Below are 67,822 nucleotides of genomic sequence, written 5' to 3'. Positions count from 1 at the left end.
TGTTCCATTGATCTATATTTCTGTCTTTGTGCCAGTACCATACTGTCTTGATGACTGTGGCTTTGTAGTAGAGTCTGAAGTCAGGCAGGTTGATTCCTCCAGTTCCATTCTTCTTTCTCAAGATTACTTTTGCTATTCGAGGTTTTTTGTATTTCCATACAAATTGTGAAATTCTTTGGTCTAGTTCTGTGAAAAATACCGTTGGTAGCTTGATAGGGATTGCATTGAATCTATAGATTGCTTTGGGTAGAATAGCCATTTTGACAATATTGATTCTTCCAAACCATGAACACGGTTTGTTTCTCCATCTCTTTGATTCTTTTTTCATCAAGTGTTTTATAGTTTTTTCTAATGTATATAGGTCTTTCATTTCTTTAGGTAGATATACGCCTAAGTATTTTATTCTTTTTGTTGCAATGGTGAATGGTATTGTTTCCTTAATTTCTCTTTCTGTTTTTTCATTGTTAGTATATAGGAATGCAAGGGATTTCTGTGTGTTAATTTTATATCCTGCAACTTTACTATATTCATTGATTAGCTCTAGTAATTTTCTGGTAGAGTCTTTAGGGTTTTCTATGTAGAGGATCATGTCATCTGCAAACAGTGAGAGTTTCACTTCTTTTCCTATCTGGATTCCTTTTACTTCTTTTTCTGCTCTGATTGCTGTGGCCAAAACTTCCAACACTATGTTGAATAGTAGGTGAGAGTGGGCACCCTTGTCTTGTTCCTGATTTCAGGGGAAATGCTTTCAATTTTTCACCATTGAGGGTGATGCTTGCTGTGGGTTTGTCATATATAGCTTTTATTATGTTGAGGTATGTTCCTTCTATTCCTGCTTTTTGGAGAGTTTTAATCATAAATGAGTGTTGAATTTTGTCAAAGGCTTTCTCTGCATCTATTGAGATAATCATATGGTTTTTATCTTTCAATTTGTTAATGTGGTGTATTACATTGATTGATTTGCGGATATTGAAGAATCCTTGCATTCCTGGGCATATCCGATTTCTTATCTTTTACCGATTTTAGCATTCATCAATAGTTGTTGCCTGTAGCACTTATTATGGCGATATTTGCCTAGTGGTGATTAACTATTTCAGTCTCTCATTTTACATTTTTTAAATTGAAATTCTACTGTAGTAAAGGCTGCCCCTCCTTCCCATTTATTTATTCAGTTATATATTTATGTTAGTATGAACTGGTAGATATTTATTTTATTGTATGGGTTATAATCCAATACTCATTATTTATTTTGCAGTTCAAATTGTTCAAACTGAAGCCTTTGGGAGCTCTTTTAAAGTCTTCTCCTATACCCTTCAACAGGTCTTATTGTTTAAAAAGTAATAGCATAATTAAGATAAAATTCACATAAAATTTATCCTTTTATATTGTACAGTTCAGTGGCTTTTCACATTTTAAAAAGACTGTGAAACTATCACCACTGTCTAATTCTAAAACATTTTAATCACCCTGCCCAAAAGAAACCCCACAGCCATTATCAGTCATTCCACATTTCTCCATTCCCTCAGGCCCTGGCAACCACTAATCCACTTTTTTCTTCTGTGGACTTACTTATTCTGGACATTTCATGTAAATGGGATTGTACAATATTTGGTCTTTTATGTCTGTTTCCTTTCACTTAGCATAGCATTTTTGAAATCCATCCATGTTGTAGCATGCATCAGTTCTTTTTATAGCTGAATAACAGCTCAATATATGGACATAATACAAACTGTTTATTCACTTAGCCAGTTAATGAACACTTGGGTTGTTTCCACTTTTTTGCTGTTATGATTAATGATGTTATAAGCATTTGTGTACAGCCTTTTGGGTGAACATATGTTTTCAGTTCTTGGTTCTATACCTACTAGTAGAATTTCTGGATCAAAGGGTAACTCTATGACTTACAGTTTGTAGAACTGCCAATTTGTTTTCTGAAGTAGCTGTACCTAACACCCCCACTGGTAACATATGACCATTTCAATTTCTCTACGTCCTTGCCAACACTCGGTATTATCTTTTTTAATATAGCCACTCTAGTGGGCATGAATCGTTCCTGGTGGGTTGGATTTGCAATTCCCCAATGATTAATGATGTAGCATGTGGGATCAGGTTCTCTAAGTGAACCTGGGCCCCCTGCATTGGGAGCATGTAGTCCTACCCACTGGACCACCAGGGAAGTCCCTAGTTACTTCTAATACTTTTGTCTTTTAACCTTTATACTAGAGGTAATTGGTTAACCTGCCACCATATTATATATTATAGTATTCTAAACTTGAATATATACTTACCTTTACTGGTGTGTTGTATTTTCATATATTTTCACTTTAATTAGCATTACGCAAACAGTGAACTGTTAGACGCCCAAGTTGGGTTTAGAAAAGGAAGAGGAATCAGAGATCAAATTGTCAACATCCACTGAATCATAGAGAAAGCTAGAGAATTCCAGAAAAATATCTACCTCTGTTTCATCAACTACACCAAAGCCTCTGTGTTGATCATAATAAACTATGGAAAGAACCTAAAGAGATGGGAATACCGGACCATCTTACCTGTCTCCTGAGAAACCTGTATGCAGGTCAAGAAGCAGAAGTTAGAACCCCGTATGGAACAACCGATTGGTTTAAGATGGAGAAAGGAGCACAACAGAGCTGTCTGCTGTCACCCTGTTTGTTTAATCTGTATGCTGAGCACATCATGAGAAATGCCAGGCTAGATAAGTTACAAGCTAGAATCAAGATAGGTGGAAGAAACATCAACAACCTCAGATATGTGGATGATATCACTCTAATGGCAGAAAGCGAAAAGAGCCTCTTGATGAGGGTGAAGGAGAAGGGTGAAAGAGCCAGTTTAAAACTAAATATCAAAAAAACTAAGCTATTATTTCATGGCAAATAGAGGGGGAAAAGGTGGAAGTAGTGACAGATTTCCTCTTACTGGGCTCTAAAATCACTGTGGATGGTGACTGCAGCCATGAGATCAGATGTTTTCTTCTTGGCAGGAAAGCTATGACAAACCTAGACAGTGTGATGAAAAGCAGACACATTACTCTGCTGACAAAGGTCCATATAGTCGAGACTATAGTCTTCCCAGTGGTCATGTACGATTTTGAGAGCCGGACCCTAAAGGCAGAGCGTGGAAGAATCGATGCCTTCGAACTGTGGTGTTGGAGAAGACTGCTGAGAGTCCCTTGGACACCAAGGAGATCAAACCAATCAATCTTAAAGGAAATCAACCCTGAATACTTGTTGGAAGTACCGATGCTAAAGCTGAAATTCCAGTATTTTGGTCATCTGATGTGAACAGCTAACTCATTGGAAAAGTCCCTGATGCTGGGAAAGATTGAAGGCAGAAGAGGGTGTCAGAGAATGAGATGGCTGAATGGCATCACCAATGCAATGGACATGAGCTTGGGCAAACTTCGGGAGATGGTGAGGGACAGAGAGGCCTGGCATGCTGCAGTCCATGAGGTCACAAAGAGTTGGGCATGACTGGGCGAGTGAACAACAACAGCATCTTTTCATTTCAGCTTAAAAAATGCCCTTCAGCATTTCTTAAAAGGCAGGTGTAGAGGTAATGAACTCCTTTAGCTTTTGTTTGTCTGGGAAAGTCTCTTTATCTCTCTACTTATGAAGAAATGTCTTTGCTGGATAGTATGTTTTTGACTGACATTTTTCTTTCAGCACTTTGGAATATATCACCCTATTCTTTCCTGATCTGTAAGGTTTCTGTGGAAAAAATCTGCTGATAGCCTTATGAAGTCTCCCTTGTAAGTTACAAGTTTTTCTCTTCCTGTTTTAAGATGTTCTCTTTGATTTTTGACAGTTTTATTATAGTGTGTCTAGAGAAGATCTCTGAGTTTTTGAGGGTACCTATGAGTTTTGAACTGTGGTGTTGGAGAAGACTCTTGAGAGTCCCTTGGACTGCAAGGAGATCCAACCCGTCCATCCTGAAGGAGATAAGTTCTGGGTGTTCATTGGAAGGACTGATGCTGAAGCTGAAAGTCCAATACTTTGGCCACATCATGCAAAGAGTTGACTCATTGGAAAAGACCCTGATGCTGGGAGGGATTGGGGGCAGGAGGAGAAGGGGATGACAGAGGATGAGATGGCTGGATGGCATCACTGACTCAATGGGCATGAGTTTGCGTAAACTCCGGGAGTTTGTGATGGACAGGGAGGCCTGGCGTGCTGTGATTCATGGGGTTGCAAAGAGTCGAACACGGCTGAGCAACTGAACTGAACTGATGAGTTTCATGAACTTGGATATCTAAACAGCTGAGAAAAGAGCAAGGCGCATTCTCTTCCATCACCTTCTTTGTACCCATGCATACATACTGAGGGCATCATACTCCGCACAAGTGTAATCACTGGAAGTGAGGACCTGCTCAGGAGGGAAGAAATAGGAAAAACTGTTTTAGAAGGAATTGAAACCAAATAAAATTTATAAATTATGTTTGCCATCAGCAAGGAGTATGTATACACCTTGTTTTCAGCTCTTTAATGAAACAGAAGAGAAATGCTGACCCCATCTGGAGGCTTCCATATTTCTTCTGGCTTTCTTCCCCTGGACTTCATTTGTAACCCTTCCTCATGAGTGCATGCTCAGTTGCTCGGTCACGTCCCACTCCGGGACTGTAGATTGTAAGGCTCCTCTGTCCATGGAATTCCCTAGGTAAGAACACTGGATTGGGTTGCCATTTCCTCCTCCAAGGGATCTTCTCAACCCAGGGATCAAATCCATGTCTCTTGCATCTCCTGCATTGCAGGTGGATTCTTTACCACTAACCACCTGGGAAGCCCCAAGGGGGTTTTAATCCTCCAAGGTCCTCTCTGTGGAGCTTTCCAAATCTCTCCAAATTAACTCCAGTCTCTTACAGAATCTACAGTTGAAGCCTTTAGGGAATGGTGTTTGAGATGCTTCCAGGAGTCTCCCCATCCTCTGTAAGTCTCAAAGTCAACTCACCCCTCAAAAACTGCTACCCAATGGATAATTCTTCTTTCCTTTCTGGTACCTTGGTCCTTAGATATTAAGATAGACATCTTTTTTCTTGGGGACGGTCTTGATCTCTGCTTCCTGTACAATTCATGAACCTTCATCCATAGTTCTTCAGTCACTTTGTCTGTCAGATCTAATCCCTTGAATTTATTTCTCACTTCTACTGTATAATCATAAGGGATATGTTTTAGGTCATAGCTGAATGGTCTAGTGGTTTTCCCTACTTTCTTCAATTTAAGTCTGAATTTGGCAATAAGGAGTTCATGATCTGAGCCACAGTCAACTCCCGGTCTTGTTTTTGCTGACTGTATAGAGTTTCTTCATCTTTGGCTGCAAGGCATATAATCAGATATTGACCATCTGGTGATGTCCAGGTGTAGAGTCTTCTCTTGTGTTGTTGGAAGAGGGTGTTTGCTGTGACCAGTGTGTTCTCTTGGCAAAACTTCGTTAGCCTTTGCCCTCCTCCATTCTGTACTCCAAGGCCAAATTTGCCTGTTACTCCAGGTATCTTTTGAATTCCTACCTTTGCATTCCAGTCCCCTATAATGAAAAGGACATCTATTTTGGGTGTTAGTTCTAGAAGGTCTTGTAGGTCTTCATAGAACCATTCAACTTCAGCTTCTTCAGCATTACTGGTCAGGGCATAGACTTGGATTACTGGGATATTGAATGGTTTGCCTTAGAAATGAACAGAGATCATTCTGTCATTTTTGAGATTGCATCCAAGTACTGCATTTTGGACTTTTTCATTGACTGTGATGGCTACTCCATTTCTTCTAAGGGATTCTTGTCCACAGTAGTAGATATAATCGTCATCTGAGTTAAATTCACCCATTCCAGTCCAGTTTAGTTCGCTGATTCCTAAAATGTCGATGTTCACTCTTGTCATCTCCTGTTTGACTACTTACAATTTGCCTTGATTCATGGACCTAACATTCCAGGTTCCTATGAAATATTGCTCTTTACAGCATCAGACTTTACTTCCACCACCAGTCACATCCACAACTGGGTGTTGTTGTTGTTTTGGCTCCGTCTCTTCATTCTTTCTGGAATTATTTCTCCACTGATCTCCAGTAGCATACTGGGCACCTACCGACCTGGGGAGTTCATATTTCAGTGTCCTATCTTTTTGCCTTTTCATACTGTTCATGGGGTTCTCAAGGCCAGGAGAACTATCAATAACTTCAGATAAGCAGATGACACCACCTTTATGGCAGAAAGTGAAGAAGAACTAAAGAACCTTCTGATGAAAGTGAAAGAGAAAAGTGAAAAAATTGGTTTAAAACTCAACAGTCAGAAAACTAAGATCATGACATCTGGGCCCATCACTTCATGGCAAATAGATGGGAAAACAGTGGAAACAGTGACAGACTTTATTTTTGGGGGCTCCAAAATCACTGCAGATGGTGACTGCAGCCATGAAATTAAAAGATGCTTGCTCTTTGGAAGAAAATTTATGACCTAGACATAGGTCATAACATATGACAGCATATTAAACCTAGACAGCATATTAAAAAGCAGAGACATTACTTTGCCAGCAAAGGTCCATCTAGTCAAAGCTATGGTTTTTCCAGTAGTCATGTATGGATGTGAGAGTTGGACCATAAAGAAAGTTGAGCACCAAAGAATTGATGCTTTTGAACTGTGGCGTTGGAGAAGACTTTCGAGAGTCCCTTGGACTGCAAGGAGATTCAACCAGTCCATCTTAAAGGAAATCAGTCCTGAATATTCATTTGAAGGACTGATGCTGAAGCTGAAACTCCAATGCTTTGGCCACTTGATGCAAAGAACTGACTCATCTAAAAAGACCCTGATGCTGGAAAAGATTGAAGGCAGGAGGAGAAGGGGTCAACAGAGGATGAGATGGTTGGTTGGCATTACTGACTCAATGGACATAAGTTTGAGTAAACTCTGGGAGTTAGTAATGGACAGGGAGGCCTGGCGTGCTGCAGTTCATGGGGTTGCAAAGAGTTGGACACAACTGAGCGACTGAACTGAACTAATAGAGACCCTTCCAGGGTCAACCCACTGGACCACTTGAGAGAGCCCCACTCATATTTTATTCTACAGCTTCTCCCCACTCCCACCTTTGGAGAGTATAATGTAATTACTGGGATCATATCAGGAAATAACCCTGCTTTTATATTAAAAAAATCTTTTTAAACTGAGTTAGAAATTAGTGTTTTCCTTAAACTGGAAAAAATCTGCATTTTAAGATTAAATTTACCAATAATAATGAAAATAGATAAGATTTACTGAAGATTTGTCATATGCCAGACACTATGCTAAGCTTTACTTACTTCAAATTTCTAGTCTTCACAGCAGCCTTGTAATATATTTATTCCCATTTTACAGATGAGGAAGCTGAGATTTAGGAAAGTTAAATAATTAAATTATCTGCTCAAAGTCACATAGCTAGTAATCAGTATAGCAGGAATTCAAACTCAGTTTCTGTTTTTCCTGAGCCAAGCCTCTTAATCAATCAGTATATTCTATCATTCCATAAAATATAAGAATCTTGATTTCTTAGCCCTCCCTTAGCTCCACACACATATGACACATGCACACACACACACACACACACACACACACACACACACACACACATGTTATTTTATCGGAGAGGACTTTTAAAGGCCATGCTCTCTAATAATAATTTTCATTTCTTCTGAGGGTCAACTAGGTTAATATAAATGGCTAACATCTTCAAATAAATTGTCCAGCTTCCTTTTAAAAAATCCTTCTGCTCCAGTAGAGAATACCTCTTTCTTCCCCCCCCCCCCCCTTAATTTTTCTTTAGGTCATGGCACTGGCTTGAGTTTTCAAGCATGTTGTCCCCTTAACTTCACCCTTCCTCCAAAGAAAACCCACAAGCTACTCACTGAGGATTGCAGAGAGAATAAAAACAAAAGAAGGCAAGAATTGTCTAAATTTAAAGTGCTGGAAAATCCAACATTTTATTTACTACATTTTGGTGACTACATAAATGCTGAAACATTTTAACACTGAAAAGCATGATGGCATCATCACTTGCTTTTTTTTCTTTTTTTCTTTTTTGCTTAGCAAACACAGCAGATGATATTGCACGGCATAAAGTGAGAACAGTAGCGAAGCTTAAAGAAAATGAAAGAAACCTTGATGTGGTACAGGAGATACTCATAAACAAACCAGGGTAATGCCTAATGCATCACACTTTTTGTTGCTACACACGAAAATACAGAAGAAGCATTGGACAGAGAGAAAGAGAGAGAGACAAAATATTAGCAAACAACCATAACTGGGTACAATAATCATTTAGTCTGAAATGTAGATGCAACGTAGAAACTACCACTGCTTTCTAATTGACAAAGAAAATGACAGCAACATTTGTCTTTTATCAAAAATCTTCTAAGCCCCTCATGGTTAGGTTTTAAAATTAATTAATTATGTATTTACCTTTTTTTTTTTTTTTTCATTACTAAGGAAGAACTCCCTCTGCTCTTGGAAGATATTCTACTCTACTGATCTTTTTTTTTTTTTTAATTTAATTTTTTTTTTTTTTTTTACCTGATGATTGTCTTAGGCACCCTCCTTACATAATAAACCATCAAGCTAACTTGAACAGGGAAACTGAGTCACACTCAAACATGAGCTAAGGTCAAAGGTACTGAAAATAGGAGAGGGAAAGGGACAGGTCTACGTGAGTGACAGATGGGCTGACTTTAGAAGGGACGAGAAACTCAGGGAGATATGAAGACAACTACCGAAGCAAGTGGAAGACAATGTTTTAAAGTTTATTTTGTTAAAAAATACTTGTCACTTGGTTCAGACGGCAAATGTCAAATGAGCCCACAATGATTATGTAATAAATGCAGAACATACCACAAAAAAATTGAGACTAACACAGAAACAGAAAATAAGACCTTATGAATACAACTCTGTTCAGCGTTTCATTGCTGATGGTGAAAGTCAACTCCCTCAACCATTTTCCTGGGCTTTCTGTAACTCACTACACAGCATTTGTATTAAAAACAAATAATTAATCAATGCTTACCAATAGAGCACTGAATGATCCTGCAACTCAGAGCAGATTTATTGCCCTATTAAAATACATAACAAGTATAAAAATGTTTCTAAGAAAATGTAACATTTGACCCAAAGTCTAAACCCTCCCTTTCCTTCCCCCACCCCAAACACCCCTGCAAAAGAAAATAAGGTAACATTCTTGTATTGGGAGAAAAAGTATTTACATCTATGGATTTATGTCATGTAGTTGAAACAACTTACTTAGCAAAATTAAACAAAATAGTGGGCACCGGGTCTTCTGAGGACGCTCTGGTCAGCTGAGAATTCTGTGTGTGTGCTGATCTGAAGCAGGGCCAAGTGTTGATTAAAGGGGCTTGGGGCAGGGACCATCTTTAGTGTGGGCAAGAAAACTAGTGGGAAGATGACCAGTGAGAAGAGACAAACTCAAACAAGTCTGAAGTTCATTCACCCTTGGGACTGTGGCATTTGAGAATTCTTCTAATTTTGGTTGGGGGTGGTGGTTTGGGGAGGGAAAAGGGTAATTGTGGGTAGTAGATGCCAAGAATAAAAAAAAAAAAATGAGGTGGCATCTGTATCTTTGAAATATTTTTCTTAAATTTGATTTCTAACTGGGGTTCAGCAATCGTGTTTTGCTTCTTCTGCAGGTTGGCTGGACAGGCAGAGGCCAGGTCTGCTGCTACTTAGCCTGACTTTCTCTCTAAGGTCACAGGCCTGTGATGATCTCTTAGGTCTGGAAAGGAACTGTCTCCAAGCCCTGCCTTGAAGCACTTCAGAAACTTAGTGATACTTAAGAGGATTTCCAAATTCAAGTTAGCTTGTCTCTTCGAGTTTTTACACTTTTTACTTCTCATACCTGGGCAAATGTTTTTTTTTATTTTTTTTAAAAAGTGGCAAAATATCTCACAAATGCCGGTGCTTTGAAACATTAAACAAGTCTTAAATTCTTTGGAATTTCAGGTCTAACCTGCAAAGCAATCTTTTCTTAAAGAAAAAAAAAATTGATAAATTAAAGGAAGAACATGAACAATGCCTTTCTTCTAAGTGACAGAAAAGACTACCTTGAAACACCCATTTTGGCATGTACAGATTTTTTGAGGGGGGAGCCTGGCAGTGTTCACAACACACATTGAAGTGCCTGCTAAGAAAAGCTGAAGATACACCCTGCAGTTAAGAGAAGTTCTTGCCTTCAGCTAATCTTAGCATAGAGAACAAAAAGATTGTAACATAAAGCTTTGGCCATTTCCATTCTACTATATACATTTTAAAAACTACACAGTCATAAATTAACACAGTGATTAAATAAGCTCATATAAAATGTAATTTAAATTAAAAAAAATCACAGCACATTATAGAGAAAAATAGGAACCAGTTTCACAAAAAAAGATTATATATACTTCTTTACCCTGTGGAAACAAATTTACTACGAAAACACAAAAACTTCATAAGTAACCGTCAGAATGAAAATCATTTCTTATTCCATTCTTGCATTTTTACACAACCCTTCACCCACCTGGGGAACATTTCCAGAAATTAAGTCTTCCTTGAGCAACAGAGCAGTTCTTCTGAGAAAATAAACCCCAAACCAAAGTGGGGGTGGGGTGGGGGACATCCCAAACATACAAACTACAAAATAAATAAGAATTATAAAGTTTTTTTTTAAAGTAACCTTAACAATTATCAAACTAGTAAGTTCTGCCTTATCACATAGACTCTCTATACAACATAACCCTAAAACTTTATTACTATGAGGTATTTGGAGGAATTGGTAAAAGTGATGCACGGCCTGCCTGGGGAAGGGACTCGGTGAAGTTGGGGGGAGCTTTGAGAGGGAATGAGGAGGAGGAGCTTTGGTTTATCAGCAAGAAATTGGGGGAAAAAAGTCATCCTTTGGTATCAAAGAAAGTTTCATTGCATGGTTGCACGGAAAAAGCACCACGGTGATTAATTATTCCTTTTTTTTTTTTTTTTTTCATTAGTGGCCTTTCTAAGAGGCTGAGGTATTCAAAGAGTATAAGGTGAGAGAGGTCAACAGCGGTTTAACACTTTGGTTCAAGCAAGGCACTCGTCCTAGGAGTTTACAAAGTTTGCAACATGTTTGCCTAGAGATTTACAAGTAGAACTAGCAGTAGTAAGAGTAGTATTTCCTAATGTTGTTGTTGTTGTCATTATCGTATCATTATTATTAAGAATGAAGACAAGTTTATACACTGAGTGAAGAGTGAGGCGGGGAGAGGAGGCGGGGGAGCGGGGAGGGGCGGAGTTCCCTCTGCAGACCAAGGCCGTGCATGAAAATATCTTTGGTATTCTTTGGTATCATCAATGTGATTAAAATCACCAATGGAAATCGAGTGAGGTAGCGTCTTTGGTTCACACTATAAATAGTAGATCTTTACACATTTTTTTTTTTTTTCATGTGGAAGTAGCTATTTCTTACCTTCTGCTTCTTTGTCCTTACTATTTAGTAAATAGTTACCAAATGTACTGTAAAGCTAACCACACCACAAGAATCATCCAGAAGGCCCATGGAGTCTCAAAACGGCCTCTGGTGTTTGAATGCACCCTAAACGACTAGATAGGAAAGGGAGAAGTGCTTTCTCTTTGTTTGCTAAATGCATAGTTTTCATCCTTTATGTACAAAGAAGGGAGGCCCTTTCTTAAGGAAAATGTCTTTATAGCTCGTGTGAAAATGTCCTAGGACTCTTTGGTATAGCAAAGTCTGCATTTAACCTGCAAAGACCGGTTGGTCGTTCACCTGGGGTAGCAATGGGAGTGGCATGAATCTGAAAGTAATATAGAGCTTTACTTTTTTTTTTTCCTGGAAAATTAATTATGCTTTTGGGGGGGTAGAGTGAGTGACATGTTCAGTTGGAACGTCTAAATTTCCCCACACATTTTTTTTTCTTTTGGAGGGGAGGGGTCATCTATTCCGGCTGTATCCAGGAACTGGAATACTCAGTGCTTGACAAAAAGAATTCTTTTACCTGAACATTTACTGATGTCTGGGCTCTTGGGGTGTCCAGACATCATAATTCCCACTCTTTCTCTTGGCCCTTTTTCAGGGAAGCTTCTAGTCATGAGAGGACCTGAATGATTTATGGCCAAAAACAGTCTAACTTCCATTCCACCAAAAAAAAACAAAAAACAAAAACAAACCCAAAACATGCTATTTGAAATACAGTTTTGGAATAAGCATGCATACAAAGAAAAGAGTGCGGTATCTTTTTAGGTGGTTTCACTAAAGGACTGAGAAATGCCGGGTGAACAAACAGCACTGTTAAGTGTGGTAGGTGAAGACATCTGAGAAGTAAATTAACGCCAGACTGAACAGGAATGGAAGCATTTTCTATGTGCCAAGTCAGAAGCAAGAAGGAATCAGTCATACATGATGTAATACGTGTATTGCTTGTGAGAAGCTGAGTTTGTCCATTAGGATTTCTAAAAAGCAAAGGTTGTGAGTATGCCTAAATAGTCAAGTAAAAAAACTGCTTTTCAGGCTCTGATTTGTGCATCTGTTTATGAGAAAATATATCTCTAGGCCCTGAAATTGCATAATGGGTGCAAATTCAATGCTGGTATGAAAATTATCTTTGGTGTTAGCAAATAGGATCACTGGTCATTTGAAAAAAAAAAATTATGGGGAAATACATGGCCATCCATCCAGTGGTGAGGATTTAATGCTTTCACTGCTTGGGGGCACGGGCTCGATCTCTAGCTGAGGAACTAAGATCCCGAATGCCATGAGGCTTGGCCAAACAAAACAAAATATTGTGGTGGGAATATTAAAAGTGTAGCAATATTCCTTAAGACTGTGTCTACACAATACCAAAATAATTGGTTGAAAATGTAAATTGTGTTGGTTGAAAATGTAATCTAATCTGAGTGGGTAACATAGGGAAAATGAAGCAAAAGACATGGTTGTCTGAATTCAACTTTTGTTTTTCCTGGGGTACTGAATCTGGTAAGGTTGTGTGTAGACACAGCTTGAATTTCCCTGCATTTAAAATTCTGTTTTAAATAAAAAAGGCTTTCTTCCCTCCTAAGTGATAAATATATTGTATTGTATTGTATTGCCCCCCTCTTTTTCTGGAGAGAGAAAAAAATGTTCATCAGTTTTTTTCTTTTTCACTTATGTCATTGAAAAGATGATATTTTTAGCAAATCTGAGAGGATGGCCATTTAAATGGTTTCTTTTAATAGCTGAACTATAATTGTGCCATATTTAGAAGGGGAAATTTAAAGATGGAATTTGGGGTGAGATTAAAAATAAGACAAAGACAAAATGTGTCAAGGCAAATGCAGTTTCATCCAAGGAGGAGTATGTCTTGGTTTCCTTTTCTCATCCCACGGCAGACACAAAGGAGACACAGATGGCTTGTGGGTTCATCTCTCCAGGTGCCTGCCTCTTCTAGACCTGGACAAGATGCTGATATTTGATTCTAAGGAGTTAGGTTTTGTGTCAGAATGGTTCAATTTTTAATTTAGCATTTAAATGAGTCTCAGTAAATAGCTTATTATTGAGATAATATTTAATTTTATATTTCTAGTTAGGTGTGGTGATTAAGAGTACCCAATTCTTTAACCTACTAGTACAAAAGGTATCCACTTACATGGTTACAGTTCAACTGATCCCAAGAGAATTTTTCTGGGAACCAAGTGGTTCACTTGGGTACTACTAGAATAACTGTATTACCTTGTGTGGGTTTTGTTTGTTTTTTTTTTTTTTTTTGCCTTGATTACTATAGCCCTGATTTAAGTGATTTGGAAAAATAGAAATTTAAAATTTTGTATTTGGAAAATTTTCAGGTCTAGTTTTTAACCTGTCCCTGTTAGAGAGTGGAATCTATGTTATAAAATTTCCAGCTTAATGTGGTAGCAAGAAAGAATGTAGTATGTTTTGGAGGTTATGCTTAGTGAAATAGATAGCTTAATACTTATGGAACCCAAGGTCTTACCTTCCACTAGAATTCTTGCTTTCTCTATGCAGTTCCATAATTTCTTGGTTGCACCTGTTATTTTTATTGGTGTCCAAGTCACAAAATGTCTGGGATTGGCAATCAAATCAGCTCGATTATATTTTCAGGATATAATGAACTGGATAGTTCGTTTTAATAATAATGTTGGTCTGCTTATTTTGTGTGGTTGTAAAGTATTTGAAATAGGTATTTGGTGTCAAATGTATAAGGCAAATTTTAGTCAAATTTACCTAAGTATGGGGTGCTTCATTCAGTGGCATTTTACCGAAAAGAATGACTTTGAACAAATTTTCTAGTTTAGCTACATGTCCTGTTAAACTTAGTTTTCTAAGTTTACAAATGGGTCCTACTTTGGAAGAATCACCAGGTTTTCTCAGCAATGAACAGAGCATGGAGTCATGTCTATATGTTTACTTAAGTGACATTTATAGATCCCAAAAGGGAATGTGCCATCTGGATGTACATGTATACTGCACTGACCTCTCTGTTATGATATAAATTGCTTCCCTGAAGCTACATTCTTTCTTGCCAGTTCTGAAAACTAATATTTCAAATGCTTCAAGAGTCATAAATAATAGTCATGATTCTACGTGGTATGTGTATTATAGCTAGATCAGTTCATACGTATAACTTTACATAGTATCTTGTGTAAAAATAGCTTTGGTTATTAAAATCATTGCAATAAAATACCTGCACTATAATATTAAGTGTGTTCTTTGGTACCTAGGTGATTTTCTTTCTTTAATGGATGGACTCTTGTTTCATTTCTTAAAAAATATCTGAACATTCCTTAACAAACAAAGAGAATGCACTGGTTTAGGTGTCATTCAAATTTCTTTGCTGGGTTTGAATCTGCGTTTAGGTTGTGGGCCTGGCAGGTTCAAACGCTAGGCTAGTTGAGCAAAATCAAGCTCCTAATCCCATGAACTCAGACAACCCCACACTACGTTGGTTGCACTACTGTAGCACAACCCTTCCTGAAGACCAGCCCTGCCTAAGTCCCTAACCACTGGTGGTGGTCGTGGTGGTGTGCGTGTGTATGTGTGGGTGTATTCACGCACACACCCACACACAGTACTGAGACACCATACACCTTCATGGCGCGGTGGAGTGGATGAGAAAGTCTGATCTTAAAGGGGTCCACTCGATGGCTCAAAATCACTGTGCTCCAAACCACAAGACAGCCAAGCACAGCCAGGATGATCGCGGACAGAAGCTGTGAGATCCAGTGGTGCCTTCCCGCTCATAATTTTTCTTGCCAAGTTGTCACCCGGCTGAAGTGTGTGTCTCCGAACAAAGTCAGAATGCAGGTGAGCTATGTCTTTGGTTTCTTTGGACTATAAATAACACTTTTTTTTTTCTTCAAATATTTCTAAGTATAAACCTGCTATCTTGAGGTCCTGGTCTTTAAAAATTTTTTTCTTTTTATTTAAAGCTTTTCCACCGAGGTTTCAGTTCGTGGTTATTCCTTCATGCTTTGGTACAAGTGCTTGATGAAGAAGATGAGTTGCCTGAATTGGAGCCGCCCTCGTCCTGCCACTTGTCCAGACTCCTCCTCCTCGCATTCATGAAGAAGTTGCTGACGGTGCTCAGCTCCAACCCCAGCTGCTGGGAAATGGTGATTTGCAATTCTTTGGATGGACGCTTATTTTCCTTGAATATTGCGTGTAGAGTTCGACGCTGGACATCTGTGAAGACCAACCTGGGCTTTTTGGGTGTGTTGCCTCTATCCTTCCCGTGTTCTTGCTCTTTCCTTTTGCATGCTGCAAAGAGACACAGAGGCTGTTAGAACAGACCGACTGGGAGACTTGAGAGTAGAAAGGCCCAGCCCATTCAATCTGTTAGGCATTCCTCACGGCCACTTTCTATCTGCTGACCTCTGGTTTTAGCACTATCGTGGGCTGGGAGGGAAGTGTAACAAAGGCATGGACAATGAGGAGGAGATAGAGTTTTGTGAGTAGTGGGCATGGGTCCTGGCTTTGACGAGTATCTGTGTTTTTTTGGTGGTAAATCAATTAACGGAGTATGGACCTTGATTTCTCATCTGTGGAATGCTGGGTTTTAGATAAGTGAACTTATTATTTGAACTTTTTCTTTTTTATTACTCTCCATAAAGTAGATGTAAGAACATCTACCTTACTGGGTTGTGGTAAGAATATATGAAACAGTATGTAAAAGTTAACATAAACTAGAGGGCTTCACAAACACAAAGTCTTATCACCTAGAAGTGAGTGTTGCCCTCAAAGGATTTACGGTCTGCTGCTGGTGGAATACTAAGAACCTAATTGAGGGTCTAAAAGCCAAAAAAAAAAAAAAAAAGGAAAAAAAAAGGAATTGCATTTGTTTCCCTTCTCGTTGTTTTTGTTCCCTAGGAAACAAACTAGGAAAGAGTTAGTATGCAAGAAAACTCCATAGTGTCCTACCATGCCCAACAGTTTTCCACCGATTCTTTGGTGGAATCAGGACCTGGGGAGCAGGGATGAAGTGCACTTCGTCACCACTGGGGCTAAACTGTGACATTAGCCTTGTCCACTTTGGGGTGTCCCTGTGCTCCTTTCTCTTCTTCACGAGAGTCTTGCTGCTGGAGTTGCCCTCTTCCCTAGCCCCATCTCCCACTGAGAAGGCCCATTTCCTGCCCATGCCCATACAGGCAGCTCCTGTATCATGAAGCTGCCTCTTGGCTGCTAGAGCTATTCTGGTGCATCATCCCAATGTGGTCCTCAGGTCCCCAGGGTTTGGTGCTGGATCGGGGGCTCCTCACCTCAGATGCCATACTCCTCTTTCTCAGCTAACTTGGCTCACTGGCTTCTCCCTGCCAAAGGGGCACTGAATTGCTAATGATGCCCTCCCCTCCCTCTCCTGCCCACCTCCCCCATCAATGAATCCCTGCAGCCATCCCCACAGAACCATGCAACTGAAGTAAAAACAGTGTTTTCTGGCTATGCTAATTCAACTTTAAGACAAGGCTCTGGTGCTGTAATCCCAGTCAGTTTCCGGCCCCTGGCCAGGGTTTGCACCTCCTCCCCCTTCCTGCCGCCTCCCCCACCCGCACCCCCCATCCCTCTGCCACCCACCCAGTGCAGAGGTTCCTGAGCAGCCTCGGTTATCTTCACAGCTGGCTACTGCACCCTGTATGGTGTTCACTCCCACCACAGCAAAAGGCAGACAGGGCATCTTCTCGGTGGAGATGGGGCCTGCCACTCTTTCATGTTGCTGTAGCCGGCTGCTCTATCTACTGCTGTCTCCTGCTCCCTCTTCCTTTTTGAATTCCAGGTTCCTAATTCCTTACTAGGTGGTTCACCACCTCTGGCTGGGTGCAGCCTCCGTTCTCTCCCCAGTTAGCCCTGCCCTTCAGCCTGCCCTTACCTTTTGTACCCTGTTGTTCCACAAGGTGGATTCCCCTAAAGCTTTAGGTGTCCATTTAGCACAAGTCAGTTGAGCAATCAGAGCAGCTAAAAAGCTATTGGGTACAGGTTGAAAAAGCCCCCAGTCTTCAGAGTACAATCTAGGAGTCTCCAAGTCTTTTTTAAAAAATCATGTGCTATTTAGTAAAGTGCTTTGAGTATTACATTCCCTTATATTATTTCTTTATACATGATATGCATGTGTTACTATACAACTGTGTTACAGACATTATAAAGCAAACACAAAATACAGAAAGTTTTAAAGGGGTAAAATAACATAAATAGATATAGAAATTCTCTTCTACAGTTGCATCAACTTACTCAGGACCCAGAGTGCATCATTTGCCTCACTCCAGGGACCACAGGTCCAATATATTGGAAATATAAGAACAAGAATTTCAGAATGGACATGAGGGATTGTTGTTTAGTTGCTAAGTCATGTCTGACTCTTTTGCAACCACACGGACTGTAGCCCACCAGGCTCCTCTGTCCATGGGATTTCCCAGCAAGAATACTAGAGTGGGTTGCCATTTCTTACTCCAGGGGATCTTCCATACCCGGGGACTGAACCCATGCCTCCTGCATTGGCAGGCAGATTGTTTACCACTGAGCCACCTGGGAAGCCTCGACAGGATGGGAGGCCTCTCTTTTATGTCCTCGGTTATGAAAGGGAGATTTTAGGCTAGTCAGGTCTTCTGGTACCTTTTATAACACATTCCATAGATCACTGGCTATGTCCTTTGCCCACCATGACAGAAAGCGTCTACATAATGGGAAAGATTTATTAAACACCCAACTCCCTCAGAGCATTGAGCTGTGCATACTGAACTAAGTGAGACAGTCCCTCCCCCCAGGGAACCCACAGCCTTCACTGGACAACCAGATTAAGTCCCTGAAAAAATAATCTGACTAGACTAAAGTCAAGTCTAGTTAGTTTGTGTCAACCCAAGTAGCCACAGCTTTACGTAATACTGATGCACATGGCTGGTTGATTCATTCACTTACATTCAAAAACGAATATAACACAAGCCTTTCTCTTAAGGAAGTCAATCTAATGGTTATGTAACCTAATAACTGCAGGAGTATGACAGGAGCCTACAGGATATTATCTCTGCTCGAAGATATTAAAGAAAGCATTGCACAAGAAGGATGCTTATGCTAGGCCCTAAAGGATGAGTAGGAGTTTGCTAGTGAGAAAAGTGGGAAAAACTCATTCCCAGCAGGGGGAGCAGCACTTGTGAAGGGCTGATAAGTGTTAGTAGATGGGTGGTCGAGCAAGAGTGCATGCAAGGAGGAAAGCTGTGGGGGACAAGGCTTCACAGGTAGACCAAGATCAGATACGAATTATATTGTGGGTAAGGTTTTGAGTAAGAGTGCTGTGTGATTGAATTTTAGTTTAGAAAAACCCCTCTGGCAGCGTTGTGGGGGGTGAGGTGGAAAGCAGCAATTGAGGACATGTATGCTGACATGTGCTACTTTGACTTCCTTTAGGACACTCATTCTTGCACCTGTTGGAAGAAGCTGGTGACTCTCAGCTGAGGTCCATGCTGGGAACTGCCCCTGGCCAAAGGTTATGCCATCCCAGAGACAGGCTGGGGGGCTAGACACATCCAGTGGGGGATTGGCAGAGTAGGGGATGGGAGTATGAGGGCAGAGGTTGAAGACAGTGGAATGAATTGGTTTAAGGCTCCCCCCACACCAAACCCTTGCATCTAGTAGGGACAACTTTGAAGCACTGTCCAGCTCCAGAGTACCCTGTAGGATGGGTTGAGGCTATTTTTGCAACTTCATTAAAGTTCAACTCCATTTGCCTGGTCTTACTTCCTCCATGCCCTTCCCCACTCAAAAAGGGTTAATCTCCATAGCCCTCTTTCTGCATGCAAGTATCAGAGTCTGTTTCTCAGAAAACCTGGCCTAAGACAGAAGCCAATTAGAAAATCAGTGTAATAAGGACCCCAAGATAGACAGTGGCAGTTCAATATGGAAAACAGGAAGCAAATTTAGGAGCTTCTTGGAAGGGAGAACCAAAAGGAATTAGTAACAACAACCCTGCTGGGAGGAAGGAGTTCAGAAGCCTCCCAGGCTTCTGATTGGATGGTAGTAAGGGGCCATGAGGAATGCAGATGGAGAAATGAGTTTTATGAGAGCAGTTGTAAATTCTATGAGGGACAAATCCATCTGAAGTGCATGTCGGACATCCTGTTAAACATCTCCAATAGGTGGGGGTCCAGCAGATAGCAGAATACATGGGGCCTGGAGCTCGGGGGAGAGATCTGCGTTAGGAACATAGACTGGGAGTCGTTAGGGGTATCGACACCTCCCTGTGCAGAAGCTGGAGTGGCCGAGTAAGAAAGGAGAGAGCTCTATGGAATGAAGAGTGGACTAAATTACACAGAACACATACCTATGTAAAAACACATAACTGAGCATCAGGTGCAGACTCTACTTATTTATCATTTAAAAGGCAGAACTAAGGGAAATCACAAAGAGATATCTATTTTCAACCTCACTAGGGTAACTGAGGGCTTTCCAGGTGGCGCTAATGGTGGAGAACATACCTGCCAATGCAAGAGACATAAGAGACTTGGGTTTGATCCCTGGGTCTGGAAGATCCCCTGCAGGAGGACATGGCAACCCACTCCAGTATTTTTGCCTGCAGAATCCCCATGGACAGAGGAGCCTGGCGGGCTGGGTCCGTAGGGTCACACAGAGTTGGACACGACTGAAGTGACTTAGCATACACACACACAAGGTAACTGAATAACTTCAGTGTGGTCCTTAGCACTTGGAAGGACTTGGCTGAAGCTACTCCAGAGCACCCTTTTCCAAATGGCATCAGAGGCATGATATTGTCTCAAACACGAGTTACTTGAAAAGAGGGTTTGCAGGCCAAGTACTTTCAGAAAAACCTACTATATATAGCATCTTCCTCAAAATGCATAATATGTGTTTAGCACATATAATTATGTTTCTCAAATTTATTTAATTCCAGAACTCTGTTTGGTAGAGACTGTCTGTCTATGTCTTATACAGTACTAATTCTGGGGAAATGCAGTTTGGAAGTTCCTGCCCTGAGCTTTCAAGCATTGCAAATGTCACTATGTCATAACCTGGGAAGTGGGATTCTCCTGGGGCAAGGAGCCTGGAGAACAGAACTCATTCTGTCTCTCCAGGGCAGGCTGCCATAGTGCTTGGCTGTAAGGGGAGCTCAGTACTCATATGGGTACTGGATGGGGTGACTAATTAAATGTGTGTGATTATATCTGGAAAGAGCATTGTACAGAAGTTGAAGTGGCCGAATAAGAAAGTAGAGATATCTATAGAGTGAAGAGTGGACTAAAGCTTGTTGAAGGTCAGTGTGTAACCTCAATGAGGTGCCCAGGAGAAGGAGCCCACAGAAACAAAATCATGCTTCTAGAAGCTTGTATAGAATTATAGATGTGAGACCTGTTCAGAGAATATAAATGAGAGCAATGTTTTGGCATTTCCATGGAACTCATATCAGGGTACATGTTGTTGTTGTTTAGCAGCTCAGTCGTGTCTGACTCTTTTGCGTCCTCTGTCTATGGGATTTCTCAGGCAAGAATACTGGAGTGGGTTGCCATTTTCTTCTCCAGGGTATCTTTCTGACCCAGGGATCAAACCCGCATCTTCTGCATTGGCAGGCAGATTCTTTACCACTGAGCCAGCAGGGAAGCCCCAGAGATTACCTAATATAAGGTTGGAAACCAGAAACTGGTCCATAAAAGTATGCAGTGGACAAAGAGAGAGAATGAGAAAGTGGGAATAAAGTCTGACAATAGGAACCACTGCTTAGGGAACAGTATTACATGTGTTTTATGGGAAAATTATATTTTTGTGTGGTATATAGTTTTCACTAAAAATAGAGTAGTTATCACAGAACTAGACTAAAGGGAAGAAGATTCCTATTACATGCAAAAGGCAGTCCTGAAGAGGAAGAAGACTCGTCACAAGTCACCTCCATGAAGGTGGGCAAGTAGATATGTTTGCAGGATGCAGGGGCCAAGTGTAATGGGGCTGTCTCAGGTGACTTTGATCTTCTCTGGGAGCCAGGTCCCCTATAGTCAGTACTGTGTGGGAGACAGAACCAGGTATGGAAGATAGTAAAAGGCAGAGAATGATTTTGTGTATCACAAGAATAAAGGATTATAAAGAATTGTTTTTTTAAAAGGCAATGCATGAGGACATGGGCAAAGGACAAGCTTTCATCTCAGGCATGCCTGGGGCCCATGCTTTGCCCAGAGTTGGCAGGAGAGAACTAAGGGTATTTCAAGAAATATGAATTCTGAAAGATGTTGAAAGGCATTCCATGAACAATGAGTTTTGAGGTCAGGCAGTTTGGGAAATGCTGAGTTAATGATTAAGCAAGCTTCTTTAATGCAGGACTTCTCAGAGCCTTTAACATGCTAATACACACTGATGCTTTCTAGCTTATGGGGTCTCTCAAACTTATTTGATTAAGCAACTCTTTTTACTCAGAGATTCTCTCAGGAATGGTGTTGCTTAGAACCATGTCTCTCAAAATCTGGTTGCCAGACCCATGCTGGTCTGTAAACTGTTACTGATCTGTAGCAAGATCAGAAAATTGAGAATAAACAATTAGAAAGTTTATGGCAGTTTGACATTGCTCCAACATTCTGTGATTATTGTTCTAGTAATACATTTTTTATTGTATTATCAAAACTATTGGTCCAGAACATATGGAAATTAGAGACAAACTTCACTACACAGAGTTGAAGAAGCCCTGTCTTAGAATACACTTTATAAAACATGGCATACAGTAATATCCTAGAATCAGCTGTCACCCAAGCATTAGTGTGTCAACATGTCCATTTTCCTGATATAACGACACAAAGGACTTTACAACATCTAAACTGCTGACTGAGCTGTGCAAAAGTCTGCCAAGAATTTGTTTGGGAATAAGTAGGCACCTTGCTGTATATCTGAAAAGAACACAATATTGTAAATCAACTGTAGTTTAATTTAACAATTACAACAAAAAAAGACCTGCTGTGCCATATTCAAAAAAATATGTAGGCACAGACATGTGGGCTTGAGAGACATTTATAAAGTCAGATGGAATTATAAAACAACTTCTTAAATGAACCTGAGCTCACAGGACACAAGCTCAAGTCCCAGCTCTGTGGCCACTGATGGATGTGTGATCTTGGGCAAGTTACTTGTCTTCTAGAGCCTTAGTATACTCAGCTGCAAGGTAGAGGACAATGGCTTTCTTTCCTCTCAGGATTAGAATAAGCATTAAATAAGATAAGCTATGGGCTTCCCAGGTGCCACTAGTGGTAAAGAACCCACCTGCCAATGCATGAAACATAAGAGATGCAGGTCAAGGGTTTGATTCCTGGGTCGGGAAGATCCCTTGGAGGAGGGCATGGCAACTCGCTTCAATATTCTTGCCTGGAGAACCCCATGGACAGAGGAGCCTAACAGGCTACAGTCCATGAGGCTGCACAGAGTAGGACATGACTGAGGCAACTTGGCATGCATACAAGATCTGATTGCTGAAATGACTGTTGAAACGACAAATGCTTAAGAGATATTCTAGATGTTTACAAATTAATTCTCTGATCTTTTCTTCTCTGATCAAGATGCCAAGTATAAACACTGAATTTACACAGCAGGTTTGGGTCTTTGCTCTGTCTCTAGCCTGTGGTATAAACTTAGGCACATCACTTGATCTCTTTTTCTACATCCTTTCAATAAGTAGGCAGTGTTCTAAGGCCCCTGTAGGCTTTAAAGCCCTGTGAGTCAATGAATAAACCCATGCAGTGTCTCTCCTGGTGTCCAAAATTGTATATTATCTGTTAAAAAATTTCCAAGGTAACCTTACTCTGTCTTTTAGAATATATAACCACTATGGTGACTCTTCCATTTTATCTTCTCCATCCTTTTGGCTTCTCAAAAAGAGAAGGTACTGGCTCTGCAGGGAGAGCACCCAGTTTTGCAAATAGTTCGGATCCATGTTTATTTGAATGAAGGTGATCTAATACAAACTCATATTCTTCACAGTGGCTTCAGACTGATGAGCTTTAGAGATGAAAACGATAACTACAGCAGCAACCACAGACCCTGTGAACAGTTAAGCATTCTGAGCCCTTGAACAATAGGTACTTCATATTTTTGCCACTGTCTATTTTTCATTAAAATTGTAGGAAAATTGTCTGAACTTGCTTCTTGAGGTTCTTGGTATATCTGTCCCAGAGTTGGCTGCTTCACATAGCACAGAACTGTGGATTAAAGAGGACCACCACTTCCTTGGTGGTCCAATGGCAAAGCCTCTGGGCTCCCAAGGCAAGTGGTCCAGGTTCGGTTGTGGTCAGGGAAGTAGATCCTGCATTCCACAACTAAGAGTTCATACGCTGCAACTAAGACCCAGCGCAGCCAAATAAATATTTATTTATCTATTTAATAAATTCATTTATTTATCAATAAATAGAAGAGGCTGTCTTCTTGGGGGCACTAGTGGATGTTTCAGTGTGAACTTATGGAAAGTACACCAAGGGTCCGAGTAGACTGAGGGTGTCCATTATATCCTCAGTCTATAAGGGAGAAAAGTTTGCTCTAGGAGAAAGCAATGCTCTAGTTGTTGAAAGTTTTGGGTTCTGGCTCTGTCATTAATTAGTTGAATGGCTGGGCTAAATCCCTTAACTAGGTTAGTCCACGCTCCTTAACTGTATAATAATGAAGGAATTTGACTAAAAACTTTACAGTTCCTTCTGGGTACAGCCCTATGACTTGATGTGAGTAAAGAGCTTTTAATATCACTCCAGGGAAAGACATACAGTTCAGATTTCTATGTCCTAAGTGGGCAGTTGGAGAAGTGAGAGGGTTGAACCGTTCACCCTAGCTGGCCCCCTCCCTGACCCCCTCCCCTCTATTCTCAGAATATCCCCGTGCCACCACCATCTTCTCCCTCCTGGCAAGCGGTGGGGAGGGCAGATCTCTGGGCAGAGCAGCTGCAGAGGAAGGAGGAAAGGGACCGAGACGTGTGTGCCTAGTGAGCAGCATCACTAGGTGGGACCAGAAAGCTGAACTTCATAAGTTGTAATGACAATTTGAAAAGGTCTTCTAGAAAATTTTCACTTTTCTTAGTTACACTAAGGAGGAGTATGGAGAACTGTGTGCGTTTGGTGGGGGTGGTAGATGTACAAACGGACAAGTGATCAAGAAGCCACAGTATCCACTAGAATAAGATGAGGATGGAGTCAGATGAAGGATAAGCTGTGTGTCTCTCACTTTAGACACGTTATTTAATTTTAGCAATAGGTCGGTGAGGTATGACATTTAATAGGAAATTTGGGACTCAACTTGAGGAGAGAACAGTTTTGGCCTCAGTGTTTGGATAGAGACCTCTAGAGAGGCAGGATGAAAGGAGTTGAGGGGTGCCAGGACAGAACCAGGCTTGGCTGATTCAAATCAGACTTATTTGGTGATCTGATTATATGGGACTGAGGAAGGAGACTGTATGTCTACAGCTTCCCCAATCACACCTGGCTTTTACCCTGAGAGTCCTTATACTATAGCCATGTACTTTCCGCCTCCATACAACTGCTAAAGAGTCTGCTGTCCTAGCGTGATTGAGGGGAGGTGGGCCAGGGAGCAGAAAGGGGAAGGACTGGGATTCCAGGGCACCATGAAACTGCCCTGTCATCTCAAGACAGTGTGGCACTTTATCAGGGGCCTGTTAGAGACACAATGTCTTCCCCCTGAAGGCTGCCGACAGAGCTGAAAACTGCAACCTGCAGAGCCAAGTGCTCTTGAGCAGGTGAGCCTGCGATGTCACACATCACTCAGGGAAGGCCTGGCCTGGAGCTGGAGGAGGGTCCAGGCAGCTGCTCCTCTCCTGCTCCAGGGTCTCCAGGCCCAGCAGGGTGCATAGGGAGGGCAAAAAGCACAGACTGAAATTCCACCCAGATTCCTGACCGAGTCAGCAGGGGTTTCCTTACACATCCTGCTCGGGGAGCTTGGGACTTCATGGGTAGGAAAAGGGATAAAAAAGCAGCGGGACCAGAATAGGCAAATACATAGGGACTGAAAGTAGTGGGTGGTTGCCTGTGGCTGAGTAGGTAGTGAGGGGCGTGGAATGCAAAGGACTGCTAATGGATACAGGCTTTCTTTTTTGGGAGGAGATAAACAGGTTCTAAAATTGTGGTTAAGATTGCACAGCTCTGTGAGTATACTAAAAACCACTGACTTACACCCTTTAAATGGGTAAATTGTATCGTATGTAAATTATTTTTTAGTGCGTACATGCTAAGTCACTTCAGTCATGCCTGACTCTGCAACCCTGTGGACTGTAGTCCTCCAGGCTCCTCTTTCCATGGGGCTTCTGCAGGCAAGAATACTGGAGTGGGTTTCCATACCCTCCTCCAGGGGATCCTCCTGACCCAGGAATCGAACCCATGTCTTTTATGTCTCCTGCATTGGCAGGTGGGTTCTTTACCACTAGCGCCACCTGGGAAGTCCTTATTTCTTAGTAAAACTATTTAAGAAAGAAGTAGCTGGGCACGCATACAGGGTGAGCTCTCTGCTCTCACTGCCCACATGCCATGGAGAGGAAACCTCTCCTGGACTAACAGGGATGGTGGCGTTGCTGGTCATGTCTACTGAGCCCCCAAACACTGTCTCTTGACAGCTGAAGCTGCTTTTCAAAGTAAACTCTACAAGACAATACATGTTTGAGGAGGAAGCATGCAAATAGCACAGACTTCAGTAAGACAAGAATGGGTAACACACAGGGTAAATTAACTATACTCCAATAAACATTTTTCAAAAAGACAAGAATGGGGGAACTAGGGAAGTGAATATGGGAGGTTCCTGAGCCCATTTAACAGGCCGGCACCCACCTTGTGGAGATCAGAGAGTCAGTGGGTGGGCCACACAGCTTCAGGATTAGAGCTCAGACCGCAGGAGTGCTGGGTCATCGTGTTTGCTGCTTTGCTTTGTGTTATGTTACTGTCCTGTGCATACTTTTTATAAGCCAGGCCCCTCGCTGTTCTGGGGATGGGACGGCTCTTAAGCAGCAAATTTACCCTCCCCACAGTATAAAGTACAATTTGAAAAGCAACTCCAGTGAGTTCTAACTGATATGGCCAAGGGCAGCCTTTACACGGGAAGGGAACACCTGCATGGACTATGCGGTAATGATGATGCCCAGGAGACGGAGGTGGGGCCAGTACAACCTATTGGACACAGGTGAGCTTTGCTGGTGTCTGTGACTGTGGGTAGCTCAAGCACCTGTGGAAACTCTTCTGGGCGTGTGTATGAAACACCATACGAACTTGGAAAGAGCAGATGTTCCTAGTCAAGGATGATCGCTGTACCTTACCCCTGTACCATGCTTTACAGCGCTTAAAACACCTCCATTAAACCTTCCCATGTGATCCCACAGAACTCAGGGGAGGTAGAAATGGAGAGTATGTCTTTTTCTGTAAGTGAAGAAACAGTGTTAAAGAGGTGAGGTAACTTGCCTATGGGCACACAGCTGGTTAACCTGGGGACCTCCAACTCCACCGTGCCCTGGAAGCAGATGCAACACAGTGGACACATGAAATCTTTCCCCAGGATGGTTAAATAGGGAAGGAGCAGCTGGTGAGCCTAGGGAACCCAGAGCCATGGTGAGTGGAGCAGAAGCAGGTGGCTAGCCAGGAAGCAGGCAGAAAGGACTGCATTGGCCCACCCAGGAAGGTGGGTTGCACGCAAGTTGAGACGGAGGAAGCCCAGGCAGCAAAAGGAATTCAAGACCCACGCTGGCCTGGGAGAGGGGCCAGAGGGTGTCTAGTCTCAGTAGGGGCACAGAAGAACACTAGAGGCTGTCTCTGTGTGAATATCGGCTCTGAGAGGAAGCAGAAGAAACCTCAGCTGACCCAAAGCAAAGGAAAGATGGAGAGCAGCTAGAGTCAAGAGAGGTCTGCTGCAGCAGACTCAGGCTGGCAAAGTCGCCCAACCCTCTCACCTCTCCACCCTGTTTGCGTCTATACCTGAGCTGTTCAGGACACAGACCTGCCTTCCCACCCATGTGCTGCCTGGAGTCCTCCTGGAGTCCTCCAAAACACTTCCATCAATTTCTCTTCTCTAAAGAAGGCTCCAGAACTGTAGCCCAAGGGGTTGGACTTTATGACCAAAGGAGGGCAGAGGCTAGCTGAGCCTGGGAGGGATGGAACAGAATCGACTGAAATGTACAGCTGCTGACAGTAACTGGTAGAGCCCCTCAATAGTTTGGGTCCCGATAATTGGAAATATGTGATATCGATGCCCTAGTTATGATGTTGATTCTGCAAAACAGTCACAACAAATGGCAGACTTGATGAATTACATGCTTATTATGCATTATTATCTCATGCAGGCCCATTGTGAATTGTAAGTCTTAGCTTATTGATCCCATTTCTTTAATTAATAGCCATATATAACACTTAACAATATTCACAGCAATTGAAAGTTGTAAAATGGAACTCCTTCAAAAATAACCTACAATTTTGACTTTTCACTTGGTCATCAGACATTTCTCACAGTTAATTTTAAATTAGTTGTTTTCCTTGTTTTCATTTCCAGAAAGTCATCTGCAGAGTCAGTTGAAAATGCTATTCTTCCAATGACACATGTATCATACAGTTGACCTCACAAGGGTCTCCAGAAAGCCTGAGAGAAAGTCCTTGGTGGCTGCTTCATCATGAGATTCAAGGACCTTGATGTTCTGATCCCAACCACTGTTCCCACCTCACTTCCCACAGCTGCCCACCCACCATCCATACTAAGTCACATTACTCAGAAGTCAGTCCTAAATCTACTATGAATGTTCACACTTCTATTCCTTTGCTTAAGCTGTTTCCTCACCCAGAATGTCCTCTTTCTTTTTCCTAACTCAAGGCCTAGCTCAAGCATCTCACTTTGTATCAAGGTTTCCCCATCCCCTGTCTAATCTAGGGAGAACTGTGGTCTCCTGTGCCCACAGAGCGCCCCAGAAAATTACTTATTACCTACCCATCTCTCTCACTAGGAAACAATGAGTTCTGTCAGAGTAGACTGCAGATTATTACTTTGGCATACTCAGCATCCTTGTTGGATAAATAAGTTGGATGTGGCTCCATAGAAAATGGGGAGCCATCCAAGACATAATCCTTTTAAAGCCCCCAGATGATTCTAACATGTAGCCAAGGTTGAGAGCCACTATTCTAAATCAGTGCTTCTCAAACTTGAGTTCATAAACTTGAGTCATTTGGACATCTTATTAAGATGAAAATTCTGATCTGGCTGGTCAGGGCAGAGTCTGAAATTCTGCACATTTAACAATTTCTCAGTTTCTGGCTACTCAGTCACTGGTCCAGGATGGTCCTCTGAGTGACCAGGGTCTAGAGTCCAGAGCAGAAACTGTAAGGTGTGGGTCAAATATATCAGCGTCATCTGGGAGCATGAAGGGGAGGCTTGTTCAAAATGCACATTTCAGAACCCTATCCTAACCCTACTGAATTAGATTCTCTGAGAGAATGGGATTCACAAACATACATCTTCCCAGGTTTCCCAGGTAGTCTGGAATAAAGTTGGAGGAGATTCTGTCATTAAGTGATAGAACTTCCTAATGCTGAAGGGCAGTGGGGTGGCAACTGTGGAGCTGAAGAGCACCCCCCTCTGGAAAATGAGGGTACTTCACACCCACACCTTCCTCTTCCTCCACCAGGCTGGCAAAGGAGCAGAAACAAAGAACTGGGGGCTTATCTTCTTTTATATCACACTTCCACACTCACACTGACAAAAGGACCCTGATGAGTCTTCACTGGAACTGTTTTATGTTTGTTACATTTAGGGTATTTTAAAGTGTTATTGTACACAATAACATGTTGGTGCAAAGGTATATACACATATTATAAACCTGTTCCACATATTTTAGGCAGGGCTTCTCAGACTTTAACATGCTTTAGAATCACTTGGAGAGCTTGTAAGAACTCAGATTACTGAGCTCTTTCCCAGTAGGATTTCTAACAAGTTCCCAAGTGATGTTGGGGCATAGGTATGGGTGAAGAACTGCAAATAAATACTACAGAAAACGTTTTTAGTGGGTTTATTTATTTTATGGGTATGGGTGAAGGAATTTTGAAATGATTTTGGATGTATTACAGGATTGAGCAAATGAGTAACTGTGCATGTGGGTTGGAGGGGTGGATAAGTTGTTGGGTAATAGGGTTCTCGCTGTAGAGGAAGGGACATACAATTATGGAATGTGGGTAGGCAAGAAAAAATCCTATAGGGACATATTGCAGTTAGATGTGGAGGTACTCGTGCAAATTCACGATTTTTAAAAATATGTATGTAAGCATGTTTATGTGTGTGCTTTCATGCCCAGTCACTCAGTTGTGTCCGACTTACGCGACCCAAGGACTGTAGCCTGTCAGGCTCCCCTGACCATGGGATTTCCCAGGCAAGAATACTGGACTGGGTTGCCATTTCCTCATCCAAGGGATCTTCCTGACCTGGGGATCAAACCCACATCTCTTGCATCTCCTGCACTGGCAGGTGGATTCTTTACCACTGTGCCATTTGGGTTTAGGTGCACATGTATATTATATATGTATGAGTGCATATGTACGTGTGTGTGCATAAATATACATACATTTTCCCCCCTGGATTTTTCTGTGAGGGCTGGAAAACAAAGTCACCCCGGTAGCCATGAGCACACTTAGTACCCAGGCCTTCTTGGTCTCTAACACCATTCCTTACCACAATAAGCCATGGCTCATCAAAGAAGAGGTAGACTCCAGAGCTTGGAACATCTTATAAAGAATGCCATAAAGTTTAAAGGAAAAAAAAGGGAGAAGGAGGGCGAGAAGGAGAAGGAAAAGACAGAAGCATGTCACAAGAACACATGAGCCAGATTAAAGGGGTTCTCACTGTCAAATCTGAGAAAGCTTGAGAGTACCAAAATAGGTATGTACAGAACTGAATTGGAAACCACTGGGAAAGAAGGAATGTGTGAATCCACGCCAATAACAAATGGGTAAGTAAATGAGAGAGAAGGGGCTCTTGCTCACAGAAGAAAGCCGAGAGCTGACTGTCAAACAAGGCAGGAAACCAGAGATGGAAAATCATTTTGAAGCCGTAGTGAAGAAGAGTAGGTCAGGCAAGAATCAATAGATGCTAAATCTGGGGGGAATTTTAATGAGTAGTAGGATATTTGGTCCTTCTAGTCAAGGCTATGGTTTTTCCAGTGGTCATGTATGGATGTGAGAGTTGGACTGTGAAGAAAGCTTAGGCTGAAGAATTGATGCTTTTGAACTGTGGTGTTGGAGAAGACTCTTGAGAGTCCCTTGGACTGCAAGGAGATCCAACTAGTCCATCCTAAAGGAGATCAGGCCTGGGTGTTCATTGGAAGGACTGATGCTGAAGCTGAAACTCCAATACTTTGGCCACCTCATGCAAAGAGTTGACTCATTAGAAAAGACCCTGATGCTGGGAGGGATTGGGGGCAGGAGGAGAAGGGGATGACAGAGGATGAGATGGCTGGATGGCATCACTGACTCGATGGACATGAGTTTGAGTAAACTCTGGGAATTGGTGATGGACAGGGAGGCCTGGTGTGCTGCGATTCATGGGGTTGCAAAGAGTCGGACACAACTGAGCGACTGAACTGAACTGAACTGAACTGGATATTTGCATAATCTTATCAATGGACAAAAAAGTGAACTGTGGCTACAGAGGAAAGATCTGTACTCTTGGAAACACATTCCTAAGTACATAGGAGTGAGGGGCCATGATGAATGTAATATACTCTGAAATGGCTCATGAAAACATTTCTGTGCATATGAGTCAGTGAGAGAAACAGAGATTGAGAAATTGGCAGACAGAGAGAGAGCATAGGTGCATAAATGATAAAGCAAATGGGATAAAATGTTAATAATTAGTTAACTGGTGGGTAAAGGGTACATGCTCTTTGTACTATTCTATTTTTGTATTGTTTGAAAAATTTGAAATTTTCAAATAAAATCTTAAATCATGCTTTTGGTTAATATTTACATTGAGGTAAGTTTGATTGTTAACTCTTGATGAGCTTAATTTTGTGAAAAATTAAAATTAAAAATGTATTTTATTTATCTACTTTTAAAACCTAGAAGGAAACAAACCAAGACATAGAGACATAGATGGGTATCATTTCTGGGTTACAGAATTATGGATGATTTGATTCTGTTGTATTGTTTATAGTGTTTCATATTTTTCAAAGTTATTAGAGAAAAAAATATTGTTGAAAAAGGAAAATATTCACAAAAGTTTTACATATAATGTTGCTGACTGTTATGTCATTGATTTCTAATAGCAAAAACAAAATAAAATAAAAAACCTGAAATCATTGAAATGTCCAATGACAGGAAAGGTTGTTGGAGAGGTTGTATAAATTATGATACTTCTAAAATATTAGTCATAAAATTTATGTTTGCCCAATCAATTTATGGAACCACCTAAGTATCCACAAATAGGGGGTTGGTTAAATTATAGCATAGCTGTAAAACACAATGTGCAGAATGTTTTCTGATCCAAACTGCTCCAGGAGTAGGGGGAGGGCTTTGACTCTTTGCTGTCTTGCAAACTGTAAACATCCTAGCTATACAAATCTGCTAAATGAGTAAGTGCTATGCATGAGGTATTTGGGAGAGGGCAGGGATGGTGGAATTACCGGGGGGGGGGTGGTTTCTTGTCTCCATTATTCTTCCGTGTATTTTCAAACATTCTATCATAAATTTGGTAAGAAGGGATTTTAATTTAAAAAATTGTAACAGTACGTATGGATCATCCCATTGAGAAAAGACTGGAAGGATATTCACAAAAATGAGGATTTCCTATGCTTTTGGGTAATTCTTGTCACCTTTTTTTCTTGATTAGTAGTAATACTTGTACAAAGAAGTTATGTTTTAAAAGCATTAGATGATCATTAAGAAGTCTATAAATAATATTGCTGGAGAGGGTGTGCAGGAAAAGGAATCCTTCTATACTGTCAGTGGGAATGTAAGTGGGTGCAGCCACTATGGAGAACAGTATGGGGGTTCCTTAAAAAACTGAAAATACAGTTACCATGTAATCCTGCAGTCCCACTCCCAGACATATATGCAGAGGAAACTCTGTTTTGAAAAGATACATGCACCCCTATGTTCATTGCAATACTATTTACAACAGCTAAGACATGGAAGCTGCCTAAGTGTCTGAAAACATGTAGTACATATATATAATGGAACATTACCCAGCCATAAAGAAGAAGGAAATAATGCCATTTGGATGGACCTAGAGATATCATATTAAGTGAAGTAAGTCAGAGAAAGACAAATATATAATATTACTTATATGTAGAATCTTAAAAAAAAAAAGATACAAATGAACTTGTTTACAAAACAGAAATTGACCCACAGACATGGCAAACAAATTTATGGTTACCAAAGGGAATAACAGTATGGGGGGGATAAATTAGGAGTTTGGGGTTAATAGATACACAATACTATATATAAAATAGATAAACAGTAAAGACATGCTGTATAACATGGGGATCTATATCCAATGTCTTATAGTAACCTATAATGGAAAAAAACCTGAAAAGAAACATATATTTTTTTCTACCCCTGCTGACAGCAGCATACAATGTGACCCTCGTCATCTATTGCCACCCCTCCTAGTTAGTCCCCTGCTGCTGCTGCTTCTCCTATTGGTTCACACTAGGCTGGCTTCAAAAGCACAAGCCTGACAACTTCACTCCAATAGAGGCCACAACTCCCTTCAGCTCCTGCTGTCACAGACTCCAGTCCCTTGGACTGTCAGACATACAACTATGTACTCCCTTTCCAGCCTTCTTTCCAGTGTCCTCCCTGCTCCCACATAACTGTACTCCCACCTATCCCAGAGATCATCAGGGACACTGTAAGGAATTCTTTACCCTTACTCATCCTTCTGTGAGCTCCTATAGGATATGACTTTTGGGCCGCAGCACTTAGCCCAGCATCTTGCACATAGGAAAAGACCCTGATGCTGGGAAAGATTGAAGGCAGGGGGAGAAGGGGATGACAGAGGATGAGATGGCTGGACAGCATCACCGACTCAACGGACAAGAGCTTGAGCAACCTCTGGGGAGTTGGTGATGGACAGGGAAGACTGCTGCAGTCCATGCGGTTGCAAAAAGTTGGACACGACTGAGCAATTGAATGGAACTGAACTGAACTTGCACATAGGAGGCGCTCCAATAGCATGAGGGCTAATGAAGGAAGATGGACCTTCTGAATGATGTAATGTGACCCTCGGTGACTTGATGTGCACATGAATCTTCTGGGGATCTTGTCAAGATGCAGGTTCAGATTCAGTAGGTCCAGGGGGGAACCTGAGAGTCTGCATTTCTTACAAGTTCTGCTGTTGTGCTAAGAACCACACGGAGTAGTAAGGACCCAGTGAACAGTAAGAGTTTTTCAGACAGAGGAAAGTATGGATACAACATTCCAATAGGAATATTGAATTTTTGAGTGAACTTTTGATCTCCAAAGAGATAAAATATCATAAAATGATATTAATATAATACATGTTAGATAATAATATTATGTGTCATTAAAATATATATAACTATAGAACTATATAGGTCATTCCAGAAAAAAGGGTAAAATAAATAATAAAGGGGCAAAAATAAAGTCATTTACTCTTAAAGTCTCAATATCAATACTCTTTTTTTAAACTATAGTTGATTTACAATGTTGTGTTAGTTTCTGATGTGCACCAAAGTGAATCAGTTAAATATATATATATATAAACATACATATATATACACATACATATATATTTTTTTTCAGATTTTTTTCCACTATAGGTTATTAGAAGATATTGAATATAATTCCCTGTGCCATATACATTAGATCCTTGTTTATTTTATATATAGTAATACTCAATATCAATGTTCTAATTCTCAATTTGGAGTTACATTAGAATCACCTGAAAGACTTTTTAATCGGCATATATTTTCTTCCCACTTCTCTGCCAGCCACCAACCTGATTTGAGGAATACGAAACCCTCCATCCACCCCTCCCCACTACAAAAAACTACAGACTTGGAGGACACTTTTGTTATTGATAGAAAGGTACTGTGTCTTTCAGTTGTGCTGGGGAAGAAACAAGCTTCCAGCTATATAATAACTCACATCCACTAAATCTTCTGCAAAGGGGTTCCAGCCAGGCTTTGCACAGATGCTGTTGTTCCCTCTGCCTGAAAACCTCTTTCTCTATTTCTGACCAAGTCCATTTTTTTGCCTAGATCTTCAAAACTATCCTTTCATCACATTCCAAACCTTTTGTTTTGGCACAAAAATGTAACTAAGAAACAGCCATTTGTCTCTCTTCCCCACTCAACTATGAGTTCCAAAAATGTCTCTGTACACACCATCCCCAGTATTCAGCACAGCGTTGTTATGCTGGTGCTCAAATGAATAAAGAAAGAACCACTCTCTCCAGATCTAGTGAAGTTTCCTCTTCCACATCTTATGCCCTGTCCATAACTGGCCAAATCTAATTCCTAAGAGGGCTGACATTTAGTACAGGACTAAGAACTGTGTAAATAACAACTCAAATGTCCTGGGGTTTGTTTGGTCCAAGTTATTTGGATTGGGGAACCAGACAGAAACAATCTTTTTCCTCCTAAAAGTTAAAATTACATAATATTTACCTCTTACAAATAATATATATTTAAGATAGGAAGCCCAGGAACAACATGAACACAGGTGAAGGCAGACACAACAAAAGAACCAGAATAACTACTGTTTGGGAAGCTACAAAGGTGTTCCCTCCTTCCATCTTTGACCTTCTCCTATTGGAGGTAACCGCTCTTAGGAACTTGAATTTATTATTAGTTTGTTTTTACCACATACTTATATATCTCTAAAGAGTAAATTGTTTAGCATTGCTTGCTTTTGAGCCTTGTAAGAACAGTATTGTTCTGGTGTGACCTTTTGTAGCTTGTTCTTTTTTTTTTTTTAATTAACATTGTTCCTAAGACTTAACTATGCTGTGGTGTATAGCTGTGGCTCATTCATTTTCTTCACAATATACTCCTGCATTAATATGAATATATCACAATTTATTCCTGCGTTCCTCATCAGTGGACTTTTGGGATGTTTCTGGTTGTTTGCTCTTAGAAATAGCGCTGTTACAAACCATCCTTGTACTCGTCTTCAAGAGCATCTGCCAGCTTATCTAGGGTATACACCAAGGAGTAGACCTGGTTCAGGTATGGGTTCAGGTTTATAATCCTAATTATCTTTTGAAGCAACAGTGCCAGTTTACACCCCCACCATCAGGGCATGAACTCCTGGTGATCTGTACCCTCACCAACCACTTGTATTGTTAGGACCCAGGAATTGTACCCTTAAGCGGCAGCATTTTTGCGCCAGAATACAGTGCCCCTGACTGGACAGGTGTTTCCTCTTGGCCATCTAATAGAAGAGCCTGATCTGAGACTCTGCCCAAGAGATGGGCCCCAGGGACTTACACGTTGTTGAATCCTGACTTTGGGACACAGCACTAAATTGAGATAAGAGACACAGTCATCATAGAAGTCAATCAGTCATAGAACATGGATCTGGAAGGACCCTAAGGCCAAATACTTCATTCTACATTTAAGGAGACAGAGGCCCAGAAAGGTTAAATGACTTGACAAGCTCTCAGAGCTAATTAGTATAAGAACCTGTCTCTGGGGCTCTCAATTCTTAGTCTAGGCCTATTTTTTTTTTGTTTGTTTGTTTTTAAATGTGTTTATTTGGTTTAGTAATTTAAGATGGTGTAAAAATCTATTAAATTAAAAATGACTCTGTAAATACTTAAATAACTGCCAATTTACTTTTAAAAGGTAGTTCTTTGACGTAAGTGACTGATGAATTTGATATCTTCAGGTCCTTTCCTTGTGAACTAAACAGAAATAATACTGAATTTCAATGGGATGAATAGGGGAAAGATGCACTCTCCATAATAATGGTTTTCAATAGGCAAATTTAACAGTTTTTAAAGACACCAATCTCCCAGGGAAATTAATCTCCAATTTTTTGACTGGTCATCTTCATCCTTGGATCATCCCCCCAGGCAAAATATAGGTTTGGGCTTAAGAAGCCATTTTGTGAGGAAGCAAAAAAGAGTGAAAAAGTGCTAGCTGCTCAGTCATGTCTGACTCTTCACTACCTCATGGACTGCAGCCCACCAGGGTCCTCTGCTGACGGAAGTCTCCAGGCAAGAATACCGGAGTGGGTAGCCATTCCCTTCTCCAGGCAATCTTCCTGACCCAAGGATAGAACCCAGGTCTCTTGCATTGTAGGCAGATTGTTTATCATCTGAGCCACCAGGGAAGCCCCAGACAAACTGCAAATGCAGTGAAATTTCAATTTATCCTCCTCTTCTGAGTACTCAGAATTAAGCTGTTATAGGAGGCTAGGACCTATTTATGGATATTACACATATCCATACAATATAGTCCCAGTAAGCTGATGGTGTATAATCTTAGATGCCTTTACTTGCGAATGTAGAAAAACTCTGAAAAGAGATCAATTTGCAGCTGAAGCTGTTATGCAGGTGTTATGCTCTTGAGTGTGCATAACAAGCACGGTGTGTGTAAAGGAATCTGTCCTCACATAAGAGGCAGTCAAAAGCAACTGGGGAGGGGAGAAGGACTGCTAAGTAGGAAGGGTGTAGTGGCTTCAAAAACCTGAAGTGGAAATTTTCATTCTGAAGTTGTTTACTTCAGAGATCCCCCTCCCCACCTCCCTTGCCTTGATCTTCTCTGCCCCAAGAATCCATTTACCATTTGAAAATATCTTTTGGTTTAACAGTGTCTGCAGGCTGGCAATAAAAGCTTTCCAAGAAGCATACCCCTTTTAATGTCAGGATAAAACTCAGGAGCTGCTTATTACTTTGGAGGGGGGGCAGCGGGGGCTTGAAGGGAGAGGCCTTCAAATAATTTTGCTAAGAATGCTGACCAAAGGGTACTATGGTACTCCAGGATCAGGTTTTCCTCCCAGCAGTCATTTTAATCAGCACTTCCCCTCTTTAATGAGCTTGTAGTGCCATTACATAATCACCCAGCTCACTGGATTAATGATGAAAAGAGGAACTGATTTTTCCAGTTGTATCATTTGAAGTAAATGTTAACTTTCTTTCTGAGTCCTTAGTTAACCGCATTAGTGTGACAAATATGTCTCTGTCTAGCATAAGTAATTAGAATTTAATCACTTTAACTGCATCTTAATTACCCCAAATGAATTGAAAGGACATTTAATAGCAAAGATTAAATTGCCTTAATGAACGATTTTTGTGACTCCATCAATACTTGAATCGCGCTAGCCACTCCTCTCACGCACTTCACCTGCAGTGAGCACAGGAGTCACTAGGTGGCGCGTTTCGCTCATTTATTTATTTAATTTCCCCCGTTGATCTGCTTTTAGAAGACAACAGGAAAGAAAGTGAAAAGAATAGAGTTTATTATGTTCCTTTAACAACCTCTCTTTGGGACTATGAGGTCATCACCAGATGCAAAAACGAAAGCAGCGATTTCAGAAACTGTCGATTCTGAGGACCCTATGGCGAGTGCAAAGGGAGATGAGAAACACGCGGATAATTGGAAGCTTGCAGTGGTTGAGAGAAACTGTAAGTTACCCTCTGGATGATTGCCAGCATATATACAGAGTTTAAGTCAATTTATTATTTTTTAGTGCAGAGTCCTAAAACATGAGTAACAGGCAAGCTTTGGAATAGCAAGACAGGAACTGATGGGAAGCCAAGAAATATAATTGTTGTGTAAGTGCAGATCAGAACAACAATGCCAGAAAGTATGGGAGGTTTGGGCCTTTGGGCTCTCCTCCAGGCTGGGTCCCAGTGGACTAGTCCTACCCACAGAACACATCTAATGAGATGGGTCTTGCCCATCAATAATTGTTTAAGTGAACAAATGGATAAGGAGACTTGAGTTCCATGGCTAGCTCTGTTACTGCCTCACATTCCCTCTTTCTTCAAAGGAGCAATAAAAGATCTCTCTTATAAGTCTTAATAAAAAAAAGAAAGAAGTTTCCACAAGTATCTCTCTTTGAGCATCCCAGAGGGAAGACACACATTCTCTAATTTCAAGACCTTTATTATGCAGAGACTTTCCAGGTTGGTGTTTATGACAGGGGATCACACATTTCCACATTCTTGGTCCACTGACCTGGTAAACTTGAGCCCGTAATTGAGGCACAGGGTGGAGGGGAAGGGGGTTCTGGGCTTTGAGCTGAGAAAGTTGAGCACAGGGTCTCAGTGATTTCCAGCTCTGTTACCACAGTTAAGTAATTCAACCTCATTGAATAGAGAAGCCAGAAAATAATGGCAACTACCCCATAAACTAGTGGCTCCTAAACTTTGCTGCACATTAAAATCACATCAGAGCTCTTAAAAGTCACAGTGCCCAGGTCATGCCCTATACTACTAACACCCAGAATATTTAAGATTTTAGCCAGGAATAATTTTTTAAGAGATCCCTAAATAAGTTCAAAGTATAGCAAGGTTTTGGAGCCACTGGTACAGGGAGAATTAAATGGTGGCTCAGACAGTAAAGAATCTGCCTATAATGCGGGAGAACTGGGTTTGATCCCTGGCCTGGGAAGATCCCCTGGAGATCCCCATGGCAACCCACTCCAGTATTCTTGCCTGGAGAATCCCCATGGACAGAAGAGCCTGGTGGGCTACAGTCCATGGGGTCACAAAGAGTCAGACACGACTGAGCAACTTAGCACAACACATATGTGCCCAGCAGAGTTCCTGACCAATAATAGGTACACAATGGACACAAGCTCCTTCCTTATCAGCTGACTTCCTTATCACTTGCTAAGGCAAATCTGTGGGTTGAACTTCAGGGTCTTGTTCTGTTCAGCTGTTATCTTATCAAACTATCTCACCTAAAGGAGAGGAAAATTTCTGGAAGTTAATTTGTTTCAGCTTTATGATCACATTACATCTTTGGGGAGGAACACACTGTGGATGTTTCTGTAGCAAGACCCTGTGATAAAATAGATTTACATGTTTGTATCAAAATAATCAGATTGTCCTGTGATTGGCCTGGTCATCTAAGCCAATTCTACAATTTCAAAATAAAATTAAGCTTCATTCATATTAGCATACTTGTGTTAAAGTAAAAATCTATGCAAATCTATTGATAGAAGACAAGAATGTATGATTATGCATTAAATTAATTTACATTAGAAATCAGGTTTTTCCTTTTTGCTAAACTCTATAAGGCTGACACTTTTCAGGAAATGACTTCTCTTAAAGGTGCTTACCCATATTATTTAAACACAAACACAATGAAAATAGTATTTAATTAATACTTGTTGAATCCTTTATCCCAAGTTATAGGAAATCTATACTTTAACTGTTATGACTTCAATAAGACTCTCCTTCTGTTGGTACCCTAGATTGAGGACCATTCAAATTTGTCAAGAGTGTGGAAACTTCTGTTTTTATGGAGACTGAATGAAATTAGAAATTTCTCATCCTGTCCATCTAAGCTCCTTGGTTGACTTAAAATATTAAACTGGTGAAGTTTACAAAGAGCACTGAGCACTGTTACCTGAAGGGCAATGATTCTAACTATGTATTTTGAGGCAAGACACCCGAGAACCTCCTTTTTAATTACCCACTTTCACTAGACTTGAGGATTTTCTTTCTTATAAGGAAATCAAGAATAAATTTTACCGATATACTCTGCAAGAACTCTTTCTTCTGAGAACTTTGGGTAGCAGCATCTGTTTGATTAGCTGAATTTGCCATGAATGTGGAAATGATGACATCAAAACAGCTCATGTAACAACCTCCTTAAAGACCTCATAGATTAGAGATGACTATAGATTTTCCCCAGCACGGATCAAAGGGACTGAATTGAACGTTTTAGCTTAATGATCCAACCCCTGTCACACCCATAGGGACTCAAATTCCGATTGTATAAGCAGGTGTGCAGTGCACTCAGATGCATGCAGAAAGCTGCTGGGGGAGGGAAGAAAAGATCAACCACCTGATCGACGAGGATAGGTTTGATCTTTTCCATTATTACTTGATTGTGCCCATGGATACTACTGGCAGGGCCTCATGATTTCGCATAAGCTTTGAAATATTAGCTGTTAATTTTTGTTTCCTCACCACAACTCTTCAAAGCCATCTTAGCCACTTTCCAAGGGCAAGAGAAACCCAGACAACAGGACTGACTGGGCCCTGTCCAGGGTCCTGACGCCATACTGGGGCTTCAGGCTGCCAGGCCTCCAAGCACATCCCACCAGACAGCAAACAAAGAGCTTCAAGCTCAGAGCCTCAGGGCGGCCTTCTAACTCCCATCAGTTAGCTGGAAGGGGAAATAACAAAACAAAGGGAATGCTAATCCACCCTCCCTTCATTACACCCCGAGCCCCAATCTCTGATTTCAGATTGCCAGGGTCACCTTCTCTACTGTGACCCTGATATTCTCAACATGGCAGCAAAAGTATAATTTGGATATAAATTCCAAACATGCTATCTTGTTTGGAGAGGTTAGAGTTGGGGTATCATTTGGGGGAACGGCGATTTTGTCTCACCAGTGGGGTAATACCCAGGAAGTGGGTAGGACCAAGACAGATCCATTAAGTATCCTTTCCTCCCTCCACTACACTATACCAATCAAAACAGTTATCGGTTGAAAATCACTAGGACATCAGTGTTCTAAAACAAAGCCTCTTCTTTTCGCGTTTGATTGAGACGCCGAGGTTTGCTGGGTGCCTGGCCCTGTGGCCCGCAGGGGGCGCGCGCAGTTACTGGAGCACAGTCCCGATCCCCTAAGCTACTGGGGGAAGCTGAGTCCAGATGGAGGGCATCGAGGGCAGGAGTTTAGCTCCCCACCTGGCGCTGAGCACTGGAAGCTTGAAGATAAAGATGCAGCCCGGGATTTGAGTTGCTCTGCTGCTACAACACAACCTTGCTGTTGTTGGCACAGATCGTCCCAAGTGTCGGGTACAAAACAGCTATGGTAGGATTGGGTTTCTACTGACCCTGATTGCCCTCTGACTTGGGGCTACGCCCGCTGGTGGGAGAGCCAACCGCCCTAGGAACAGGCCGCAGAGTTTATTGTCTCTGGCGGCCGTGCTCAATGCCCCGACACCAGGTCACCACACAACGACCAGCAAGTCTCCTCCACTCTAGTCAAACTATCTGCTGTGATCTTCACCACATGCACACTTAACTCCATGTGTTGCCTCCTCTTCTCCCTGGAGTTTGTGCTCCCCAGTGGGGACCCCAAGGGAGAACTATTATCACAAGGCCTCCAGGACTCAGAGATGGGCTGGGAGAAAGGTGCAGGCAAAGCCATCTGGTGATTGGACTCCAAGAGCCAGACCTGTTCAGCTGGTGTGTCAGGGGGTCCCAAACCAACTCCCCGGGAGCAAGGCGATCACTGGGCCTGAGTTGGTGAGGGGACTCTGCCTCTGCCTGACAACTGGCTGCCCCCCAGGCCACGCTGGAGGGAGTCTATAAGAAAGCTTCGGAAGAGGCCCTCCTCCCTGGCAGCCAGCCCCCCTCGCCCCCAGGCTGTGAGGCTGACTCGGTCCGCGGCGCCCCAAGGGCCCTTTGTTCGCGCCACAGCCGGCTGGGAGCAGCTGCACTGCCCGAGACCCGCGGCGCTGAGACGCCCGCCCGGGCGTGGGGGGAACTAGTCCATTTGGCACCTTCTCCTCCTACTCTTGGGCCCAGGAACCCTTCTGCTCCTGCATTCCACACGCCCAGTCCTGGCTTTTCTCCCGGCCCAGAGTCCTCGAGGATTCGGGAAGTGGGGTTCCCAGGGCCCAGTAATGCACTCCTTCTGCTTGGCTCCCTTGATCCAGGGAAATGAGGGGACAGTTGAAGTGTCACCCGCTGGGATAAATATTAACAAAAAGCAAATGGACTTGTGCGGGGGCCAGTTATCAATCAACCAGACACAAGGCCACTTACGGCAAACACGGCCCAGGTTGGCCGAGGAGAGCCTTCTCTCATGGCCACCTTCTGGCCAGACTGCCACCCCTCACCCCCACCCCTGCCCTTCTCTAGGTGGCCCTGAGGCAAGTGCCAGCCTGGAAATAGGAGCAGTCCTGGGTGCTGCAGACCCGTGTGGCTCCCGGGCGCTGCAGTTTGGAGGTTTCTTCACCTCCAGGTGCCTCAGGGCGGGAGTCGGGCACCAGACTCCCGGCCATGCCCGCTGGTGGGTGTGCACTTGCAGCCACTTACTGCACTGGCAGCTCCCCTAATGTGGCCAGAGTCTTCTGGAATCTTTAATTGGAAACTAATCTCTTCCCGTCTTAATAGGCGACCACGTCAGAGGCGGGCGCCCACCCACCCGCACAGCCCAGCCCACTCTCCCCACCTGGGAGGAGACGCAACGTGAGCCTAGTTGCACTGCACTTAAATGGGGCAGCAGCAAGTACTACATTGAGGGAACATATATTGATTTTTTTTTTTAAAGGTAGTTAATTTGGTGAAAATTTCCTCCTGTCTCCTGTCTTCCACCAGCCGATGTAATTTCGTGAAGAGAAAGCGTCTCTCCAAACAGGCTGCCACCTGCCCGGAACCTGGGGTACCAGGAGGGGCACGAAGAAGCTACTCTTCCGCCACCCAGCCAAGGAACCGACCTCGATGGGCCTTGCCTGGAATGGGGTAGAAACGAGTGTGAGGGGGTCTTTGAATGCAAAGGCGAGCAGAGCTGCAAGTGGCACCTTCCTCTGTGCATCGGATGGAGCTGGCAGCGGGAAGGGGGCGGCGATGTCCCACCGCTGGGGCCAACATGCCCTGCAATCTGTTTGAAGTCACCTGCAGTTAGGACCTACTAGAGATCATTTGAACGGCCCAGGAATCTGACCCCCCCTTTTTTCTCCCGTAAAAGAAAATGTTAACAGGACGGCTCGCTGTTAGTCGGTGTCTTCAAAACAAGTCGTGGTTCTTCCTGCATAATGGGATTGATCCCGGCTGGCTCCGCAAGCACGCTCATCCCAGCCAGCCCCACCCCTTTAATGAAGTTAAAGAAAGGAAAATGGAAGAGACGACTCTCCATCCGGGTCTTAGGATGCAGAGTTCGCTAGGGGTTTGGCGCCAAACGCCCGTTCCGCCACAGTCTCCGATTTTCCTTCCCCACCCCCACCTCACCGAGGAAAAGGCCACGCGCCTCGGCGCAGCGGCTGAGCACGACTCTCTACTGGCTGCCAGGCAGCGGCCCCTTGGATAACTCGGGTCCCCGAGAGCCCTGGTGGGGACGCCGCCCGCACCTCCCCCGGCCTGCCCACGCAAGGAGGTCAGAGGACGCTGCTCCTGCGGGACAGGGCGCCAGGGCGGGCTCCGGGGTCGTCTCTGAACCTAACTTCTCAGTCAGTCTTTCGAGGGGGAGATAGGAGGCCCTGGGGAAAGAGAGTCGTTGAAGTCCTGAAGAAGTGCCTTCCCGAGGTAGGGGGTGTGGAGCGAGTTTTCCTGAGGGGACGGCTTTCCACCTGCACCCCCTCCTTGCATTCCCCTAACCCCACTAACCGGGGCTTGTGTGGACACCGCCTGGGTCGAAGGTCCTGAAGCCCGACTCGAGGCTGTCCTGGCGTGCGCGCGTGTGAAAAGGCACCACCTTGGGCGCCCGTAGAGGCGAAGCAGTCAGGGAGAGGAATAGCCTTTTCGGCCGTTCCTTCTAGAACTTCAAGTGTCCTGGGGTCTCGGTCAACCCATGGGATAGGGGGGCGATCTGGTGGCTGCACACACAACCACAGAATGGAATTGCGGGAGCCCCAGAGGGTACCCGGTCAACTCTTTCTTGCCCCTCCCGTCCCCTTACCCCAGCCTCTCCAGACTTCTGGGCGAAGGCTGCAAGAGTCCTCCTGGGGACTGCTTGGAGCCTACGAGCCCGGGGTTGGGCTGGAAAACCTGGCGGGGGCAGAGGCTCCGGCGGCGAGGCGCTCGGGCAGCTAGGCCACAAGAGCTCACACGCCAGGAGTGCTTTGAGTCCTCTCCGGCTCTAGACGCAGGCTCGCGGGGACGCCGGCACCTGCTCCCCTCGAGCTTCTCATTGGCCCGCACGATGCGGGGGAGGGGGCCCTGGCCTCTTGCTTTGATTTTAGACTGTGAAACGGCTCAGTGCCCCCGGCTCTGAGCGGATTGACTGTCTCTCGTACTCCAGGGACGAATTAATGGAGAACGATCAGTTAATTAACAAACCCTCATTCCGGCTTTTACCTTTTTCTTCTCCAGGACTCAGGCGATGGCGCCGGGCTAGGATGGGGTGGGGAGCGGCAGCATGTACCCAAGAGTCAATCAACTCAGCCCCAGTCTCATCAAACCGAGTCCCCCCTCAGCTCCCCTTGGCTCTACCTCTCCGCTTGTCCTCTGCCCTAGGTGGTGGCTGAATCTGTTTGAAGCCCCCCGTGTGATTCAAGCTGACGTCTCTTGTCCCCTCCGCCAGTCGGCCGGCCAGAGCCTTCCCCATATCCTTGGCCTAGAGAGGCTGGGGAAGCTGGGCGCTGTGTGTATGCAGCGCCACCGAGACCTTCCCGCCCAACTCATAAACACTAGTGCCTCGGGGTTTGGGGCCAGGAGACCTCTGCTCGAAGACTTGGTTTTTTCCTCTCACACTCCCACCCCGAAAATTCATGCGGAAGAATAAAACAAAATGAGACGTACTAAGCGAATCGGCAACGAAAGCGGTCTCTGGGCTCAGCTAGAAGCCCCCTTGTTCCTTGGCCGCCCTCACCTGGACCTTGGCACGGTCTGCCTCCGACTCAACATTCGGTCACCCGCGCAAAGTGCGTGCTAAATCTTAAGAAGCATCTGCGCCACACACCCACCGCCGCGGTTCCATAACCTTTTGCTGGAACTCCCAGAGTGCGCTCCCCACTCCCCAGACCCCTGCCCTTCTCCGTGCCACTAGAGTGAGCGCCGGAGGGGGGAGTCAACGCAGCGAGTTCAGATAAACATTGGCAGGCAGCTCCTGCACGCTCCAGCGCAGCGCCCAGGTATGTGCCAGGGATACTGGTTGGCAGCATCTGCGCGCAGTTTCACGCACGTTTCGCCTGTCTCTCCCCAAACCCGAGTGCGAAACCCAGAAGCGACGCACAAATCGTATCCATCCAGGTGTGGGGATTTCTCTCCTCCTATGGTTGTGCGAGCTTCCTGCTCTGTTTCCCAGCACAAATGCGCCCCCGCAATCACCCAGGCCGCGCCGCTCAGCTCCCGGTACCTTCCACAGCCCAATGCACTGAGTCCTGGAAGAGGCTGTCTGCTCCCGGGAGCCACGCTCTGGCTCTTCCAGGCCTAGGAACCCCCCCTCTCGGTGAAAGAAGGACGGGATGAAGCGTGCACAGAAGGCTGTCCTTCCCTTCCTCCTTGGGTCCCTTTAGCTTCCCCAACACCTTATCTGCTCTTGCGCCCAACAACTTGGCCGCTCACCTGCTAAGCGGAGCGCAGACATACGCTGGAACTCCGGCTCCTGCAGCCACTTCCACATTCTCCTGAAGGTCTCCCGGCCGGACTTGAGTTTGCTCCAGGGTTTGGGGTTGCGTAGCAGGTCCGAGAGGGTCCCTTGGGAACGGCAGAGCACCCTCTGCGCGAAGATGGCCTGTGGGATGCTGTAGCGCTTGAGCTCGGTGGTGATACGCTGCGCCACCTCTTTGGTATTGATCTCTTCCATCTGCCCTGAATTACTTCCATTGCTGACCTGCGCACCGGTTACCGAAGGGTTGGGCTCCCGGGCCGTGCCCAGGAGTTGCCCGTGGCCCTGGGCGTTCAGGTGGGCGTGGGGGTGGTGCGGAGGAAGGCCGTTGATGGGAACCATGCCTGCTGAAGTGGGCGTGAGGTGCTGCTCCCCGTGACGACCGAGCATGGCCGGGTGGTGGGCTTCGAAGCCGTTAGGGGTGAGCATCTTGTCGGTGGGCATGGCGGCACCCGGGTGGGCATAGTGTGGGAGCCCTTGCTGGGAGTTGTGGATGCCGCCCAGACCGGAGCCGGAAAGGGGCGAGAGGCTCTGGCCCATGCCGGCCACGTCCTTGTGGTAGGGGGTATAGAGGTTGTTCATGGAGGCCAGCCCGCGCTCGTCCCGCATGAGCGTGAAGCTGCCGCTCACGTTGCCCGCCAGGCGCTGGTGGTGGTGCGGGTGGTGGTGGTGGTGGTGGTGATGGTGATGGTGGGGGAACTTGTCCGAGACGGTGGAGATGGGCGGCAGCGGCTGCAGCGGGGTCAGGGTGGTGTAGGTGGTGGGCATGCTCATACCTGGCGGCGTCTCGCAGGCCATGGTCATGGTGGGGTGCAGCGGGCCGGCCAGGCTGTGCTCGGGGGCTCGGTGGTGGTGGTGGTAATCGCCGCTCCCGCTGCCGCCGTCCAGCAAGGACGCCATGCCCATGGAGCGCGGGTGCGCCGGGGGCAGGTGGCTGCCGCGGTGAGCCACCGAGCTTCGCGCGTGGGGGCTGCCGCCCAGCAAGTCGGCAGGGGCCGGCACCGGCTCATGGCTCACCCCGTGCAGCTCCCCGATTGCCTCCATGGTCAGCTGCGCGTTCATCGTGATCTGGGCGAGCGGGCGGCGGACACAACATCGATGAGGCCGGGCAGAGGCGGCGAAGGGCGCACGCAGTCCGGTTTTCACATCGGCTGCTAGCGACTGTTGCCTTCCTTCCTTCCTCTCACTGTGGGGCTCTGTCTCCCTCTCAGAGTGTCTCGCCTTCCCTCTTGCCCCCACCTTCCCCTCTGCGTCCTCGTTTTTTTTTTTTTTTTTTTAATATTAATTTCCAAAAAGGATCCGCGCCGTTGGGCGAGCGCGGTGCCCCCAGCCCTCCCGCCCCTGGCCCCCTCTCGCCCCTCTCCTTCTTAGAATTGTGAGGCCCCCGGCTCCCCTGACGCAGCCCGCGCGCCTTCCGCGGCTGCTGCCTGTCCGTGCCGCTGGCCAGCTCCAGCCATGGCTCGGTTACTGTTGCAGACTCTGTGGCCGCTGTTCCGCCGCCGCCGCCGCCGCCGCCGCCGCCGCCGCGGCCCACCCTCCCGCCAGCCGGGCGCAGCGCGCAGGCGCGCCAATCGGCCCCGCCCCCTCGGTCCCCGCGCTCTCGGTCGGTGACGTCCCCGTACAAATGAAGGTGGGGGGCCTCCACGCCTTACCAGCAGCGCCGGGTGGCGGGGAAGCGGCGGGCGCGTGCGAGTGTCTAACGTAGAGCGCGACCTGGGGTTGCTACCCCGCGCTGGGAAACTGGCGCCCCCCTTGGCTCCCTGGGTTGGGTGGGCTCTCCTCCCAGTCCCCGGCCGCGCTTGCTGGGCTCGCATCCCCAGTGGCGCACGATACCTAAAGAGCCATCGCCCCTCTCTCCAGTTGCTGCCTCCGGGTGAAGGTTACCCAGGGAGCCTCAGCTGGTGTCATCACTTCTTCCACCCTGGCCTGTTTCCCGGGAGGGCCTCTGGGAGTCCACGCTCTCCCCAGCTTCAGGTGTTTGACCTTTTGCCGGGGAGGGGAGCAAATATTTTAAAGGCCTTGGTCAACCCAGTGGCTGTTCAGCCGACAACCTCTATGCTCCCTAACGCTTTGCCCACCCTTCCTCTTCCATGCTCTGCGAAGAGGCGCGCTTAGTGCCAAGAGTCCCGGCCGGGCCATACCTCTCTGTCCTCCGCCGCCTGGGTCCTTCTCCCGTTCAGCTGATAATTAAGCGGTGCGCCACTTCGTGAATGATTCGGCGTGTGTGTGTGTGTGTGTGTGTGTGTGTGTTTTAAGTGCCCTGGGTGGGTTCCTATGTTAACTCGTGGGTTCTGATGGGGCCGCAGAGGTTCGTGCTGTTCCTGCGGCTTCTTCATGGCCCTCTTGGTAAAGCACCCAGAGGCCGCTGCTTGCGGAAGGACTGACGCCCGCAGGGTGGACCAGGCGCGCCGGTCTCTGCTTGGCCCGTAGGGACGCCCTCTTCCCGGCGTCCCTGCGAGAAGCCTCCAGATTTGAAAATCAATTCAGCTTCGGGAGTAATTGTTCGCTTTCCACAATCACGCTCCAATCCGGAATCGAACCTGGTCCTTGGGCCTGGTTGGGGACGCGTGGGGAAGCCCCCGGTTTGGGACGTATTCCGGCTGCCACATGCCGGCTTTCTTTCATTTACAAAAGAAAGAAAAAAAAGTCCGTAACAAAAGGCAGAGCGTGTCCGCTTAGGTGCTTTCATCCCTCAGAGAAAGGACAGATGTGCCCATTGTCAGGCCCTTGGCAGTTACGACCCGGTCAGTGCCGAGCCTCAGCCCCGGGCGAGTGTGGTCACAATGGGGGAAGAACTCCTCGGAGCCTGGGTGTCTATGTGGGCTGGGATATGAAATAAAGTGTTTGTGACCTGAGCAGAGCCAAACTCCAACTGTGTGTTCTGATCAGAGCCCACCACGGGTGTCTCTCCTGGGATCGTTCCCAGACCCTAGGAAAGCTCAGGTTGGTGCGGTGGTAGTAGTGGTGGTGGCTGAGTCCCTTAGGCAAAAGCTTGGGCTGGCCTATACTTGGGGAGGGGGAGGAGGTGGGGAGACTTCCCACCAGCTAAGGCATAAGCAGGCCAACCTCTTTGCCCAGGTCCCTACCACAGCCCAGGAAACATGAAGATCAAGGTAGGTTAAGACCAGTGGGTTCACTCTAGCTGACTTCTTTGAAAGCTGTCCTGTTCAGAGATGGGTTAACCTGTTTGGTTTCATCACCACAGTCACTCCTATTTTGTCCAAACAATGCCTATGGAGGTCCTAGAAATGGGGGTCCATCTCCCGGGACTTAGAATCAACTTGAACAATGAATATTTAGGATTTAAAATTTACCTCTGGAGGGTAAAAGGTCTTTGGGAAACATAGACTGACAAAAAGGAACTCAGAAAACAAAAATTAATTTTAAAATTATTCGTATCTACATCTATTTATACATACATACATACAAGCATAAAACATATTTTCTGCCTAGTGGATCACAATATGTCGGTGGCAAGCTGAATTCTTGGTTCCTTAATGTTTCTGATCTCCTTTCTTACAACACAGAGCATGTAGCTCTCATATGAGACCAAACAATGGGTTAACATAGAAGGCAGACTTTGAGCTAAACCATTTGCCTCCCCTTTGCACCCCCCTCTTCATTCTAATCCTCCTGAAGTGATTGATTTGCCCTTATGACAACTCTGTTCCCAAAAGGCAGTTTGTTAAAAGAAAGAAGTAAATACCACCAAATGCACAAATTGTTCATGGTTTTCTCTTTGTGTAACTAATTAGGGACTTGATCCTAGAAACCTTTCCTCCTGTGAGGCTCCTGGTTGAACCTCTAGAGTCTACCTGAAGAGAGCTGGGATCAGGTGAGCTTAACTCTCCCTCTCCCCACCTTATGAAAGGGGGCCTGGTTCAGTGCTGGTCCTAAAGGAGGAGCCAAAGTAAAAATCTGGAGAAGTATTTATATGGTGGACTAAAGTGTGTACAGGACTTGCTTGGGGAGGAAATCTTAATTTTTCTTGGTCATTTATGCCTTCTATTTAACCTTTGTTTTCCTGGAGTTGACTGAATTGCAGTGATTTCTCAGAAACATTTTATTCTTATTCAATGTCTTGGAAAACTTTCCTGTTACTAAGAATGTATGTTGGGCAGGATGGGTGCTCTTAGGCCTAGTTAGGGTGAATGCATATCTATGTGTGTGCGTGTGCATGTGTGTGTGTGTGTGTGTGTGTGTGTGTATAGGGGGGAACCAGAGAACTGGGATAGCTTTTTGTCATTTTGTCCCTCTCTGCCCTTCCACCTCCCACTGCCCAGCCTGGCACCCATCAGGTGCACTATGGAGGATTGAAGAGCCCAAGAATGGGTCTCTTGAAATTACTTGATGGGTTTAATGTATGTGGTTACAGGATGTGTACAGTTCTATATAATAGCCAAGAAGCTTGAGGGGAGGGCTCATTGTTAGCTGGTTAGATTTTGAGTACTTAAAAAAAAATGTTATTCACCACTCTGTTTCATACACGTATATATTTAAGAAAAAAGGAAACAAGACTATGGACTGGATGCTTGTTGCTGGCAATATTTTCAGTGTGGAAACAAGGATTTCAGACTACTTATTTTGTAGATGTTGGAGTGCTGCTTGGTGGTGGTCAGGCAGGTCCAGTCCTTCCTATGCTACGTGGGCTAGAGCTTGCCCGGTGACCCCCGAAGGCTTAGAAAAGAGAATGAGAATAAGGTCTTTCCTCCAAATGCTGGCTACACAAGGTTCTTTGAGAACCTTCTATCGGTCTCAGAGTTGCTGCTTTGGTGTTCTTTGTGAGTAACAGAGATGTGGCATATGACTCAGTCCCAGTTTTCAGTACCCTTCCAAAGAACTGTTTCCAGCCCCTCTGAGTCATTAAATGTTTGCTTCCTGTTTGTAGACAGCACAAAGAGCAAACCTGAGTGTCGGGGTGGATTCCCTCACCCAGGGCTTCATGGCAAGGCTGGTTCCTTGACCAGGGCCTCAGAATGTAACTCACCAGCCTTTCTGATGCCTGTAGCAAGTCTAGAATTAAACTCTTGGTGAGGAACCATTTCTTTGGTACCGGGTAGAGTTAGGCACCTGATAACTGTGGGTGAAGAATTTGGTCCTGGGTGCTTCTAGCCTGGGTGCTTCCTGTCTTCCTCCCACCTCTGCAGAATTTTTTTTTTATCCAGAAAATTGCTATTGGCTTAGAATAGGAAAAATTCAGAAGAGGGTGGCCTGTGATTCCCTATTGACAACTATTAAAAAAATTTAGTCAGTGGCTTCTCTCCACTTTATGAGGGCCAAGGAAATGCTAATCAATTATTTGAGCCCTCTTCATCAATCTTTGACCTTCATATACTTCTTATTCATCTGTTGTTAGTTTTTTCCTTTTTAATGTAAATTATGTTTTGCACACTATATATAGTGTGGGTTCACACTTTCCTTTGTGGCATTTCCTACCTCCACTTTCCAAATCCTAAAGAGAAGATGCTCTGGTGAAGAGCTCTTTGACAGCTCCTGCCAGCTCAGCAGACTCCGGGTTATAGGAGATGCCCAGGTGGTCCAACATTCTAGGACCTCAGATGGGTCTGTGAGCCTCTCCCTGTTCATTCTTGGGCAATTGGGCAACCAGATAAGCTAGAGGCGGCTTTTCCTGGACTTAAATTCATTCCAATGGCTGCCTTTTCAAGATCTCTGGCTAAGAGCTTTTGGCTAGGGCTTTTCAAGATCTCTGGCTAAGAGCCCTAAAGGGAGAGGGGCTTCCTGATGCCCTGGGGCTTGGGATGGGGTCCAAGGCTCCCAGGTGGAACACACTGTTTTCAAGACCCCGCTATGGATGCAGCCAGCTAGATTGTGGGGCAGGTGACCTTCTCTGGCCAACCCTTCAGTGGATTTTCTTTCCTAGTCTTTGTATTGTTGAAGTATATTACAAAGGAGCCCTATCTGGGCTGCGGGTGCAGTAGGGCAATGAATTTACCAGATTTGGGGCGGTGGTAAATGCTCTTCCAGTGCTTCCTTTCTGGGGCTCTATTCCAGGTTAGCCGGTGAGCCCCTGATGTAGAGAACGACAGGGCTGGAGACTGGGGAGGACAGGGGAAAGGGAAAAGGGGTCCTTTCACTGGAGCAGATCAAAGTGAGGACAACTCTGAGCAAAAGGGTTGGAGAGAGGGCAAATTTGGCTTACGATGATCTCCAGGTGCACCAAGCTTCGGACCTGGTGGACAGCAAGGATGGAAGTCGAGGGTGGCAGGTCAGCCCAGAATCTGAGGTGGACGGGTGTGGACTAGCCCCCAGAGCCCTGGGCTGGTTGCAGCCTCTGCAGCCAGGAGCGTGGCCCATTTGGTGAGCTCCTCCGCAGCCTTGCAGGATCACGCCGACCCGCTGGAGAGCAGCTGCACTTGGGAAGGAAAACTCTTTAAACAAATCATTTTGGTGTCTAATCAATTAGTGTTTGCGAAGTCAAGTACCATAGATTTAACAGAATAATCGTTACTGCCCTTGTCTTTATTTGACCCGCAGACACCTAGAAGATTTAAAAATGAAACGCTGGTGTTGGTGTTCTGGGCTCCCCATCCCTTGCCTGTACCTCCCGCCCGGGTTGCACCTGGCCATGTGTTTTCTCGAGGTTGAGCCGCCTTTTCCCCTCCCAACCTTCATCTCTCCTTTCCCCTTCACAGTTTCTACACGTTCCCTTCTTTCTTTGCCCATCCGGCCCTGTTCATCTTGCAAGTCTTGGCCTTCTTATTCCTTTGTCCCTGCAGATGACAAGAGAACCAGCCTCAGCTGTGTGACTCTTGGGCTCTGGGCAAGTGTCTGCCCCGGTGCCATCTGGGCAATGGTGCCCAGAAGTCTTTCCCCTTACAATCCTTACCCTCTAACCCTTTTGTCCCCTTCTGAACCATCCAAGGCCCAAAGGGTCCTGTGCAAGCCCTTTAACATGAGTGGAGCTCGTAAAAGACCTTCACCTTCACTTCCTGGGAACTTCATGTCGCAGGGTCTTGCTCCATAAATGCAGTGAGCCAGGGTGCAGGAGAAGGGATGAGGAAAAAAAAGCAGAGTGTGTGGTCTTAGAACCCCTCCCCCCAACTGTGGGGTGGGGGGGCAAGGCGCCAGGGCCAGTGAGGAGTGGGCCTGCGGTTGCCTTGGGGTGAGGGGATGACTGGGGACTATTATGTGGGGGGTGTCTGTTGTCTCAGAGGCACACTTCCCAGGGCTGCACCAGCACCCAAGATCCAGAGTCAGGACTGGGAGGGTCTCCAGGTGTCTCTCTCCCCAGTCCGTATCTTTTTTTCAGGTCTAACTGGTGTGGATGCATGTGCATGTACTCGTGTAGGCACACCAATGTGCTCCGCCAGGCCTCAGGCCACCTACTGGGATGTGGGAGTTCCCAGCCTTAGGTCAAGACCCAAGAGGGTTGTAGGGATGGTCACCAGGACCAATAGACCCAGAAGCTGGGCTAGGAGGCTGTGGGAAAATGCCTGGGGCTGGTGGAGAATTTTCGGTGTCAAGAATGTCTCCACCTCTCCAGATAACCCACTCTAGTATTCTTGCCTGGAAAATCCCATGGACAGTGGAACCTGCAGGCTGCAGTTCATGAGGCTGCAAAGAGTCGGATGCAACTGAGATGACTTAGCTTGTACATTTCTGTAGTCACCTACGCAGCTAGAGATTGAGTCTGACATACCTAGCTAGTAGATTGGTTAAATAAGCCTGTAATTCTAAAAGGAGCGGGAGGAAGAGCAAGCTGGGGTTGAGGTTGCCTTCTTTCTGCACCACCAGCCCCTGTGGGCTCCCGGATGCCCCTATCTGGGCCTGGATGCTCTTGAGCCCCTGGAAGTGCTTCGCAGTCCTGAGTCTCCAGCACTCACCTGAGAAAGGTTGCTCTCAACAATAGATGATTATAATGTACTTGACTAATGCCTGTATTTCCCTGTTTAACATACATTAATCCAAGTAACAAAAAAAATCAATATTGCTAACAATATTGCAAACAAATCCTAGTCGCTCTCACACAAACCCTTGTCTGATTCTCAGTCACTTTGACCCACTTAAATTTTGTTATCTTTCCTAGCCCACTGGTAGCTCCCAGCTAGCCTGGAGTCCAGAACTGGCTTTCAATAGTTTTTCTTTAAAAATTCTATTTCCCCCTCCTCCCAGGGGGAGTTGTAGCCGGAGGACCTGGGACACTCCCTGGGTCCCCTTGGGAACTCTGAGTTTACCTAAAACTTTGTTCCTTCCAGTACCAGTGAATGTCCCAAGTCACTGCCACTGACTTTAGATTTTTTTGTTTTCTCTAATAACCCCTCCCCCTCAAGCCCCCCACAGGGCAGCTCTTTGCTCCTCTGAAAACCCCATATGCCTCTCTTCCAGCCAATCTGCCCCCACCCTTGCCACCTTTAAACTAATCATAGCCAGTGGTTCTTGGGAGTTTATTGTGATTCTTATTTTGATTACTGTTTTTTTTAATTGGTGTTTTCCACCTGGAAGGAACAAACCCGAGGGCCTGGCTAATGAAGGAACTTAGGTTTGCAAAAAACACTGTAAATAATTTAGTATTGTATTTCAAGGAAAAAAAATAGCTTTCTTAAATCATCCCTGCAATATAAATTGCAGACTTACAGTATGGTCCTGGTAAGTCTAAATTTTTAAAGGAGCAATATTCAAAGAGACATAGATGTCTGTATTAATTATTTATTCGCCGGTGCCTTCCTTCGTTTCTAACTTATTATTAATTAGGCGCCTCTAGTCTTTCGCAGAGCGCTCCACCGAGCCGGTTGCAGCTTTAAATATGAATTAAAAGCAAATCCAAGCTACTGTAATGCGAAAATTATTCCGTGTCTTGCATGGCAGAGATGAATAGCCGCGTGGATCAATACCGTGAAACTCGGCTCCGAACGACAGGGTTATTGATAGCTTATATTAATGATGTTAATGATGGAAAAAGGAAAACAACAGCCCACCCGACTTAGAAACTTTTTAGCCGCTGAAACCCCGCAATAAAAACGGGAAGGGGGCAGGAATCGGGCTTAAGTGTAATAAGAAAATTATTTATGAAACCGGATAAATGACTTCAGAGCCTTGATGCATTTGAACCTAACGCTCTCGGCTCCTGGCGGCCCCGGCTCCAGCTAGGGAGACCGCGAAAACCCCAAGCAGCGGTGAGCTGGGGGCTGGGGGCGCTTCGCCAGCCTCGGCAGCCTCCGGCTTGCGCCCGCTTCCCCCACCCGCCACCGCGCCCCCCCGCCCCCTCGTCCCCGCCGGGAGAGCCCTCTGGGGCGCCGGTCGCAGGCGCTTTTGGAAGTGGGATGGGGCAGGCGCTAGGCTGGTTCCCGTAGTCCCGGAGGGAACAGGAGGCGGTCAGCTGGGCCCCGTAGCATGGACTTTGGCCCGATTTCTTCACTGGTTCTCTTGGCACCTGCTCCCAGAGACTAGTCCAAGGTTTCGGGCTTGAAGGGGACACAAGGCTAACTCCACACTGCTCCCCCTCTCATCCAAGGCTCTTTGAATTCCCCAAATGCAAAAGGGTGGGTGGCTGGTGTCTGAAGGGTGTGTAACACTTTGAATGAAGATACATTGCTCTAAACAGGTCAGGAAAAACTGAGAAAGATGCCCACTCTCTTCCTACGTGCCTTAGCGGGTTCATTACCAGGCACGGGGTTAACTGGGCCTTGGCATTGAGCGCCGGGCAAGCGAGGGATCTCTGAGGCTGGGTCTTCTGGGTGTGGGGAACGGAAGGAGCACGCAGGTTTGGGCTCCATCCTTCTGCAATCCTGCTTGGACGCCTCTCCCTGCCCCACGCTGGTCCCAAATATTGACGCACTCTCCCTAGCCCGGGGCCGCTGAGTGACCGGGGCGGGAAGGGAAGAGGGGCGGGGAGCGATAGGTTAACTGCTGACCCCAGAGGACGGCGGCAAAGGTCAGAGCCCTAGGGTCTCTCTAAGGCCCGAGGTTCCATCCCCCTCCGCAGGGCATAGCACCATCAAGACCCCTTCCCTTAGCCAGGGTCGGAAATTGGTGGTGGGGGGTGGAATGGGGTGGTGGTGACCTCTGCCTTTCACTGCGGGGGCAGGGGAGGGGTGTGGCTGGGGGAGTTGGTGGATGGTAGGGTTGCCAGTGGGTCCGCGGTCAGCGCGCCCTGAGTCCAGCCTTTTGGATTGGAGTAGGAGTTTCGGGGATTTTAATTTATGCTGGCGACTGTAATTTGTTCTGCATTTCAGGAGGGAGGAGAAACTACCCAGAGCTGTGGGAAAATTCCCACGTAGTCCACAGAGCAAACAATTCCCTCCGAGGGACGGGGTAATTTTATTAGGTCTTTTGAAATCTTTTTTCCTTCTTTTCCTTTCTTCCTCTCCTTCACCATCCTTTTTACTTCTCTTTCCCCCTTTTATTTCTCTCTTACCCTCTTCCTCCAGTTTCATTTTCCTCTCCATCTCTTTTCATTTTTTTTTCTTTCTTCCTCTCTCCACCTCATTCTTTTCTTCTCTGAAGCTTTCTCCCCTCATCCCCCCCCCCCTTCCTTCTATAGGTAGGTGGAGGCCAGGCCCACCTCCCTGCACCTCAAGACTTTCACATGAAAGGTGCCAACACCATTTGGCATCAGCATCAAATATCACCTTGTTTTTGACAAAGGAAAGAGAGAACACCAGAATTCAGAGAAATCATCCATGTCTCTGAGCCCGTTAGCAGGAACTTGCATCCCCTGCCACTTCTCTACTCAGCTTTTGCAGTCGTCCAAGGTCGGCCAGCTCAGGGTCATACTCCTTTCCTAAACTTGGGGCTGCTGGGAGAGTGTGCTTCCCTTGCTAATGCTTCTCGCGGTGCTGTCTGGGACCAATAACATTAAGATTTTGGGGTTATTGGTTTTATTTTTATTTATTTGATTTTATTTTGAAAAAAATTGCCATGAAACTCTGAGGCGATAACTTCTAAAAGCACCAGCTGAGTCTTAAATCTATCCTAGGGCACCAGAGGTTGAAACCATTATCTAGATAACTAGACAAAAACCAAACTTCCTGCCACACAGGCAGAACCCCATTTTAGCTATCTGGCTTCAAAGTCCACAATCAGCTACATGTTTCAGATAAGCACCTGCCCACTGGAGTGCAGTCTTAGAGCCACACCATCTACCAACAAACGGCTCTTCCTCAGAAAGGAAATAAAACAGACACTGCACAAAATCACTTGATTCTGGAAAAATCAATATCAAGATTAGGTTTATTGTCTGCTTATATGATTAAAAATGACAAAGTGTTGCCTTTTATTTTCATAAAAAGACAGAAGTCTGAACAAAATAATTTACTATTGAGTTCTTGTTTCATTTGCCTGGCAAAACCTGGAGGAGGCCGACAAAGCAGTTAGGAGGTGCAGTGGCCCTTGCTGGGCATGGGTGAGCTTGCCATCGGAGGATGTGTGCTGCTGTGTGCGCGAGGAGAGTAGTTTCCTAATGTCCAGATTGCCCTAATGCCAGGCCAGCTGGGTAGGTCTCAGTTCTTCCTCATTTCAAAGAAATGCTTGGTCATCTGTCACTTGCCCTTACTTTCTTTAGCTCAAACCTGGGTTCCAGGTCCGCCCCCCCCCCCCCCAACCCCAAAATAACTATCAGGATCAGGCTGCTTCAGTGGCTGCACGACTCTGGCAGGGGCAGCACCAGGGCCTTGCTGGCTCCCTCAGCCGTGGCCTCCCAGACCCCGCTTCCAGCCACTCTGGATCTTAGATCCTATGAAGCACTGCTCTCTGCCTGTGTGTGCATGTGCGTGCGTGCGTGCGTGTTTGTGTGCCCCCGACCCACTACTTGGCCCGATTCAGGCTCCCTCTCTGGGGCGGCTCTCGGGGTTCCAGAGTCTGAGCTGCAATCAGGAAAATGGGGTTTTCGAAACCACTGTGGGCTGGATTCTCCAAGTGTTGCCGGCGGTGAGCGCATTCGAGGGACAAGACGGCTTTGGGCGCGCGCGCTGGTTACACCACTGCTGGGGTTATCTATCTACGTTAAAAACAAAAAGAAAAACAAAGAAAAAAAAATCCACCGTATGAATCCCAGCTTCAATTCCCCTCCCCTATCTCCCAACCCCTGAAAGCCCACTTAGAATCTACTCTCATCTCTAGGCTGCTGCTCTTGGGCGAGAGTCTCGCGTGCTCAGAGCATGCTCCCAACCCGTTACTAACTTGTTCTAGAACAAGAGTGGCTCCCATACGCACAAGGTTCATGGAGCGCGGTCCCCGAGAGAACAGTTTCACGCTCATTTAGCAACATTAGGAAAATAAACTACCTAGACGGTCCCTAAGAGCCCCAAATCCGCCTTCGGATTTGGAGTTGGAGCCGTTTGGCGGGCTGCAAGCGCCGACTCATTTGTTAAACGCATTAATTTGCTCTCCGTTTGTTCTGGAACCTAGTGGAAAACCTGGTGGTTGTGGAAATGAAACCTAACCAAACCATCTCCTCTACCGAGTCCCCACGGGCATAGCTTCTCCAAGACCGTCCTGGCCTCCTCTTGGGGTGGAGGGCTTACCGTGTAGCGGCCGTGGATTATGTACTACTGGGGAATGTGACAAGCCCGGCGGGCTAGCGGTGGTCGGGCCCCGCTCGCTGTCAGGCTTGACGGCTCTCTCTGCGCTTCGGGAGTGCCAGTTCAGCGCACCCTCGAATCGGGGCACTTTTCAGGGAGACGCCCGAAGGGAGACCAAAAGGGCGCCTGGGTCCGGACAGGCAGATCTGAGGAAGCCACTTTGGGAAAGGCGAAGGCAGCCCGAGAGTTGAGACCTCGCCTGGCGCCTGCTTGGGGCAGCTCTGGACTCCTTTACGTGCCACTAACTTCTCGGGAAACAAGTCTGGTCTCTCCTTTCCTCTCCTGGACCCTCTCTCCAGTCTCTTTTCTCTACCTTCCTCCCTCTTTAGCCATGAGTACTCCGAAGCTGCTAGCCCTAGGGTCAAAGGTCAGGCCTTCACTGGGGGCTTGGGGGCGCAGGCGGCAGGGGACGCTTTCTTCCTGCACTGGCGGGAGCACCGGAGTCGCCTGGCCTGTCTTTCGGGGCTGGACACCCATTGCCAACCAAAGAGAAAACAGACATTGAACTCAGAGCTCTCTCGTCCAGTACTTAGACCTCTTTGATGACAAGGAGAGTTGAAGGGGATGGTAGTTTAATTTAGAAAGTTGTATCCAGACCATAAAGTCGCTCATCTGGATATTTTAGGAGTCTTTTTTGGGGGGGAGGGTGTGGGTAATGATTTCCATAGGTGTCTACATTGGGGTGGTTTTGAGCACAGGACTGACCTTAAGAGCAGGCTTTTGTTGCATCATTTCCCTTGCCCTAACCCTGGTCAGAGTTGGAAAGAAGTTGCCAGAAGGGCTCCAGGAGAGGTTAACGAATGCCCAGCTCTCCAAGTAGGCAGATCTGTTCCAAAGGGACTGACCTTTTGCATGAGTGGGGGCAAGGCAGGCAGAGTAAAAAGCAGATCTCTATGCACATTCACGTGGCTTCATGTAATGAACACATCTCCATCAATTCCGGGAGGCAGAGGGCTCAATTTACTTGGGTTTTAGCCGAGGAATGTTCTCAGCCTCAGCTCTGACTACAGAGGAGCCCAGTAGTTAGAATTCTCTCTCCAACGAAAGCGATGGTCAATAGAATTCTCGGTATCAAATGAGCAATAATTTGCTGTGGCTACATGCTGGATAATGAAAGATGTTAGTGGGATCAATAAAAAATGAAAACACTTTTACTTACATCTTGAGTTACTGTTTTAAGCGAGCAAGAGGGATGCAACAAACCCAAAGCTAGGCTCAGAGCCTCTGCAGACCCCCTCAGACTCAAAAAGCTGTGTCACCACCGGAGCCTTTTTGTTGCCAGGACCTCTAACTTCCACCTTCTGTGCTCACAGGCAAGTGGGTTATTTATATGAAATTAACCCCTTGGAATCTGGTAATAGTTTAACTGTTAGGATTTTATATTTTTTCTTTTTTTTCTACAACCCGAATTAATTTTAAATTGTTTTCCATCAGAACTAAACTGGTTGTGGTTTACGGAAAAAGTAGGAAAACATCCCAAAGCTGATTTGTCCATTGAAATGCTTAGAAATGTGCGCTTGACAGACAAACCCAGGAGGGCCTGTGTTCTTCCATTGTGCATAAAGAAAACACAGGTAAAAGGATAGACTAAATTCCTTTCAATTTGTTATTTGTGACCATGAAATCTGGAAAATTCAGACATTAAAATCACTTTTTCCCAGACTAGTTAATTCCCTCATCTTCATTCATAATCATTTCTTCTGTTCAATGTGTTTTTAATTTGCATTGGGTTTATTTATACCTTCCCAGGCAGCTTCTCTCACCATTCAATCCCGAACACTTACGAACATATCTGTTCCTTAAGAAACCTATTGCAAAACCATCCAGAAAGCATTCTATATATATATATATATGTATATATATTTAAGATACAAGACTGAAAAATATCCCAAGTGCTCTGCATAAAACAGGCTCAACGAAAAATCTCGTTGTCAGACAGCTTCCAGCACCCGAACCGATATAAACAAAGAACATTGGGAAATGTGTGTTTGGTTGCTTCTGCGGATTTGAGAAGCCTATATTTTCTCACCATTAAAGGGCGGGGAGGGTGGGTGGGGAAAGACACGAATTTAGCCGCCGCTTTATGCTCTCTGACCAGAGGAGCTGGTTCTTCCATCGCAATAATGGTCAGTGCTGCAAGGACAGTGGCCTGGGATAATCCTGAGCAGGTTTGGGTTGGATTTGCAGAGACAACAAGCCACCTGGGGGATTTAGAAAGCAGGAACCAGCCTAGGGAAGTGTAGACAAGTTCTAACTCGGGGTTTTCCCCAGGTCAGTGACCCTGGCTATCTCCATTTCTACGACTTGCACGGATGCAGGTGCAGTTCTGCCGCCGCACGCGTCTTCGCGGGAGAACCGCTCGTAGACCGCAGACGCGCTCTCGCGTACCCGCCGCCACGCTTGGCACGCCCGGATATTTACACCCTGTTTGGGAGGCCTCCTCCCCGCCCTCATTTGCTACTTTAAATTTGCCAGGAGGACCTGTTAGCGCCGAAGCTGGGTGGGCAGGGTGGGAGGGGGGCGCCCTCGCTCGGCTCCCTGACCGTGACGCGGCTTCTGCCCTCCGCCCTCGGTTCCCACCCAGTCTGCGTGGCTACAGGCTCAGCAGTGGACCAGCGACTCCGGGCCCCTGGAGCCCCTGCCCCGGCCTGTCCCCCACCCCCACCTCCGCACGCGCCTGTGAGAGAGGCTTACCCGGGTGGGCGAGTCGCGGCGCATTAGCGGATTTCATGGCAAGTTGCTTCTGTGACAAGTGATCAGGTTCGCGTTTGAGGATTTGCCCCCTAGGAGGGAGGAAACGAGAGTCAATCTGCATAATTTCAAATGAGAAAGAAACCGGGAAACCGGGGAGCCTAACTTCTAACCTCCTAATTCCCCGCTCCCCGGGATCCTATAAGGCCCCCCATAAGCGCCCCCCCCCCCCCGCCCCTCCGACTCCGGAAACTGTACTCTCCGCTCCCGCCCCCGAGCCAGTGCACAGTAAGAAAAAGTGATCCGCACAAGTCGCAGGTGATACCTTTTATTGCGCTCATTTTAAAGACGGGGACGGGATGGCTCCCTCCATGAAGCCTTTCTCGGTAGCTCGGCCCCGGGGAGGTGGGTCAGCCAGGCCGCTTCAGGACCCCTCAGATTCCTGAAAGGTCGCGAGGTGAGGGGTGCGGAAAAGAGCGACCTCGGGCTTCGTGCCAAACGGCCCCCTTCGGCGCCCCGGTCTGAGCTAGGCGCACAAACCCAAATTCCCTCCAGCGCCTTCGGCTCCATCTTTAAGTCCAGGCAAAGATCAATTCTCCCTCTCTCTCGCACGCACACATTTGCAGCCATAAATAAACAGCTCCCAGCTAAATCAGGAACCCGAGAAGAGAAAGAGAAAAAAAGAAGAGAGAAGGATGAGATCCAAAGCACGGGTCTCGCTTCTCCCGAGCGCCGGAAGGCTCTTTTTGGTCCGGCTAGCCTTGCATTTGGGGTTGCAACTTGCATTTGAATAGCTGCCTGGGCTTGTTATGGACCCGGGAAAGCTCTGAAAGGGAATCACTATGCAAATTGTCCCAGTTACAATCGAAAGGTTCGATCTCCAGGAGCTGCCTGACGGAAGTTGATGTCAGCTATCTGTGCATTAGGGTTGCATTACCGCCTTCGCCGGCCTCCTCAACACCCCCGCTCGCGCCTGCCGGGGAGGCTTTTTTTTTTTTTTTTTTTTTTGCTTATGTGTATATTTTCCCTCAGTAATTAAAAACAAAGGAAGAAAGAAAAAAAAGGGTGGGGGGCTTAAGGTGGCGATGTAGTTGGCTCGGGCCTGGGAGGCCCACGGGCGGAGGGGAGGAGGTGAGGTGCAGGCGGGGAGGGGGGGGTGGTGGTCGTACTTTTGCAGCAGGTGTTGATGGTGCGTTTGAAATCAAACATTTAGAAACGGTTTTTTAGCGCTTTGCAGGCCTAGGCGGAGGCTAAGGGGTGGAAACGGCGATGTCTGCCTCCGCCCGCCTGCTTGATCCTACAATGCCGGCTGCAGATCAATACCCGCTCACTGTAATCCCAGTAATTGTAGGGCTCGCAGCTTTTATTTTAAAGAAATAGGACACTAGGGCGCGGACGAGCGGCTGAGGCAGCGCTGCTGGACTCTGGTGCCTCCAGGCCCTTTTTGGGGCGCCCACCTCTTACTCTAGAGCCCTGAAAGCTCCTTGCAGTGGGGTGGTTTTGGGGCGCCAGCGCTCGAACATCAGCGTGGCTCGCGTGGCCTCCGGCCGAGAATGGCGCTCGCCCGAAGGCGCTCTTGATGACTCAGGGCAGGCCGCCTGCGGCATGGGATCGGTCTTTTTCGGGCCTTCTCGCCGGCTCAGGAGGGCGGACCCACCTGGGGATGAGCACCCTGGGCTTGGACGGTGGCCTGTTTGCCTTAGGCCGCACGGACTCCAGAACTCGACGCTTGGGGCCCGCGGTTGTTGGAATACGGGCCTTCGACACTGAGGCGAGACGTTTTGTCCCTTCTCGGCTGCCTTCCGGGGCCCGAGGCCTATAGGGCCTGCACTGTTGGGGCGCTCTGCCTGGGAGGCTGGTTAGGGCGCCAGGAACCAGGTATTCGCCCGTGTGACCACTTAGGCGCTTGTTTCCTCAGGGGGCGCGGGGCCACGCCTTTGGCCGAGACCCACCAAGCCCGCCGCTCCCGCGGGCCTCCTGCTGCCTCTGCTGCCCGCCCCTTGTTGGCAGGGCTGGGGCAGGACCGCTGGGGCCTGGGGCCGCAGCCCCTGCGCGGCTGGCAGCCCGCAGCTTCTGGCGCCCCCGAAGATGACCATCTGTCATTCAATTAAGGTTTCAGGGCAGCTGATGGGGGAGCCAGGGTCAGCGACCTCAGGACAAAACGGCCTGCTGCCTTGGATAGGAGAAGTTCAAATGTTAAATGCAGAACATTGTGCCCACTCCCAGTCCTGGCCCCTACCCGGCCTCAGGTCCGGCCGGTGGACAGCAGCGGGGTGAAGGGCAGCGGTCATTAGCACTTAGATTTCAGCTCTGGGCCGGGCTCCTTCTGTTGGGTCATTTTGACCAGACAACCTTTAACCCTTTCACGCCAGCCCACCCTCTAGGGAAGGCCAGCTTGTCTGATGGAGGAAAGAAAGAGGGCGATCAGATGCACCCATATAAAGAGGGGTCACATTGTATTTCGGGTCACTTAATTGGAGAAGAAAACCTACAAGACAGAAGGAAAACAGTTCATTATAACCAAAACAAACTGAGGTCTTAATAGTTTTATTTTTTAATTTTTAGTTTTGGGGGAGAAGTGCATTCATCAGGTATGATCAGGGAACTAACTACTGGGTCAGTGTCTGGAGAATGGATTTGCTTAAAAAAGTTCCAAACTTTCCACCCATATTTAAGTGTATTGACCCAAACTCGAGTGAGTGGTGATGAGCTTAAGCCAGCCACACACTTCATTTAAAATGTTGGTGATGAGGTCTCCATTGCAGCTAGCCTCATCTACAGTTGAAAATAGATTGGACAGTTGATCTTTCCCTTTGGGGACTTTCTCATAATAAAATGAGATTAAAAATAATTTTAATTTAATGGAATTCATAAAAGACACTAGTTAGGCATTCACAGGCTATGGGCATTTAGGTGTTAATATTTCTGGCTTCCCTACATGGGACAGAAGGGGAAGCAGCCACATACGTAGCAATTTTCAGTGGAAGATCCAACTATTCCTCTCAATTATTAACCATGAAGCCTGAAAACTATTCTATTAGCAAGATATCATTTAAAGGCTTGGAAAACTAGGTCTTTCAGCAGGCTAGTTGGTAATAAAAGAAGGAATTGGGGCTTCTGGCTTCCAGCCCCACTTCTCAATATCAAATTTAGCCTTTACTTTTTGGAAGTAACTATCAAGAAATCAATGAATCAATCAGACATTCAGCATGGAAACACCTTAGCAAATTTTTCATTGGATAACAATGAATAATACATGGCCCTCCAGTATATTGACTGTGGTAAATGGTCTTTAAGGTAAGGTGCTGCAACAAGTATCTTTAAATAAAATCAAAATAAAAAGTTTACCACAATCATAATAAATTGTTCAGTCATCCTCCTATTGACTCACATAGCATCTTTCTTCAGGGGCATTTGGAGTTATTTTTCCCCCTTACAAACAGACCAGAACAAATTGATGAATTGAGCTTTCACTATGCTAATTTAGACATTATAAATATTTAATTAACATCCCTAATAGCCAGTCATAGAGGGCCCCAGCTCTACTTTACACTATTCTTAATCTAAAGTAAATGCTTTTCCCATTAATAGCCTGATGCCATATTAGCAGCTTCCTCGGTAAAAGGGCCCCACTTAGACTAAAAGGAGGCGGCATTGAGTAGTCTGCATTAGATAGGGGTTTATTCTTGTTTGTAAAGAATCCAGAGAATGGTATCAACTCTCTACAAATTCCACGTTTCCCAGTTCTTGCTTAGACTATTCTAATAGGGACAACCTTGCAATTTTACTTTTCTAGACAAGGTAATATTTTGAGTTTGTACTAGAATAAAAATGAATTTATTTCAGTAAGGTTTATATTAAAAAGTGAATCATAGGTAGTGGATGACAAATTGCCAACTCTAGAATTACTAGTCTTTTCAACAGCGTGGAGCAGGGAAAAGAATTCTGTACTAGGAGTCTTGTAACGCTCACTAGTGATGGGACTCTTGGGCAAGGCGATTAACCACTGCGAGCCTCAGTTTTCTCTTTTAATGAGTCACATAGTGCCTATGCCACAAGGTTACTTTAATGATTAAATGGGAGAATATATGTGAAATTACTTGGCATATAGTAGATACTCAATATTGGGTTAATTCCTAAATGACTGCCAAATATTCATTAACCTTTCTCTCCCCTTATGTTTATTCTTGTCTTCTGTAAACTATTTTCTTATCATAATCTAACATTATCTTTGCAAATGCAGTTTGTCTCATCAATTCTTGGATCTAGTTTCTTTAATGTGAAGTGGGGGAAAACTGGGAGGCTTAAACTCTAACCAGGACACAATTTAAGAACAGATACAAGAATTTAGACTTTTTAAAGCTCTGAGTCATGAATTCTGATCACTGAAATGTCCTTACACGACAGTCCTTGTGTGGTTTAGAAAGATTCTAGAAGTAGCATTATATTTCCCAGGGGGTAGGAATCAGGCCAGAACTGAGAGTTCAAGAAATTAGAAACTCTCCAGGCTGATCTAACTCTGGGACTAAAATCTGCAGATGCCAAATATTAAAGAGCCAAAGAAAGGAAAAGAAGTTTCAGACACAATTTAAATTTAAAACATTAAAAAGATAAGCCATCTTATTCTAAGAGTATTTCTCAAAGAATGTGAAGAAAAACCAAAGTGACTTGTTGGACATTGCTGGTTACAGAGACAATATAAACCCTGAATTATTCTTATTTGTCAGAACAAAATAAATACTACTGAATGTAATATAGGCATTTATATTGATAAAATAAATATTTAGTCTAGATACAGTAAATATCCTAGTAAAATCACATCATTTGGATTTTTTGGTATAACTCAAATTTTCCTTTTTATTTTTGGTTAGCAGTGGAAAATCCCAGATAGAAAGCTCAATAGGAAAGGGGCAAGGCATTGGCTGGGATGACTTCTCAAGGAAAAGACAGTAGTCAGGAGGTATAGGTAGGTAAACAGCATAATCTGAAATTGGAGAGCTTTTTTCTCTTCCTTGTGCTGCTCTTTCTCCTCTCTCTAGAGGTCTCTCCTACCGCTGCCCACCCAACCTCACTTTCTCTTTCTGCTCTGTGATAATCCATTAAATAGAAAGGGAAATACTTTTTATTGTCCCTTCCACTAGAGGTTTTGTCGGGCTTCCCTAGTGGCTCAGTGGTAAAGAATCTGCCTGCCAGTGCAGGAAATGTAGGTTTGATTCTTGGGTTGGGAACACCCACTGGATAACTTGTGGCAGCATGAGAAGATGGGGATAGGAAGGCCAGTATAAAAATGACAAAACAGAAAACCAAACCAAAATTAGTACTCATATTCTTGGTGTATATAAAACCCTAATTCATTAAATGATTTTCCAAATTTCCATTTTTTCTGATTTAACCAGAGAGAAATTGCAGTATTAAATTTTATATGAGGAGAATGTATAATTTTTTTTTTGTTTACTATTACTTTTGGTTAATTTCCCCTTCTATTACAATAAGTACCCCTTAGCTTTGCCTTTGAATCTTATTGTTCTCGACTGAATTTGATTTGTATGTTTTGGGGGGACAACCATTGCCCCCGGACAAGAAACTTGTCTTCAGGGAAGTGTGAGCTGGTCATATTAAAATGAAACACAAAGCAATTAAAAAAGCCTTGAAAAATAAAGTGGATCTTTACTATCTGTCTTCTTGAAAGTGTCTTAAAGTTTGCACTACCCTTTTTTACTTAGCTCTTCATAGCAAAACTTCCTAAATTTCATTTTTAGATATCTCTTTATTCTTCCCCCAGAATTTCCCCCTTTTTTCCTCAGCAGTAAAACTCCTAGATTGTCGGGTGTAGCAATGTGCCCAAATGTGCAGCTGAATCTCCCCCTCTCTCTTGCAGTCAAGGAGAGTGGTCCATGAGTGGTAAGCATGTATCACATGGTGAGACTTCCAGGGAAGTACTTTAAAGGAGGCTGAATCAGTTGGAATGTGTGACCTTGGTCCTTGCCCTTCTCTTTTTCCTGATGCCTGGGTCATACACTTGATGGTTGGATCTGCAGTGATCATCTTGCAATAATGAGGCAATTTTAAGGATAAAAGCTATATGTTAAAGGTGGCATGGCAGAAATATAGAAGCCTGGTTCCTGATGATTATTCTAACTTTAGGTTTTCTTTTTGAGAGAGGCCTTTATCATATTTAAGTCAAGGTTATTTCAGAGATGTTACTGGCAGCTGAATGTATTTCTAAGTGATACTACCTTCACAGACATTGAAAGTAAATTCTAAAATCTGGTAGTCTTGGCAGGGGTATATTGACATTATTAATTATATCTTAATTTAATTTGGCAGTCTGTAACTTATGGACTATTGGTTATTTCCTTTGTCTTGTTGCATACAGGTACATTTTGGTTTCTTGTTACTTCTCCTAACGCTAGATTTTATTGTATGTTCTTTCTTTCATATCCCTCTTTTATCTCTGTTTCTTATATAAAATGTATTTGGTTTAAGATTTTTATAATATTTTCTTATATTTCTTAAACCAAACATTCATTATTGGTAAGCTGTAAGCTTCCAATTACTTTATTAGTTCTTCAGTGATGTCTGAATATTTACATTTTGAAATATTTACTCTTAAATGATAAATTGCTTTATTTCTTCTTTACATCATTATTGGAACCTTATGAAATATGTGCATTAGTAGGCTATAGT

The 67,822-nt window shown here is 45.1% G+C and overlaps 1 protein-coding gene and 1 long non-coding RNA gene across 2 annotated transcripts; both read right to left on the bottom strand.

The window, feature by feature from the left end:
- Positions 1-7,917: 7,917 nt before the first annotated feature.
- On the bottom strand, positions 7,918-47,397 carry ONECUT1 (one cut homeobox 1). The gene is made up of 2 exons (XM_043471937.1): positions 45,863-47,397; positions 7,918-15,757 (listed from the first exon to the last, which is right to left on the bottom strand). Exons 1-2 carry the CDS (start codon positions 46,965-46,967, stop codon positions 15,465-15,467), a joined length of 1,398 nt encoding a protein of 465 aa, XP_043327872.1. The 5' UTR covers positions 46,968-47,397; the 3' UTR covers positions 7,918-15,464.
- Positions 47,398-57,084: 9,687 nt separating this feature from the next.
- Positions 57,085-62,746, bottom strand: LOC122444339. Its single transcript, XR_006270194.1, has 4 exons — positions 62,593-62,746; positions 61,461-61,782; positions 61,139-61,227; positions 57,085-57,861 (listed from the first exon to the last, which is right to left on the bottom strand). It is a non-coding gene; the product is annotated as an uncharacterized LOC122444339 (long non-coding RNA).
- Between the last annotated feature and the right edge of the window lie 5,076 nt (positions 62,747-67,822).

Source organism: Cervus canadensis, chromosome 6, assembly GCF_019320065.1.
Source record: "Cervus canadensis isolate Bull #8, Minnesota chromosome 6, ASM1932006v1, whole genome shotgun sequence".
NCBI classification, from domain to species: Eukaryota; Metazoa; Chordata; class Mammalia; order Artiodactyla; family Cervidae; genus Cervus; species Cervus canadensis.
This window is presented reverse-complemented; position numbering and strand designations above follow the sequence as displayed.

What these genes read in the sequence shown, in the direction of transcription:
- ONECUT1 (XM_043471937.1), bottom strand. Translation starts at nt 46,967, where the DNA reads ATGAACGCGCAGCTGACCATGGAGGCAATCGGGGAGCTGCACGGGGTG. An exon ending in GTCTGCGCTCCGCTTAGCAG is followed by an intron (nt 15,758 to 45,862) that starts GTGAGCGGCCAA and finishes GTCTCTTTGCAG; the next exon opens with CATGCAAAAGGAAAGAGCAA.